A 71,466-nucleotide genomic window follows, 5' to 3' on the forward strand; every position below is an offset into this window, starting at 1 on the left:
GGCCGCCCTGACCTGCCCTGACCCCGCAGACGGAGGCCGCCCTGACCTGCCCTGACCCCGCAGACGGAGGCCGCCCTGACCTGCCCTGACCCCGCAGACGGAGGCCGCCCTGACCTGCCCTGACCCCGCAGACGGAGGCCGCCCTGACCTGACATTGATCCCTGACCCCGCAGACGGAGGCCGCCCTGACCTGCCCTGACCCCGCAGACGGAGGCCGCCCTGACCTGCCCTGACCCCGCAGACGGAGGTCGCCCTGACCTGCCCTGACCCCGCAGACGGAGGCCGCCCTGACCTGACATTGATCCCTGACCCCGCAGACGGAGGCCGCCCTGACCTGCCCTGACCCCGCAGACGGAGGCCGCCCTGACCTGCCCTGACCCCGCAGACGGAGGCCGCCCTGACCTGCCCTGACCCCGCAGACGGAGGCCGCCCTGACCTGCCCTGACCCCGCAGACGGAGGCCGCCCTGACCTGCCCTGACCCCGCAGACGGAGGCCGCCCTGACCTGACATTGATCCCTGACCCCGCAGACGGAGGCCGCCCTGACCTGCCCTGACCCCGCAGACGGAGGCCGCCCTGACCTGCCCTGACCCCGCAGACGGAGGTCGCCCTGACCTGCCCTGACCCCGCAGACGGAGGCCGCCCTGACCTGACATTGATCCCTGACCCCGCAGACGGAGGCCGCCCTGACCTGCCCTGACCCCGCAGACGGAGGCCGCCCTGACCTGCCCTGACCCCGCAGACGGAGGCCGCCCTGACCTGCCCTGACCCCGCAGACAGAGGCCGCCCTGACCTGCCCTGACCCCGCAGACGGAGGCCGCCCTGACCTGGGACGCCGTCGAGCTGCTGGCCAGAGCGCTGGACAGCCTCTACGGCTCCGGCGGGCCGGGCAGCTTCAACGTCAGCCGGGAGCCGCTGGACTGCGGCACCCAGAGCGCCTGGACGCACGGCGAGACCCTCATCAACTACCTACTTCAGGTGCGGGTCAGCTACTTCGTAGTTGTAGTGGCGGGTGCCAGCTGACTTACCTGCAAATGGTGGTGCTGGAGCTGGCTGCGGTTTACCGCTGTTCGCACAATATTCCTCCGCCTGCCAGCAGTGACACGATCCACTCCCAAAATACTGCACCCCTCCGTGTCCGTCTAGAGACGCGTACCGTTTCCATGCTGCACACTCTCACAGGTCACTGGCGCGGGCCGCGCGGCTGACCCACTCCCGGGCACGTCGCACGGGCGCGCCCAGGCAGCCATAGTGGGGGTGGGTTTGGTACGGACGAACGCACCAAATAATTGAACTTAGCGCAACGGCAGCCATAGATCTTCGGCCACTCCAGGAACGATAGTATCGAAACTCGGCGTCCTGACGGCAGACAGATACAATTGATACAAACGATTTCGCTTATACTTCGAACTCGGGCTTGGAATGAAATCTGTTGATCACTGTCTAGTTACGGTTTTCACTTTTCGTCACAACTTCAGTTCAATGGCCTGTGCTCCATTTTACAGGTTCAGTTCGATGGTCTGACGGGACACGTTTCGTTCGACTCGGACGGACTGAGGCGCTCGTTTCAATTAGACATCATCCAGCTCCAGGAGCCCGCACTGGTAAGTAGAAAATGCAATATGCAACTTCTGCTGAATAATAAACGCGCAGAATACGCAACTTTTGCTGAATTACAAACGCGCATACCTAATGATTATGAACATCAATACATGCGTTTCCAATGTTGCCATTTACTTTCAACTAAGTAGACAACAATTCACCACAGGGAACTTTTCAGAGAAACGGCTTTTGTCTAGTAGGTGTTATTTTCCCAAATACCTAGCATTGTAACATCCAACCGGCGCCATTTTCAGGTAAAGATTGGATCGTGGTCGCCAAGCGGCATAGAGACCATGAACTTCGACCTGGCAGAGATCATCAACAGGAAAAATCAAACCATCATCGTTACCACAGTCATGGTAAGTTATAGAGCCACTGAGACCATTCTTTTACGAAATATAAACGTGGATAATGCATGTGATGGTTCCTACTTCTCATAACTAGAACAACATGTTCCCAAAACAACAAGCCCTTAGCCCATTATCAAGCCTCATATCTACCGTCAGGCTCACGCTCTCTCTCTTTCCCCCCTCTCTCCCTCCCTTTCCCTCCACCGACCCGCAGAAGCCGCCATACACGATGCTCAAGCCATCCTCGGACCAGAAGCACGGCAACGACCGCTACACGGGGATCTGTGTGGAGCTGATGGACAGGCTCGCCGAGATCCACAACTTCAACTACACGCTGATCGTCAACCCGGAGGGCACCGCCGGGAAGCCGGACAGTGAGGGGCACTGGAACGGCATGATCGGAGACCTCCTCAGCGGGGTGAGATACGGGGGGGGTGAGAGAATGAGAGGGAAGGAGGGCTGGTAAAACAGTGAGCGACTGGAGATGGCGAGAAGGCGAGAAATGAAAAGCTGATGAGAAAATGAGGGAAGAGGAGGGATGGTGAGATGGCGACTGAGGAGCAGGCCCCTGTGAGAGTTAGAGACTGAGACTGACTGGCCGAGAGGGATTAGAGTAAGAACAGGCTGGTGAGAGGGGTAAGACACGAGAGAAGCCAGTGAGGGGGAGGGAACACGAGGAGGCTGGGGTGCGGGGATATTCTGTCTTTGGTGACGCTTGCCGTGATTTCAGAAAGCGCATCTCGCCATCGCTGACCTAACCATTACGGCCACGAGAGGAAAGGCCATCAACTTCACCACCCAGTGGATGAGCCTCGGTGAGCGGCTGATGATGATGATAATGATGCTGACAACGATGATGATGACGATGATGATGATGATAATAATAATAATAATAATAATAATAATAATAATAATAATAATGATGATGATGATGATGATGATGATGATGATGATGATGATGATGATGATGATGATGATGATGATGATGATGATGATGATGATGATGATGATGATGACGATGACGATGACGCACATGTGGCGCACCGTCAGGTATCAGCATGGTGTACACCAAGCCCTCCAAGCAGCCGCCGTCGCTGTTCTCGTTCCTGGCGCCCTTCTCCAAGGAGGTGTGGGCCTACATGGGCATGGCCATGGTGGGCGTGTCGCTGCTCATGTTCGTCCTCGCCAGGTAGGTCGTGTCGCTGCTCATGTTCGTCCTCGCCAGGTAGGTCGTGTCGCTCGCAAACGTTCAGTCTAGGTCAGGGGGCTCAGTTCAGTTGCACGATATTTTCTGCTGTAGGTAGACCATCCTTGAATTCACAGCAGGTCTTGTAAACGGTCATGCCGCGGGCTTACCCCAATTTCCGTCAACAGCCAGCAGAGGGTCCCAAACTGGCCAGAAAAGGGTCAAGCGGGCCACCTGGGCCATTGTGACTCCGCAGTCCGCAGTCTTTCCAAACAACAGCTGTAGCAAACAAAAAATGTATGGGGTGTTCTCTCTCTCTCTCTCTCTCTCTCTCTCTCTCTCTCTCTCTCTCTCTCTCTCTCTCTCTCTCTCTCTCTCTCTCTCTCTCTCTCTCTCTCTCTCTCTCTCCCTCTCTCTCCTCTCTCTCTCTCTTTCTCTCTCTCTCTCTCTCTCTCTCTCTCTCTCTCTCTCTCTCTCTCTCTCTCTCTCTCTCTCTCTCTCTCTCTCTCTCTCTCTCTTCGCACTCATATTCACTCTTCTTTCTCTTCTCTTTCTCGCAGTACATAGCAGTCCATCGCGGCAATAAATTCAGGCTCTTCATTTCTTTTCCAACCAGTAGTTTAAACATAAGCGCGATCTGACGAGTTCAGGTGGCACAAATGTTTCGTGAATGTAAACACCTTCATTCACCCCTAACAAGACGTAGTGGTTTCCCGGCTATTTATTGTTAAATCCTTTGGTTTCCTTAGATGTCTCAAGAATGCTATTTATGGAAACCCATGGTACATACGTATGCGATAACGTGCCATCGCCCATCACTGAAGACAGCGAAAACATTTCGTTTATGCCCTATTCGCTTTTCTCATTTAGAACTCATGATAACATATCCAAAGCACTCACGGTTCGTTTTAACTCGCCTCTAGCAATGTTGTGTTGTGTCCGTCTCAGTCCGTTACATGTAATGCAGACCGCCCCAATCCATTTCAGTCCGAATAAGTCTGTGTCAATATGTGTCAGTCCGAGTCAGTCCGTGTGAGTCTAAATTAGTCGATCTGAGTACAATTCAGTTCCTGTCGTTGTGTGATAGTCATTTTTAGTCAAAGACAGTCCGCGTCAGTGTCTTTCAATCCGTTTCAGTCAGTCTCAGCATGTGTCTCAGTCTGATCAATTTCGGTCAGTCCATGTCAGTCCGTTTCAGTCCCTGTTCCGCAGGTTCAGTCCGTTCGAGTGGACGGTGCCGCACCCCTGCCACGCCGACCAAACGACGCTCACCAACAGCTTCGGCATCCGCAGCAGCTTCTGGTTCAGCTGCGGCTCCGTCATGCAGCAGGGATCCGACATCCTGCCCAAGTAAGCCCCCTCCGCCCGGCCGCCGCCGCTGATGCGCTGACCTCCCATTGTTCACAGACGGACGGAGGAGCAGCGGCAGTCCCCGGAGGGAGAGATGGACCTGGCCGGACTGGACCGACCAGCTCTGACCCGTACCGCGTGTTGCAGATTCAGTCCTTACGAGTGGCAGAACCCGCACCCCTGCGACGACGAGCCCGAGGAGCTCGAGAACATTCTAACCACGCGCAACAGCTTCTGGTTTGCCATTGGTTCGCTCATGCAGCAGGGGTCCGATATTGCGCCCAAGTAAGAGGATCCAGCCCAGAATGAGCGGCTGCTAACAGTTCGTGATGACTAGCGGGAGTGACAGCTCGTTTTTAGCTCCGGCCAGTGACGTCATCTCTCCCGTGTGTGTGTGACGTCACGTGTGTGCGTGTGCGAGTGTAAATGTGCCGTCACAGGTAAACTGCATGTCTGCACCGCAGTAAACTGAAGGCATTAATCGGTAGCTGGCAAACGCCGAGTCGCTGCTCCAGAAAACGGCTCGGCGCATCTCGAGCATGGGGCGCGCCGTAATGGACTCAATCTTAGCGCAGTCGCCGGCTGCTGAAGCAGTTTTTATTGGTAGATCACGTGTCCTAACCTGTTGTAGTGCAGGGTAAATAACCATAACAAATAACTGCCATTCATTTACACAGACAGCAAGCTAGAAATTATGCCTCGCAAAGTTATGATGCCTACAAATCACAATCATATTTTTTTTTCAGCCATATAAGAATGAGGTTGATCAATCCGAAATACTATTATTTTGGCACGATGAACAGTCAAAACCATGCAATTAGGTTATATATTTTTCTCCTGAGAGCAGATAATCCTAAAACGTCTACAATCTACGCGCTTTGGACATAGCAGCTTACCTTCAAAATTTCTTTTGGCACACATAAATCAGCTAAATCAATTCACTTCGAAAGGATACAGAACATGGTAGCCGATAAAATGTACGACGGAGGGCTATTTGAAGCAGCATGAAACACCTCGAAGTTGCAGGACCTATGCTGACGTTGTTGAATGTTGAAACATCAAAAATTGTTATACGCATCTAATTCCTAAACTATTGTCTCTATCGATCAGTCTCTTGTCTCTTGGCACGTAATTAGTTATGTTCTGTCGAACGCCGAGGGTTTCAGTTTTCATAAAGTTCGCCATCGTATTACCAGCTTTTCGTTCCCCTTTCCTCGCTGCCAGTTCTGTAACTCCAGCCTCCTCGTTCGTTCGCCTCCCCAGAGCCATGTCGACCCGCATGATTGCCGGCATCTGGTGGGGTTTCACACTCATCATGATCTCCTCCTACACGGCCAACTTGGCCGCCTTCCTCACCATCGAGACGCGGTACTCGCCCATCGAGAGCGTCGGCGACCTGGTGAAGCCGCGCAACAAACACATCAAGTACGGGCTCTACGAGAAGGGATCCACGGCCGACTTTTTCAAGTGAGTGACGCGGCGCCGGGACTCGGGCGGACGGATTATGGAATTGGTCTATATTGGCAATGCATTGGGGACACCATCCGCGCTGCTGAATGAGTTGCGAGAGCCGTGTAAAGCGTCCATCCTCGCTTTTGTCTGGTCTGACTCACCGCTAAAAAGCTCGATTGTTTACAAATGTTGAGATATCTGGGTTTGATTGTAGTGTGATTTTTATCATGGCTGACTCATGGATCGCTGCTTGGTTGACCACGGCACCGTTTGCGGCAGGCGCTCCAAGGTGGAGCCCTACATGGAGATGTGGGAAGTGATGAACAGCACAGAGGAGTTCCGAGCCAGCGACGAGGACGGCATCAACAGCGTCATCAAGGCCAACGGCAAGTTCGCCTACTTCATGGAGTCGTCGTCGATCGAGTACTACGTGGCGCGCCGCTGTCAGCTGACCCAGGTCGGCGGCCTCCTTGACAACAAGGGCTACGGCATCGGCGTCGGACCCCGTGAGTCAGACAACGGAGGCGGTGGAGGTCATCGGGATCTTGTGAGGTCTCGAAACTTCGACTACAATTGCCAGTGCGGCTAAAGACCAAAATAGATGCAGCCTTATTTTCTTCATAACAATCCCTGTCACAAGGCTGTGATGCCAAGTGAACTCACTCCCGTTCGCTCACGCCAAACCGTTCGTTTCAGAGTCGCCGATCCAGGCCTCCGACCTGAGCGTCACCATCATCCAGCTGCAGGAGGAGGGCTACCTCTCCAAACTGAAGCACAAGTGGTGGAAGGGAGAAACCGGAGGAGTGAACTGCGACGTGAGTTCAACTGTGACGTCAGCTGTGTCGTTTGGTGACGTCAGTTGTGCTGCCTAGTGGCGTCAAGTGTGATGTGACGTGTGCTGTCAAATGTGATTTGAGAACCAAGCTGACAATTGCCCAACAAGTCTCGGGAGTATGTGAACTTGAATTAAAAAAAAAAAAAAAATACGGGCCGAATTTATAAGTGTAGGTACAATGTTCTACTGCCTGCAAGACTGCCCACTAATTAAAAAGCAAAGAGCCGCCGAAACGGCCAAAACATTGAGTTTGACCACCACCCATAGCAGACATCCTGCCGCTGTACCAGATCGGTGACGCCCCTACACTAGTCACACGTGCTCCCATTCACTCCATTCCTCCTCTCGCCAGGCCAAGGAGAGCACGGCCACTGCCCCGCTGTCGCTGAAGAACGTGGGCGGCGTGTTCGTGTGTCTGGTGCTGGGTCTCTGTGTGGCCACCTTGGTCAGCATAGCCGAGTTTGTGCTGGAGGCCTACAAAACCAGCCGGGAAGAACGGGTGAGAATTGTCCAGGGGGCTGGGTACTATCCGAATAAGATTGAAGGTGGTATGAGGCCTCCTGATCAGTATCAGCTCAGCTGAAATGGAGCGGTGCATCACACAGTACATTACGAATTAATTCAGTAGTTGTCTGCTGTTGGGTAGGATAAGTGTCGGTGCCTTTAGCAGCCACGTCTATCACAATATGAAGTAAAATAATGTGAATTGAAAGTATTTTCAGTCGGCCAGTTCCCCGTTCCCCGGTTGCACTGTGTGCCAGATCCGGGGAACTGGCACACACTTTGACCTATCTGACGCCACCGTGGTTCGCCCGCCCGCCGCCAGGTGCCTCTGCTGACGGAGATCAGCCGCGAGCTGCAGTTTGTGTTCCAGTTTCGCGGTAACACCAAACCGGTCAAACGGCCCGTCACCAGCTCCGCCGACACGGAACAGGAGGGTTTCATCCCCTTCAGCACCGACAGCTCGCTGCAGTACGCGCCCACTGGGTACGGGTTCTCGGCGGTCATGACCTGAGCTGACCAGACGGTCACGGCTGATCCGAGATCATCACAGAGGTCACAACTGACCTGAGGTTACATTAGCAATCGCAGTGAGTCTGAGGTCACCGCAGAGGACACAACTAGCCGTGAGGTCACTACAGCGGTCAGTGAAGTCACAACAGAGGTTACAGCTAATCTGAGGTCACCAGACGTTACAGCTGACCTGAGGTCACCACAGACAGCGGAACGCGTGTTCACAGAGTGCCTTTGGTCACGCAGATAATGCGAGACTTTTAGTTTCTGAGGAGCTGAGTACGCCTCGAGGAGACAGTCTGAGGCGAGCGAAAACAATTTCATCATTGCGTGTGATGAAGGTGTGATCCGATAGGGTGTGGTCGTTTTGTAACTCTGGTCACAATATGTTTGTGCCTTTTTGCTGCCGCTCGTGAATGAAGTGATTTTGATAAGCCTTTGCGAGTTGGCTGCTGCCCCAAGGACAAAGTGTTGCGGTGCCAGCACAGTGAGGGCTCGGCGTGGGGGCTGAGTGCAGCTGGGAAACCTGTGACGCAGCTTGGTTCTGGATCAGCGCTCCGCGATAAATTAAAAACGCTTGGGCGCGTTTGGTGCGCCAACCTAGTCGTTATCACTGGATCGGACATGTAGGGCTTAGTGAGCGCAAATATAACCAGCTTTCTTTCAAATATGAATGCACTATAAAGTGGCACCACCGTGAGTGATGGAAGCGTTTGGTTTTGAATCTCGATTACTACATCTGTATAACTTACCTACCCACTACCCAGATGTCGTGCTACCGCCAACGCATGCTTATGGGTAAATCGTGAGATGGTAGATATTTTTACTGAAGCGTCGCAAGTTTTGTGTTGCGCTTTGGGGCCTGATTCAGTTTCCCGATGGGCGGAGTTTGAGTTTGAGCAGTGTGGTAGTTGTACAGGGTGTCCGGAAAGTCCTGGCGCTTTTCAACATTTTTAAAATAAAAATGCCTTTGGTCCATAGATACTCAACAATAGAACCAAACAATGACCAGGAACACCAAGCCACATGCTTCTGCTAAGTGCCCATTCATTGTAACCACCGTCTGTGCCGACGACGGCCTCGACGCAAGGGCGGAAACGCCTGCGGGTTTTGACGACGCAGGACATTTCCTCTCCTCACATGCTGTCATGATGCGAGTCTTCAGCGACTCCAGGCTGGGATGAGAGGTGGCCTAGAGCTTATTCTGCAAAACGCGTAGCATGCCTTAGTCGAACGGGTTAATGCTGGGATAATAAGGTGGCCTAATCTCATTTCACCACGGTGATCTGGTCCGCCAAGCTCCTCTTTCAGTTTGGTTTGGACGGCAGCGGCGTTGTTGGAGCTGTTAAAGTGCGAAATGACCCTTAGGGCAAGTCACCTTGATTGTCGTGTCCAGGAACCCCTCGTGGACCAGCCTGTCAGTCATTTATTTGACCTTGACGAAGATGATGTTACATTTGTGTCCACCAGACCCCAGATTTTCTTCGATTGCCGCTGAAATGCTGCTTCAGTCTCAACAGCTTTGACATACCGTGGTCGTAACTGAGTGAGAATATTTTCTAAGAAATTTCCGGTCCGGAATGCACCTTTGCCTGCTCAACCGTTCGCCGGGAAACGCCGCATCGCGCTGCAACTCGCGCCTCGTTCAAGCCGTACCGGGCCCCCGCGCGCGGGCTCTCAGCGACGAGCGCATCTTCGCACATATACCTAGCACTGAAAACGGTTTCAAGGTCATAATTACGCGACCCCTAGCTGAGCGGTGAACGAGGGGTTATATCTGCGGTGATTGGTTGAAAGTCCAATAATTACAGCGCGCGTTAGACGACGTCCAAAAGAAGCGCCAGAACTTTCCGGACACCCTGTATTGCAGGATGTCGCATTGCGACGGGGCGTCCATTTTTATATGTATCAGCGCTGTGTGAGAACTCGTGCTGCACTACAGTAGCATAGCAATAGCATCTGCATATGGTAGACAGGCAGCGAGTCTTGTAATTTTTATCATACTCGTACATATTTCGTCGCCATCTTGCAGTGAATGTTGAGATGTTGCTTAGCTCCCGCTGCACCACTCAATGTTTTGTGCAAATTATGTAAACATCAATAAACCAGACTGTTATAAAAAGACACTATGGCTTTTTATATAGCTATGTAGCACGTGCATACCTACGTTCTGCTATGGCGTAGGACGTAGGCTGACTGTTAAAAAGGTCTTTCCCCAAGATTCGGAGTTAAAAAGTCATCGCAATTTATTGCACATTCAAAATATTGATTTCTAACAATTGTTAGACAGTTATAATACGGCAAATGCAGAAAACGCATTTTAACTTACAGTCAGGTTGGTACACATGCCTACAAATATAAAAGAGCAATGAGCATCCATATTATCTTATGAAATATGGTAGTTTCCATTACCGCACCACACGATGTGTTCCATTGCTTACTATGCGTATGCAGGGTTACCAGCTATCCCTTAAGCGTATCACTGCCCAATGCCATTACCAACGACTCGGCCCAGGCGGTGGTATGCCAGATCATTTACTCACGACCACCACAGGCAGTCGAACTCTAAACGTAGCATCTAGTGCAAATCCCAACAACGAACCAGCATCTGCCAATGAAGTCACATAACGACATAACCCGTGCTTAGTCCGTAAGCAATTATAGCTCGGGATTGTCGTCATGTTCTTGTAACACCCGATCCGCGGGTATCTTCCCCACTCAACCACAAGCTACCTCTTTCCTGAGTCCTGAGTCAGCCGAGTCACGACTCCTGATCAATACCCTCAATTCGCTGCTAGGTTTTAATCTCGCCTAAATAACCTCTTTCAAAGCTCCTGGGGCCGCCACATACCGCACGATCGTCAGTCGCCCGGTCCCACCCGTCCCTGGCCAGCCGGTGGGCGCCCTTCCCCTCTACCCAGCCGACCGGCGGGCGCCCTTACCTCCCGGCCAGGTCGGCTGGCTAACGTCCCCACCTCCCGCCTGGCTCAGTAGCCGCGGTCCCACTCGACCCTATGCAGCAGCGGCCGGCCGCCAGTGAACCGCTCCAGGTTCTCTAGGAAGGCGGCACACACCAGCTCCGGACGACTGAGGTTGGCCACGTGCGGCGAAATGGTCACCTGGGGAGGCAGTAGGCACAGAGGTAGGGTCATACATGCGAATGTCACTCAGGTGGCAATAACGAAAACAAAGGAAAATGTCAAACAGGTGAATTTCATCCACGATGTCAGGGATATATCATTATCATATAAGTGAGGTAGGTAACACAGGTGTATATCACACAAGTGAGGGTTACACAGGCAAATAAAAAGATGGTCTGACAATACAGGTGTCACCGAAAATGACAAGGGTGATAAGCCACATCCGTGATCCGATGTAAGTACAAATTCACATCGTGTGTGGTTACATATACCATGGCTATAGTCACGCCATTTCCAGCATAATCTCACTGTTCCTATTTCCACGTCACCCACCTGCTCCATGTCCCAGAGTTCGCTGTCCGCCGGCAGCGGCTCTGTTTCGAACACATCCAGCACGGCGCCGGAGAGCGAGCCCACGCGCAGGGCCGCCACCAGCTCCCGCTCAGTGATCAGGTCTCCGCGGCCGGCGTTGACGAGCACCGGCCGGCGGGGCAGGTCGGCCAGCCGGGCGGCGGTCAGCAGGTGCCGGGTGGACGGGGTGCTCGGCAGGACGCTGCACAGGTAGTCGGCAGAGCGCAGGAACTCCGAGAGATGATCGGACGTGCTGCAAAAGGAGAGGGGCGAGGGGGGGGGGGGGGGGTGGCTAAGTGTTTGTTGCTCAAATTGTATAAACTGATGGAAATAAATTGAAAAATTGATTTCCATGCTTGCTTTATCCAATACTTGATTGGTAAAGCAATATATAATGATTTGTTATACATCTATCTAAGGTCATCACGCGCTCGGTGAGATGTTTATTATCCGGAGACTACTGAGCGATAGACGTTCACCACGTAAGCGCATATCGCGATAAGAAGGCAGAGCGACCGCCCCGGTATCACCACTTACAACATGTTGTCAAATGCGTCATCGGCGGGTTTCTCCGTTCGCGAGAGTCCGTTAACGGTGCACCCCAGCTTTTTGAACAGCAGCCCCACTGCGAACAGAGCCGCCGTCAGATCAACGCACCATCAGCATTCCGGCTTATAGAGAACACCTTATAAAGAGAACATGGCTTATAGTCCGTCGCCACACACTAGGGGCACACTGAACAGAGACGAACCTACACAAAGTTAGCGAAAATCACAATTTACAGACGCAGCATCAATGCAGGCAGCATTAGCCCATTGAAAAGATTGTGCGATTGATGACCTTCCTTCACGCCAATCCCGTATTATCCTCACATATGTTCATCGTCCACCTTCTATTGTTACAGTCCCGTGATCCGTCAACCCACCCTGTCTTCTGGCCAGCCCTAGTCCCCGCTTTCCCTCTCGATCCGCTCCGTCCTCTCGCCCTCTCACCTTCTCTCCCCGTCCGTCCTCTCGCCCTCTCGCCTTCTCTCCCCATCCGTCCTCTCGCCCTCTCACCTTCTCTCCCCGTCCGTCCTCTCGTCCCCTCACCTTCTCTCCCCGTCCGTCCTCTCGCCCTCTCACCTTCCCTTCCCGTCCGTCCTCTCGCCCTCTCACCTTCTCTCCCCATCTGCCCGGTGCCGAGCACTCCAATGGTCAGCTCCGAGACGGGCCGGTACGTGTAGGTGCTCTGGGTCCAGGCGCGCCGCCGCTGGGCCGCCCACAGCCTCCCGAAGCCTCGCTCGTGTCCCAGCACTGCGGCCAGCACCCACTCGGCGAGCTCGCGGCTGAACGCTGTGCTGGCCATCCGCGTGACGGCGAACGGCGGCGCCGGCTGCCGGGCAGAGGAGGCCGGTCAGTGGGACGGCCAGGGCAGAGGACATACAGAGGGATCACACTATCCATGGTACACCCACGAACTTCCGTGTATTTTATATTTTTGCGCTCAAAGGTTGATTGCGATAAAGTTCCGACCGCGTGAATGTCACTCAGCTACAACTACCTTACAACTAACAGCTACCTTTTCTGGCTGATAAAACTGCATGAGTTTCTCCACGCCGGCGAAGGTGAGTTGCGCCCACTGCAGCCTCGGCAGGGAGTAGAGCGTCGAGCCCAGCAGCGGCGCCGTGGTGACCAGTACCTCGGCAGAGGCCAGCTCGGCCTGGTCGGCGGCCGTGATCGCAGCGCCATCTGCAACAGCCCAGGGAGACGATCTCTGCCATCTGCAGCAACTCAAATATCAGCAAGCCATTTATGTCAGACATCATATAAGGACCATTTTTTGCAAGCTATTTCATTGCAGGAATTCAAAAATTGCTGGTAATTTAAGCATCCTGAAAAAACAGCAAGATATTGCCATAATGATCGAAAAATAACCATTTTCACTTTGAAAAATGATGGAGAACAGAACAAAACAATTCAATAAATCACATGTTGAGGAAGATAAATCATTGTTATATTTTGAAACATTCATCAGTTCTGAAGGGAGCAGAATATTCCTAACCTTCAACAGGAAGTTGAACATAGCTGCAGTAGTCTGGACCATTCTTCTGCAAGTACTGCAATGCAGCAGGCAGGTCTGCACGTGGCAGCAATAAGTGTATCTTACGAGCCAGCTGAGCTGTCATTTTTCAAACTTTCAGCCCTGCAATGAGATAGGTAGGCATATCAAGAAGTTGGCCAGGGAATATGCAGCAGAACAACTATTTTCAAGCATTTAATAGCTGCAGAATTAAAATTAAAAACATGAATGACAAAGTTTTAATTACCTAGGTATACTTTATAGCCAACAATAAATAGGGAAAAGTCATACACAGTAAGGCATCTACAACAGAGCAGATAATCAATAACACTATGCAACAGTCATTTTGTTCCTGAGTAACGACCGATTTTTTTGAACTCATTGGGTGTCATTATAACCGAAATGGGCATTTGTTTTGATCTGAAAATGCTTTTCCGGTTTTCAGAGACGATTTTCGATTTTTGGCCCCGAAATCAGGTTTTTGGCCCACCGTGTCCGGTGTAATTGAGTAATCGACTCGTGGTAACTTTCATCGCCTTTCCTATGCCACAAGCTTTCGAATGATATCCGGTTTTGCATATTTGCGTGTAAAAATAACGTCATAAATCTGAAACATAAGAAAATGTTGAAACTTCGTAAAAATTTGACATTTTTTTCGATTTCATTTCAAAATAGAGACAAAACTAAAGACCCTATCCAAATTCTGAGCCCAGTTCCTTGAAGAGCATTCAATTTCCGTTCGGAAGGTACTATTTTAGTGCATTTTATCGGTTTACTGTGGCGTCCAGATTGAGTCACTGGAAAAACGGGCCCCCAGCCATTTCCATGACAATATGTGTTCAGTGCATGAAGAACCATTCTAACAAATGGAGGTACAGATCAAGATTCTGAGCGACAGGACTGCTCAAAACTAAATTTCTGCGTGTGACACGAGGTCACAAGGGGTCAACAACATGACCTCAGTTGACCCCTCGTTGACCCTATGGCGTTAACATACGTTATCAGGTTAATGCTACAGGGTGTCCGGAAATTGATTAGCCCTTGTATTTAATCATTTATCTGTCAAACAAATCAAGTGAAGCGCATCGTTTATTTGCCAATGCATCCTCCGCCAAGTCGGACACACTCCCTCATGCGCTCTGGCATCCCGCACATCAGGTTGTTCAGCGTCTCAGCGCTGATGCTGGACCACGCCTTCTGCAGGTTTCTCACCAGCGCCGATTCGTTGGTGGCCGGCCCCATCTTATCCAGCTCGTCCTGCACGATCGCCCACAGATTTTCAATGGGCGACAGATCAGGGCTGTTGCCCGGCCAGACACCCTTCTTCCAGAACCCCGGGAGGTTGCCCCGGCACCACTCCTGAGTCCTGGCAGCGTTGTGAGCTGGTGCGCCGTCCTGCTGAAAAATTGCCTCTGACATCCTTGGCAGAAGTTTGACGCTGGTTGGCGGCCCGTTCTGCGTCGTCCGCTCCATCGCCGATGATGCCGTCTGTTTCAGCACTTCTTCAACATATATTCCGCCGTCACGGGCTGGCCTCGCGGGATGATGTGCAGCTCGGAGAGCCCTCGATAGCTCATCATGGCCCAGACCATCACTTTTCGGGGATGCTTCACCGTCTCCGTGGCGGGCACTTCTTTGCTGGTGTGCGCCCAGACACGGTCGTTTTGGCGGTTCGGCGGATGGCACAGCTCGAATGGCGACTCGTCGCTGAAGAGAACGCGTCGCCACTCTTCGATTGTCCAGCTGATGCGCTCCCGCGCGAACGCCAGCCGCTTGAGCTCTTGAGCTTCTGTCAACTTCGGCTGACGACGAGGCTTGAGCGGCTTCAGGTGGAGGCACTTCGTCAAATAACTGTGGACGGTTGTCTTAGACACCGCATGTCCTTTGGCTGTCAGTTTCTTGGCCAACTTCCTTGTCGATTGGCGTCTTTTGAGGGCAGCTTTGGCGAGAACAATTTTCGCCACTCGGGTCAGGACGGTCTTTCGTCCTCGACCGGTCCGGTTTCGGTGGGACTGTCCTTGGCGGTCTTGAGCCATCCAGATTTTCATGGTGCTGACGGACACACCGAGTGTCTGTGCAACACTTGCCTGCGTCATGCCGCCGCGCACCATGCCAACTGCACGTGGCGCGTAGCCAAAGAGCACTCCTTCACCATCTCAGATACCGACTCCGCGCGCTGGCACTACCTTTCGGGGAAACTGACCTCTGACCCCTCACCGCGGCCGTGACCAGGCCACCTGACCCGGTCACGTGGTCGGCAAACAGCTGAGCGTGCCCTGAGGCCGTGTCCTACTTCGATCGCGCTGGTTCCGTTGGCGCACAGGGGAGCAATAGCCAAATATCCAAGGGCTAATCAATTTCCGGACACCCTGTATGTGATATGACCTAGGATATGTGTTTAGGTTAACTCAATCTGGACGCCACAGGAATCCGATAAAATGCACTAAAAAGTACCTTCCGAACGGAAATTGAATGCTCTTCAAGGAACTGGGCTCAGAATTTGGATAGGGTCTTTAGTTTTTTCTCTATTTTGAAATGAAAACGAAAAAAATGTCAATTTTTTTACAAAATTTCAACATTTTCTTACTTTAACATAGATTTATGACGTTATTTTTACACGCAAATATGCAAAATCGGATATCATTCGAAAGCTTGTGGCACAGGAAAAGCGATGAAAGTTACCACGAGTCGATTACTCAATTACACCGGACACGGTGGGCCATAAACCGAATTTCGGGGCCAAAAATCGAGAATCGTCTCTGAAAACCGGAAAAGCATTTTCAGATCAAAACAAATGTCCATTTCGGTTATGATAGGACCAGGGTTTCGGAGTCGTGGTAGCGCTGTTCCGACTCCGACTCCGACTCCGGGCTCCTGACCGACTCCGACTCCGACTCCGACTCCGACTCCGGGTCTGATACAAATGGCAATGGCGGCTGCCAAAATTTTGCGTGATATGACGCCACGTGCTAGGTCTACGTGCACGGAGAGAACGCTCCTACTCTCCGGTTTCCTTCGTGCAGTCACCATTTCTCCCACGTGGACGCAGCTGAATCCACAAGAGGTCAGCGGCCAGCGTGGAAACCCGCCGAGAAGCCGAGAGGCGGCCGTATCACGAACGCGAGCATCGCCATCATGTCGGTCATTCCTACGTGTTGATACTTTTCGGAACATAAACGAAGAAAATAAAAATACAGTTGTCATTTAGTCTTTGACTCGTCAAATACTTCAGATAGTGGAAGTTATAACAGGCATGCAAAATACTTGACTACGAAATTATGATATAACTTGAAACTTGTAAGATCCAATGTTTGTCATTTAGAACAAAAACAAGATGAGTGCAATTTTTATCGCAGGAAACGAATTCTACCGCGGGCAACTGGTAAAAAATAAAAAAACTGAAAAGTGATATCACAGATTCTATGTAGTTATTTTCCGGAGTCGGAGTCGAGGCAGCTTGACCGACTCCGACTCCGACTCCGACTCCTGGCTGCTTGCCACGACTCCGGGCGACTCCGACTCCGACTCCGATTCCGAAACCCTGGATAGGACCCAATGAATCAGAAAAATTCGGTCGCTTCCCAGGAACAGAAAATCTTTCATTTTTTGTTGCATAGTGTAATAGCAAAATGCAATGGTTGAAATGATGAAAAAACAATACCTAACAATACATACCTTTACCTAGAATGTAGGCATAGCATAGGTTCATAATGCAAGCTTCAATGGGAAGAAATGTAAAGCTTGATAAATTTCAGTCTCTGTCATCAAGAGCACACATAGCTTAAAGGTAGCATTAATGCCTAATGGACTGTTCAATGAAACAATTTATTTTACATTGCCTTTGATAATTAACTCACCAGCACAAAATATAAGTCCTTCAGCTTCTTTCTTTTTCCTCCACTTCAGTAGGCGGAACTATGGTCAAGCGTACCCATTTTCGGGAACGCATTTTCGTTCCCATGTTTGGGAACGATAAACCCAAATATGGGAACGCCATGTAGGCATTATTTAAAACAAGAAAAAGAACCGTTAAATGACGTCCAAAAAATATAAAACGATCGTGAACCGCCTGATAGTTGTCTCAATATTGTTGGGAAAGAGTTTGATATTGTAAGGCCCATCGTAGTTTCAAATCGTTCCCCTATTTCTAAAGCAGTCCATCACCCGGGCCGCGAGCCCAAATTTGGGAACGCTCTCGTACACTGGCGCTGCAAGCGTTCCTTATTATGGGAACGGCGTACCCAAAATTGGGAACGATTTCACCGACGCCTTTCAGGGGCTCTTTTCATTAACAAGCATCACGTCCAACGCCGCAAATTATTGTTAACGCAACAATCATCAGATGACCTTTCCGGCAAGACCGTTGCATGTTTCGCCCGGTCTTCTGCGCTTTTATTCCCGTCGATCTCGCAGCGGGCACGCCCCCCTCTGCAGGATTACGTAATCCACAACGCTCAGCGATGTTCAACAAGGTCTTCCATACCTATATCCACCGTCCGCGCCGAGGGTGGAGACATGTCAAGCACCTGTCTGCTAATCACCGAGAGTTGACGAGCACAAGAAGTATCCAAAAATGGGAACGCTGAATATGTTACACCCTCAAAACACCTAGTCCCAATGAAAATCTAGTTTTTTCCTTTCTTAATGAGTGTAAGTGGCAAAAGGCCTGGTAGGATGGGCACGAGGAATGATCGAAAGCAGCATAAAAATTATAAATAAGCCACACAGAGCGACCTATATCAGAGAAATTCCCCCCAAACGATCATGCTTAGAAACGCCGAAGACAAAAACCACGCTCATGAAGCTGCTTATAAAACAACGCTAAACAGCTAGCATCCAAATAAAATATGTCTTTCAGGGCTGATAAAATACAGCTGAATGATTTTAAACCACTGAAACTGAGTTTACAACAGTAGTTCGGTAAAATCACTGACGTTCCACGCGGTCGATCGCCCCGACACCAAAAGTCAATATTACCTCGGGACTGTCCGCGTGTTCGCTTGCATATGTCAGCATCTGGTGTCGCTAGAATGAAACTTCATAACCAGGCGAAAATTATTATACTTGAACTCAAAATGTAAAAAATGCTTCATTTTCCTTAAAATTGCATGTTAAATGTCGTATAACCAGGGGCGTCGCCGACGGGGGGGTCGGGGGGGTCGTGACCCCCCCACTCTTGAAAACTGGGGGTGTCGACCCCCCCCCCCCCCACTTTTTGCGATGCTGAGTATGCTTTTTTAGCTTTTATGTCAGTGAAGCATGCGTCAGCAACACCAACAAATACATCAGATTCAAAATCGCTTCAAGAGCTCCCTAAAGCCAATTAGCCAATTACCTAAAGGTCAATTAGCTGTGGGCGGGGAACACCAGCACAACAATGTTTTTAAGTAGCCCCCATCCTAGTATACCTTTTTATCCCTCAAAGGATTGGACGCGCCAAAACTGCCCCGAGCGTTCGTCTGATCGTTTAAAAAAAAATGGTCGCAGTCGATTCGTCGGATCAGTACCTAACTACAAAACTACAAACTAGCCTCAGCCCCATGGCTACCGTCACAACTAGCTGTACAGTGCACATGTAGGGGAAAGGGAGTCAGATGGAACCGTCTCGGGCTTTCGCAAAGAAGTCGCGCAAAAAGGAGCCGATTGCAACAAAACTTCCGGTGCGCTCGAGTTAATCACCTACTTAAAATAAATCGATATCCCTGATTCAAATAAAGATGACCTTAGTTCACTTTTTCATAACATGCTTTTAATTGATAGGGTAGTTTTTGGAGCTGATTTTGAACTTAGCGCCCATCTGAACATTTAAGAAGTAGTTGTGTTGCTTATTCATATAACATGCTAGGAAGCAATCGGTGGTGGTCATCCACTATTAGGTACTGGTCGTTCTGACCTGACCTGATCTACCCCAAATGCATGGAGTCATCATCTTCGTTCAAAACTAAGATAACATTCGTAATCAGAACCTCGAAAAACCATCACAACTTACATTCGTTAAGTTCTAGCAGGTCCCGAGTTTCTCTACTTATTGGCGATGACCTGAGTCCTGAGATGACCCGAAAACTTGTAAATGGGTACCATCGGCTTTCTCTCGTCACGGGCAGCATGCTCTTTTTTCCGCAAACCTGTAGATCGATCAGGGGTCGAAAGCATGCCTCAGCGTTAGTTTAGTATACGTTAAATACGTTAGCGACTGGGAAACCACCAATAGAAGGGCTACAGTGAAGCAGAAAACTATTCGATAGCTCTTTTAACGCTCTTTCGCTAGCTTCGCGTTAGATTTCATCTCAGGTCTATGTTTGGCCCATAAGAAGGCAAACAGCTAACTGGACAGATTCTGCCGAAACATCTGCTTTGCAATAACTTTCGATTCCGTGAATTTGTATGGTATGTACGTATGTTGTCTTGTCACCACCGTCTTGATCTCTTTGAGACGCGTCACATGAGTTAAAATTTGACCATTCAGAATTACCGTTAAAACGACCTCAGGTCAACGTTATGTCCTGATCGAAAAAGGACCTCCTGCTGCATATGAATGGATCCGTGTTGTTGAGCTGAACAGTGAACACCTTCCAGGTGCTGTCATCGCTCTACCGCGTCTTCGTCAAAAGTTGTAGAAAAAAATGCTGGTGGCCATCGATGGACATTTCCACTAATGACCTTTCGAGTCATCACTCGCCATAAGTTGCACCCTGTCCCTGGCAATGAATGAGCTGATTTGTCATGGCTCCAAAGATATTTTGCGTTTCTGACGAACTTTTTCAAAGCAGGAGGCATTCGTGCTTTTTCTAATTTCTCATTATTTTCTAATGATGAGGTCACGTATTTGACCTGCCTTCAGATCATAGATGTAAATCCTCAGTTAGAATCATGAATTGCTGACACGTATAACCCCATACATTAGGTACCTATACAGTGTACCAAATTTCGAAGTTATGGGAGAAAAGCTACAAGAATGGCGAGAGGGGAAACTCAGGACAGTTTTTATATAGAGGTATACCATATAACTGAACTTGACATGGCGACCTGACCTTAAGTGACCAGTGATAATTTTTACGCAAGTGATGTAGGTAGGTATACCTACCTAATAGGTTATACCAAATTTGGCGGCGCTGCGCGCCGATTTGTTACACACGCACACACACACATACGCACGCACAAAACTGGGAAGTGTGGCAAAAAAAACACCCCTACCCATCGGGTGAAGACTAGAAACCCGACCCCCCCACTCAAAAATCCGTGGCGACGCCCCTGCGTATAACCCATGTTTCCACCATTGTCATTTTTAAAAAATCATTAAAAATATCATTCCACGGTCAATTTCCTTGTTCCAAGGTCAGATTAAAGATAAATTTATGGAGATTTAGTAGATACTTAAATCAGCGTGCACTTTTTTGAGACGTGATGCACTTTTGAGTTTTAGTGGGCGAACGGCCGAAAAATTACCTTCCGTTCTCATAAATGGGAACGTCCGTTCCCATATTTGGGAACTCCGTTCCCAAAAATGGGAACGTTCCTATATTTGGGTACTCATGACCATAGTTCCGCCCAAGTTCCGCCTACTGACTTTGATTTCAAAATGAAAAAAAAGTGCACACAGCTGAGGCAGGAACACAGATAAGGTGTTCAGTAATCAGTGGTGATGACGTATTAGGCCTATTTTCAGCAGGAAATATGCAATCATGAGCAGGTATTGCCGTTTCTCAGCGCTCACTCGCGATATTGAAAAATGTTGAACAAGTAAAATCTGCGGTTTTTTTGTCACAGCTGCGCAATAAACACACTTCAAAAATCAAAAACTGCTTGTACTAAATTGTATAGTATAAAAGCAATTAAATAATCATCTACTAATATGACATCAAAAACCTATTTTAACCCACGCATCAAGCTGTTTCCGCAAAAATCGTCGATTTTTTTAGGTTTTGCCACTTTGCAAGCGAATGAGTTAGGTAAAATCCGAGAAATTTATTTAGAAAGAGCGATAATAGGGCTATCAAATGCGCTTTACCGAGGCGCTGTGGCTCTAGTCTACTGGTTTCCGAGTTGCCTACGCGCCATTTCGAAAATTGTTGCCATTGGACAAAAAAAAAATGGCGTAATTTGACCTTTGATCAACTCTGGTGGCCTGACCTTTGACCGGACCAAAAAGGGTCACCGAAGTAATTTCGTCATTATTATCGACGCTCTTTCGACCGCCCATTCTATAGGTACCCCGTAGGTATCGCTACGTGGCCCAGGAGCCGAGTTAGAAGGGGAGGGGTGTTCAGTTCAAACACATTCGTCCCCCAACCCCCGGCAAGGCGTGGAAATCTAGGAGCCCCCGCGGGGTGTGGGTTAATCCTCGTCGGAGGCCTTTTTTTACATGCCTCGGCCGATGGGGGGGGGGGGGGGATAATACTACCATACCACCCCCGCTCACAGATTTCTCCTTATTGAGTTAGAGCCTCGCGGAAAAAGAAGCGAGTGTGCGCCGTTACGAGACGAAGCGATTGATACCCGATTGGTCTGAAGCTAACCGGTGGCCTCTGAGGACTGAGGTCAGGTCAGGTCAAGCTGCCCAAGGCATGGGGCTCCGTTTTTGGTAAATAACTTCGCCAAAAATGATCGCAAAGTCAGAAGGGTGATTTGACAACATGGTGTTTTCTTAGTCTTCTTTTCTACCTCAGGTGCGTCGAATGGTATACCTACCTACTTTTTGTTCCGGTGAGGTCAGCTTAACCCTATTCCTGGCGGGGGGGGGGCCTCAGGAGCCCCCCCTGAGGTTTTTTGGTTATATCTCCCAAACGCGTTGAGCTAGGAAACTCAAATTTTGTGACTTTTCCTAAAAGGCTTCTACGCAACATGTCTGAAAATTTTGAGTTGATCTGACCTCAGGTCAGGTCACCAGAGGCGGTTTGGTGACGCTACCTCAGAAAAGTTTGCAATCACGCCAGAGCTAGAGTTTTTGACCGATCAATTTCTTCTCTTCATGGTTTAGTTAGGGTACCAGTATGTGCAATTTGTATATCTCGGAATTTTGATATCGGTGACCTAAGGTCAGGTCAATTTCGCGACCTCCCCATTATAAGTCAATGGGGGAAAAATCAACTCCCTGTTTTTACCACTAAAACGGGTCGGAATGGCCCCATATACCATACATGACTTCATATACGATCAACCTTCACTACCTTGAGGTCTGTTTTGCTGTTGGGCAGCTGTGAGGTCATGTGACGTCATCAAAGGTCACCAAAGGTTTTTGGCCAATAACTCCGTACAGGAACAAGATACAGACGCGTGGATGGTCTCATTGTGTTCAGCTCGTCAAGACGCATCGAATGATATACATGATGACCTCGATGTCACGTGACCTGAGGTCAACCTTTGACCTTGACCTTTCGAGGTCAACATATATATCATTCGATGCGGATTGACGAGAGGATCACGATGATGCCCTTAGTTTGTTCCTATCTTGACTAATTCGAAAGTTATTCGAGAAAAACTCTCTCCATATCTAGTGCCGCCATTTTGACTTTTTCGACCCCTGTGACGTCATCTTTGACCTGACCTGAAAATGACCTTAGTAAAAATTGTAGATCTTGGCCGTGCGTATCCGATGCCGTTTACCGCTTGTCGCTATCTTGCTTCGTTCTCGAGATCTCAGGGGGGGGGGGGCCGAATCGGCCCCCCCCCGCCAGTTTCTTGTCCCGGCGGAGCCCGCCAGGAATAGGGTTAAGGTGACCTTGACCTCGGGTCAAGGTCAGGTCAGAGCCGCTCAGGTCACAAAAGTGGTTAACCCGCGCCCCGTAGGGGGGCCGAAACGGCCCCCCCTGTCCTTTTCGGTCGATATCTCCTAAAGGGTGCGTATTATTTAGGCCAGGGTTCATAATGTCCAGGGCACAATGTGTCCAGTGCTCGAATTCGCCAGTGCCTTGAATTGGCCAGTGTTCACATTGTCCAGGGATTACATGGTCCAAAAGTGGCCAACTGGCTGCAGATAGGGTAAATTCAAAGAGGCCAGGGTTCATAATGTCCAGGGCACGATGTGTCCAGTGTTCAAAATGGCCAGGGTTCATAATGTCCAGGGCACGATGTGTCCAGTGTTCGAAATGGCCAGGGTTCATAATGTCCAGGGCACGATGTGTCCAGTGTTCAAAATGGCCAGTGCCTTGAATGGGCCAGAGTTCATAGTGTCCAGGGATTACATAGTCAACCCAACCCAACCAAACCTAACCTAACCTAACCTAACCTAACCTAACCTAACCTAACCTAACCTAACCTAACCTAAGGTAATGATGTTTGCCTACCAGGGATAAGGAAATAGTTTCTCGCATGAATAGATTGCAAGCAATAGTAAATCAAATATTTTTAGGTTAAGCGGTTATGCATCAGGCTTCAGGCCTTCGGCCTGAAGCCAGATACATAACCACTTAACCTAAAAATATTTGATTTACTATTGCCTGTAATCTCTCCTAAGGCATTGCCTTCGGCACTGCACTGCTTTGCATTGAGCTGATTCCGTGTTTTTTTTTTTACATAATGACGTCACTTTCAGTGACTATGTAATCCCTGGACATTATGAGCTCTGGCCCATTCAAGGCACTGGCCATTTTGAACACTGGACACATCGTGCCCTGGACATTATGATCCCTGGCCATTTCGAATACTGGACACATCGTGCCCTGGACATTATGAACCCTGGCCATTTTGAACACTGGACACATCGTGCCCTGGACATTATGAACCCTGGCCTCTTTGAATATACCCTAAGGGGGGTGCGTATTATTTAGGCCAGGGTTCATAATGTCCAGGGCATGATGTGTCCAGTGCTCGAAATGGCCAGTGCCTTGAATTGGCCAGTGTTCATATTGTCCAGGGATTACATGGTCCAAATGTGGCCAACTGGCTGCAGATAGGGTAAATTCAAAGAGACCAGGGTTCATAATGTCCAGGGCACGATGTGTCCAGTGCTCGAAATGGCCAGGGTTCATAATGTCCAGGGCACGATGTGTCCAGTGTTCGAAATGGCCAGGGTTCATAATGTCCAGGGCACGATATGTCCAGTGTTCAAAATGGCCAGTGCCTTGAATGGGCCAGAGTTCATAGTGTCCAGGGATTACATAGTCCACCCATCCCAACCAAACCTAACCTATCCTAACCTAACCTAAAATAACCTAACCTAACCTAACCTAACCTAACCTAACCTAACCTAACCTAACCTAACCTAACCTAACCTAACCTAACCTAACCTAACCTAACCTAAGGTAATGATGTTTGCCTACCGGGGATAAGGAAATAGTTTCTCGCATGAATAGATTGCAAGCAATAGTAAATCAAATATTTTTAGGTTAAGTGGTTATGCATCAGGCTTCAGGCCTTCGGCCTGAAGCCAGATACATAACCACTTAACCTAAAAATATTTGATTTACTATTGCCTGTAATCTCTCCTAAGGCATTGCCTTCGGCACTGCACTGCTTCGCATTGAGCTGGTTCCGTGTTTTTTACATAATGACGTCACTTTCAGTGACTATGTAATCCCTGGACACTATGAACTCTGGCCCATTTAAGGCACTGGCCATTTTGAACACTGGACACATCGTGCCCTGGACATTATGAACTCTGGCCATTTTGAACACTGGACACATCGTGCCCTGGACATTATGAACCCTGACCATTTCGAACACTGGCCACATCGTCCCCTGGACATTATGAACCCTGGCCTCTTTGAATATACCCTATCTGCAGCCAGTTGGCCGCATTTGGACCATGCAATCCCTGGACATTATGAACTCTGGCCCATTTAAGGCACTGGCCATTTCGACACTGGGCATAACGTACCCAGGACATTATGACCCCTGGCCAGAATGAATGCTCCCCATCGCCACCAAACTTTCAGGACCCCTCCGGGCATCAATTTTACACATTGTGACCAAAAAATTTTCCAGAGGCTATGATAAGTTGGCCACAAATGACGTCAGAGTGACGTCATGTTCTGTCATTTTCGACCGAAAAAAGACCTTCGCAAGAAGACCTGTCAGAACTACAGCTTTGAAGATACAGAAAAATGATCAAGACATAAAAGGTGTAGAATTGACAGGGCTACAAAACTGCTATCTCGAATTTGTGAAATTTTTGATTTTTGACCCCCAAAAATCAAAAAAGCATTTTTTGGATATATTCGCCAAAAAATCCAAAAAGTTTTTGAGTTTCGAAAAACCGGAATATATGTGATAGTGCCTACCGTCTTCTATCTACATACCAAATTTCAGATCGATACCTCGTTTTTTGGCCAAGTTATAGCGAAAAAAAACTGTTCAAAAATGATGACGTCAAATTTTCAAACTCAATTTTTGGCGATTCTAGAACTCGTAGAGCAAAACGAAGACCACCATTAGACTCCCCGTGACGAGCTGCATCGAATCGATACCCATTTTATGCAAAAATATCAACTTTGAAATTTGACCTAATTTGACCTGACCTTGACCTGACCTTCACAAAAACGTGACCTAGGCTGGCCCCAAAGGCTGCCTAACCCACATAATCGCATTTGTCATGTAAAATGGACCATAAAACATGTATCACACGACACATTCATATTGTGACCCCCGGTGACCTGACCTCGCTGTGACCTGACCTGGTATCAGTGACCTCAGATAGCAAAGTATGTGTTTGACGAACAATGTACCATCGATGGTTTTCAATAAATTACCAATTTACTCGCTTTCACAGCACATTTCTTGAATTGCCTGTGAACGGTGAAAATCTGACCTTTGACCTGACCTGTGACGTCATCGGTTTGACCTAGGTCAATGAAATTTGGTCACAAGGTAGTTCCCGGGTGGGGCTATCGAACGCCGTTTGAATTTTGAAAAATCGGCCGGTAACTTTCCGAGATCTTAGGGGGGCCGAAACGCCCCCCCCCCCCTACGGGTGGTAGGGTCCGCCGGTAGCCCTACGGGGCGCGGGTTAATGTTTTCAGCTCGTCAAGACGCATTGAGTGATATACATGATGACCTCGAGGTCCCGTGACCTGGGGTCAACCTTTGATCTTGACCTTTCGAGGTCAACATAATTATCATTCGATGCGGATTTACGAGAGGATCACGATGCTGTCCTTAGTTTTTCCCTTTATTGACTAGTTCGAATGTTATTCGAGAAAAAACTCTCTCCATATCTAGCGCTGCCATTTTGACTTTTTTGACCCCTGTGACGTCATCTTTAACCTGACCTGAAAATGACCTTTGTAAAAATTGTAATCCTTGTCCGTGCATATCCCATGCCGTTTACCGCTTGTCGCTATCTTGCTTCGTTCTCGAGATGTCAGGGGGGCAGTCATCCGCCCTCCCCCCCGTCGGTTCTAAGCTGGCGCAGACCCCCGTCGTTGCGCGGGTTAAAAAAATGTATAATAAAGCTTCGTGCTAGGCATTTGCGAGGGAATACTGCTAGGGGTGCGTCAAACCGTCCCCGGCCACGACGCCATTTTACACATCCTGCGCTGCCGTGTGGTCAAAGAAGGCGGCAGTAGGTAAGTACAGGGGAATAACGCGCTGTCACGACTCTGTCAGCCGCTGGCAGCTGGCGGCGGACACCCTCCGACCCGATTGTGGGAGCAAATCGCAGCTGCCTGCGGCCACACAGAGCTCACCAAACAGGCTCGCCGCCGAGCCAATATTGAACCGGCCGGGATTGGATGGGGTGTCAACTGTCGGTGCCGAGGGCCTCTCGCAGCTTCCTTCTTCCCTCGCGGGTACACAGAGGACTGGGGAGGCATGGTAGACGTCGTGCTACGACAGTCACGCGAGGGTGTGTCAGTTGGTGATTGATGTCACACCTATGAGCACGCACGAATACACTCTCTGTCACGCGCACATACGTGACATTCGTAAAGCAGTAGGCCCGCATTGGGTCTGTATGTTGAAACACACAATTTTGCATTCATGATAAAAAGTAACAAAGGGTTTTTTAATGTGTACTTTATCTATTATACTATGAATGTGGCGCAGAGTTGTAGCTAAATTTCGATAAGTGTTACTTGTGGGAGTAGAAACACACGTGAAAACATGTCACTTTAGCCGTTCGGCCATTACATAACTTTGACTGTTTGGGTCCTGTTTTCGAATTTTCATTGCTATTTGTTTATAACTCTCGCATGTGTAGGGGGGGTCGGATGGACCCCCCCCATGGTTTTTCGCGAATAACTCGCGTAAAAAGCGGCCGATCGCGACGAAACTTTCAGTACCCTCACATTGATCAATTTTACACCTACCCTGAAAATTTCATGACCCTGACCCAAATGACCTTTGACCTGTGACCTCTTTTCCGAGACCATGTTTGGCCGGAATCGCGATTCTGCGTATATCGGCTCGCATTAGCCGCGCGTTTGCAAGCTTTTCGTGGTTTCAAACGTTCAAACATGTGATTTGATGTTGCTTCCATGCATTAGCCCGGCCGGGCCCGGGGGGTAATCCCAACCACCGCAGCCCGGGGGGCGTTTTTCGCCCCCCCCTGTCTAACTCCGTAAATAAGGGAGCTACGGAAACAAAAGTGATACCAAACGAAAGGTCCTTACGAGACGATTCTAAAGCACCTACAATTTTTGACCTCAGGTCAATTTTCAAGGTCAGAGGTCAAGGTCAAAGGCAAAAACCGACACATGTGTAGTGATCTCAAAGTAAGCGTTCTAGACGACGGCAGGATGCATAAAACCGGCAAAATTGGGTGTCAAACGAAAGAAGAGAATCTGAGGATTCCGAAAATGTGCTCAAAATCAAAGGTCAAGGTCAAGGTCATGCTTAAAATTGACCTCAAACTTTGCACTTTTTCGTACATCTTGCGTGCTAACTTCCAAGATGTTTTGAAATGTTTTGATGCTTATCAGGTCCCTATTTGTGGTTCATCTTACGATACAAGGCCGCTCAAAGGTCAAGGTCACAGAAGAGTATCCTTGCTAGAGGCTATTTCACTGATTCAAGTTGGTAATAATAAACAAGACAAATTTGCAATCCAGAGGCTCTAAATGAAGGCTTAGAGGAAAATAGATGCCAGATTCGTGATCAGCGGGTGCAAATCCATCATAAATGACCTTTCATGTGTCAAGGTCAACCAGAGGTCATTCGAGGTCACATGAGGTCAACATAAAACTTGACCTTTTCCAAATAGAATATATATCATTCGACGCGGCTTGACAAGGCGAATGCGATGGTACCACTGCCGTATCTCTAGGACCATTTTTGTCGAAGTTATTTGCGAAAAACTAAAACCACAGCTCGGGGTCGTTGACCTGACCTGTGACCTCAGGTCACCGAAACTATTTTTCTATTTTTCTCTAGGTCAAACGCTACACAACCGTGCTCGTAATTTGTCTTTATCTCTAAAACTCTATTTTTGGCAGCTATTTGAAGTTCGCGTCTGTGACGCCGAAGTTTGCCATGCAGGGGTCTAGAAAAATCGACCCTGTGACGTCATCAATGGGACTAGGTCCAAATTTTTTACTTCAGAAGATGTCAAATTGATGGGAGAAAAGGTACTGAAAGTTTCGCTTTCCTATCCCTAAGCGTTCGGGAGCTATCGCAAATATTCGCCAGGGGGGGGGGCGAAAAACGCCCCCCCCCCCGGGCCCGCGAGGGTTAGGGTGGGTGTCAAGGTCACTTGAAGGTCAGGTCAGGTCATTGACCTTTGGTGACCTCGGGTGACCTCGGTTCACTTTTTCGAGCTGTACATGTTTCTAGACTAGTTTTTTGAGCTGAATTCGAATTTAGCAACCATTTGAATATTTACGAAGTAGTTTTGGTGCCTTCGTAACATGTTACGAAGCTGTCAGAGGCGGTTGACACGTACTACGAATACCCGTCACGACGCCTACTGGTTGACCTGACCTGACCTGACCTGACCTGGTCTAAATGCTTAAATACATCATCTGTGATCAAAACTAACACGATATTCGTGATCAGCACCCCGAAAAACCCCTTAGCAGCCACACTTTACGACTTTCTAACAGGTCCCGATTTTGCCGACTTTGGGTCATTGACCTGACCTGGAAGGTCATCCAATGACCTAGGACCTTAAAATTGGGTATCATCGGCTTCCTCTCGTCACGGGCAACACGCTCGTTTTTCCGCGAAGCTCTAGCTCGATCAGGGGCCAAACGGCAAGGGGGGGTCCAACCGACCCCCCCCCCCTACACATTAGAAGCTGGCAAACGCCGCACACATGCGAGGGGAAATAAGAGTGGTCGATATTGCGTGTAATTAATTGTTTGGCTTTGCTATGCTTAATTATGACAAATATCGAAAGTTCCCTAGATTTAACCGCACTCCAAATAATAAAATGTAAAGCACGATTGCTGGCATAGATTCAATCGTTCGAGTGAGCCTTTCTATAAATGCAGCAAGCTGACCGCCGGGCCATGAACGCGTTGTTCTTTCATACAGTGAACTATGACCCTCACTCTTGCCTACACGCTTCATCCCCGCGATACCATTAACGTCTGCCCTTTGCCATTGAGGGCTATTTCGGCGCACCTGGAACGGTGGCGACACCTGTCGGCCGCGTCGGAGCCGACGCGCGCCGTGTCGGAGCCGACGACTCGCCGCCGGCGCCGCCGTCAGGCAGTGAGACCGGCGCGGCGCGCGGCGGCGGATGGCGGGGGAGGTGAGAGGCTGGATCACATCGCGGTGCCGCTGGAATAGCACAGGGCCGGGGCCGGTGGCTCAGTGACAGTAGACTCGGTGCGCAGTGACCAGGAGGACATTGGTGCGCCACTGGAAGGTGACTTGCATCGCTTCGTGGTGGTCATATTGCAGATCAAAAGGCGCCAAAAACATTTGCGAAATCGCAGTATGCTCGTTGAAGTATGAGTTTTGTTGCAGAAGTTTCTCCGAGACAGGTAAGTTTATTGGATTTGTTTCACGGAATTGCTTGGTCGAGAGCTCTAAGCGTCTGCTCAATCGTTGTGTTTCATCATGCGTTGAAAAGGTGCATCCTATGCTTTAAGCACAACACAAATTGGCGTGGGTACAACCATCTGATGTTCCTGATGATGTTATTGTCGACTGATGTATACATGTATGATGTTGCGATTTGTTTTGATTCTAGATATTTGATACTAATAGGTAGGTTTGGAAATGTTAACAGAAACTTTGGTCCTAATCATCCGCTTTATACCTTGGGGTTGTCACACATCATAGCATAAACCGAACCAGGCAACAGGCGGCCTCAGTATACACATTGTAGACTACGCAATCAATGCCAGCACGATAAGTTGAGGCACGAGTCCCGCGCCGTGTAAATGGCCAGTCGTATACTGGTCAATTTTGTCAGGGAGAAACGTGTCAGACGCATATTTCTGCAAATACTGTGTGTTGCTGCTTATTTGCAACTAGTGATAGGCTGAATGTTAGTTGAATATAACACCAAGTACTATTATAATCATCCCTCTTAGATCTCTGTTCGTCGCCATCTTCCTACCTTCTCTGTCCATTACTCCTAGAATAGTGCCCCGGGTATACTTGATCATTGATCCCTGAAGAGTAGCCTAAATAAAGCAACGGATTTGTCCACAGACCCTACAAGGAAGTGATGTCAGCCATATTCCACCCTGTCAAAAGTCAAACAGTTTATACATTCGAGTCGAAAGGCGTGCAGTGAATGCTGCAGACGCGTGTATTCGACCGGAAAGCAATATACAAATCCGGAGGACAAATTTAGTACCGTTATCTTCGGACACGGGTCCGGTGCTTCCTGCCATTGCTGCAAGGTCACAAACTGCAGCTTATTTTATTTATATGTTTCTGCACGTGCATTCCTACAAGCAAACAAGGCAACTTGTCTTACCACTCATTCTAATTCATTCTTTGTAATTACCGTTTTTATAATCTTTCATTACATACTTTTGCTGAAATCCTAAATGTGGCAGGCAAAAAGGTTAAAGCAAGTTGTGCTACTATATCAGTTACAACGTTCCATCGCAGAATCGGTTATATCAGAGAAATATCCCAGCCAGCACTTTGACGCACTCGTCAATATTACGTCATTATCCACATGTGTGCAGCCATCCACATGTATTCATCATGCACCCCAATGGCCTCGTTCCGATATGCTGTCTCTCCGGCGCCACCGGAAACTGGGACTGTTTTGCGAAAATAAATGGCAGCCATTAACCGTGGTCGTAAAATTATATTTATGCTCCTTGTGGTCAATTTTTGTAATTTGTCGAGACCCACACTGGTTGAATGGTAGCTCTGCCTCTATTGCTCAAACATTTATCATTTTTGACAATTGTTTTTTTTAAGATCCGCTAATATGCCTGTTAATTGCTCGGGGCAATGAAATTAGCAATACCAAGGCCCGTCCGTCAGCTCGATCTACTCTGAAAACAATCAGAATAAGATTAACTTGGTCTTAACCATGCTCCCGATCGCACATTGAGCTTTGTTGTCAAACTTTGTTTAGTCATAGCCATTGCGTGCCCCGTTCCGAATTACATCACTGCAACTCATACGCGAGAATCCCGGTGATTGGCCAGTGCACCTGTGATGTCACGGGGGGCCCTCTGACGTCACTGAGACATGTGCAGACCCTGCGGTGACACCCGCGCCCCATTAGTCTGATTGCTGTGAAGTTGTAACACCACTCGGGAAAGCAATCCAATAAGGGCCTGCTAAACTATTGAACCGCAACCTTACCTCTCACCTTCTGAAGGGCAGGTGTTCATCTTGGAGGCGTCATTTTTCAGTTTCACTAATAGGTAATGAGCGACATTGGTTGATCGAAAAATATTTCCTCTTCAACTGCCCACTTTTCTGCTTTCTACTGTCTACTTCTCTTCCTCAACCGCTTTGTCTACTAAGGGCACCAAAACTGCATAACGGTACTCTCAAACTTTTTGCCCTACACAGGCGAATACCTAACATCTCTTGGCCTTGGCACTATCTTCTCTCAGCAATAAATGTTGATATATTCACTGGAAAATGCCAGTGAAAAAGCTTACTCACTCAACACTTCAGTCTAACATAATCTTTGCACCATCGGTTACTCTTGTGCGTTGTTTGACGCAGATTAAACAACGCAAAGCGTTTGGGCGTGACCTGATTCGAGTGCTGAGCTCAGGGTCACCCACAGCTGCTGTTAGGGGCCGAGGGCAGCCTAAAATATTCACTCTGCACAGCCCAGACCCAGTTTTCGGGTCACGAACCGGCCACACGCCTTCCTTGGGCGTCCGGCTGTCTGGCCTTACGTCTCCACCGGAGAGCCCGCGCCGCAGCCGCGTCATCAAACGCCGCGCCGCGCCGCGAGTGTCGGCCGTATCGACATCAGTGGGAAGTAAACACCAGTTCCGCGCGGCGCAGAGGGCGGTCCCGGGGGGCGCCGCCGGCCTGTGATGTGACCCGCTCCCCGGAACGGTCGGTCTCGGTGCGGCTATAGCCGTGTCACGGGACCCGGATGGGTAAACAGAGAGCGGCGATAGGCCGGCGCGGAGCACCAGCAGAGCCGAGTGATGGCACCTTGACGAAGGACGAGTGTCGGCGCCGGGCAATCATGCTGTGTGGACTGACAAACGCACGCGCTGAGAGAACACTTCCAGGATGTCCTGAGCTCTTGGCACGTACTCCGCACCGTCAGACACTTTGTTTGGCGTTTGCCGCAACGCTAACGCCAAACACTTCGTGGATTCATTCTACCGAGCAATAAAAACAGACACATTCGTACAGGGCAAATGCGTGCAGGCAAAGACAAACTGCAAATTGCATAGAGTCATCGGTGCGCTTCCCTGGCAAACATCGCACTGGAGCATGTCTGCGCCGTTCATAATACACGCAGCCAGTGGCATGACCTACGATCGCGGTCCCGGTCGATCGGGTCGATGGGGGATGCAGCCGCACGGTTCCATTGGAGCCCGGGAACTGGACTTCATGACGCTCATGTAGACACTGGGTATTACAAAGCGATGGTGTGGTGTCAACATGGCGCAGGCCCATGTGATGAATATATTTGAGGAAAAGTGGTCTGATAGGAGGCCAGCAACTCAAACAACTGGAAAAGCTTTTAAGTTTTTCGCCTTCCTTACTGTTATTTCTTTATTTGAAGCAACTGCAAACACTTATTTGTTCAATTTTGATCACTGGGCTCATCATCAAAATACTAACGAATAGTGTTTGTCTGATTTTCAAACAACCTGCGGTTATGGATCCCTCGAGGAGCGCTCGAAAATGTGCATTCCCGACTGCCTACAGACCCACTCCAGTGGGGTCCCTGTAAGGTCTCCGCTGTCAGTGACCGTCACGGTCCCGCGTGACGCCGCCCCTCGACTGCCGTGCGTGCCGTGACGGACGGCAGTGTGTCACGTGACGCCCCTCCCCTCTCAGTAGGGGCACGCGGCAGTCGGCGGAGCCGGGTAACTGAGTTACCGGCGCGTCCGGCACCGGCCGGGGATGTTTTATTCAGTCGGGGCGCCGGTGGCCGGCCGGCGGACCCACCGACACGGCTCACCATCGACCGAACGGTGGCCCGACCGGCCGGCCCACGGTCACAACAGCGGAACTCTGATCGGCACAACACCACAGCCAGCCCACGGTCACAACAGCACTGGTCTGATATCGACACAACACTACAACTGGGCCCTCCCGGCCGGCCAGCCTGTACGGTCACAACAGCGCTGGTCAGCTCGGCACAACACGGTCACAACAGCACTGGTCACTGGTCAGCTCGGTACAACACGATCACAACGGCGCTGGTCTGATATCGGCACAACACTGCAGCCGGGCTGGTCTGATCAGCCTACTGCCGCCACAGCCGAGACCCGATCTGACCAGCCCGCCGAGACCCGACCTGGCCAGCCCACCGCCATCGGCACCAAAGCGAGGCCCGACCTGTCCACAACGCGGGCGGACCGCTCCTGGTGGTCCAATACAGGACTGGGTCTGGTCTGGTCGGCTTCACCGCCGACTTGCAGATGGCATGCTCTCTGCGTATGACCGTCTGCTGATCTTTACTGGGCTAGCCTGTATGTATGTAAAGGCCATACTGGGTGAGACTGCATCAAAATATTCCGGACTTTTTTATTTACCTATCGGTAGCTGAGCCCCCAGCACAGTGATCTCTTTGACTGATTTGGATGGTCGAACTTTTCGGGGTATTGTCGGTTGAGCTTCAACGTTTGAACAACGGAGAAATAAGCTTACGAGCCAGGCCAGCTTTTCAGTTGAACTTGTGTGTTGACCTAGGCGGCTTTCGTACCGTCCTTGAACTGGTTATGTGAGCCGCGTAAGTGCACTTACCGACACTGCTGCGCTGCCTCGTTAAATTGGCCGATAAACCGGCAACAAGGATCATCGATTAAACTAAATTAGTTCTTGGATGAGGGGACGCACCCGGAAAAACAACAGAACACTCGAGATGAGTCCGTGCGGAAATATGAGACAAAATAACCCAAGCGGTAGGAAGATTAAAACAGCCATTATCCGTGCTTACAGCTGTGTAGGCGGCTAGAAAACGTTGAAATTGAAGCATTATTAAACTTGTTTGCTGGTGACACAGGACTGAAGCTGACAACAATTTGATGTAGGGTAAATTGTACGTTTAGGTAGCGGGGAGAAAAAGGTTGCAGGCAATTGTTAAACCGTTTTGTCTGAGGCCATGTTTTGTGACCAGTAACTTCAAACACTGACTTCCACTGACTTCCATTCCAGTAGAATCATCAGTTCTGTTGAAATCTGTTTCAGCAGTCTCTGTTACGTTGTGGACCAGTTTAGCATGCTTCATGAGCGTTGAAGACTGTCTCGGCAGAGTTTCGGCCGTTTCAGCAGTCTGGTCGCCAGTCGCGGACTCTGTTGCCGGTGTGTGAATTGCTGTGGCGGTTTTAGTCATTGGTGTCGCGCTGGTGACCGGCCCGCTATCGACCAAAGTCCCAGCGCCCCGCGGGGCGGCAGCCGGTAGGGCGGTGTCTATAGCCCACACAGGCCGACATAGGCCTGTGCGTCCGGAGGCCGTCTATAGTCCCAGTACCGCTCCGTGCAGCTGGGGTGGGGCCGATGATGGTGCCCCATGCGGCGTAGCGGTTGAGGTCCAACCCGCGAGGTAAATCTGTCTTCCATGCTTCATGCCACAGCCCAGAGTCGACCATCTTCATGGGCGCAAACACAGGAGAGAGTGTTGAGTGAGAGAATGCGACACTTTACCGAGCATCCGTGATGGATGACTCTCCTTTATGGCATTCTGATGCGCAAGATTATCTCATAATCTGGCTGTAAACTCGTCAGATGTATAACAGGAACTAGATGACAGCAGAAAATAGAGGTCTGCACCGGCCGGCTGCAGCCGCGGCTGGCTGCAGCCCCACGTCTGTGGGCCGGGGCGGCTGCAAATATCTCCAAGAACACGGCTACGGCTGTGGCCACGGCTGTGAGATTTCAAGCTCAATCTTAAGTACTCAAATATAAAATTTTAAATCCTTATTCTTACATTCTGATAAGCAGTCTAGCCTGTAAAAATCATGCAAAGGATGCCCAGCAACATTGAAAGAGGTGAAGCCTTTGAAAACTTGTAATGGTTTTACCATTTGCTGTAGGGGAGTTTGCACTCTGGTACATAATACTAATTATAGGTACCAATTGTTCCTTCATCATCAAGAGCTTGACAGTTTCAGAAAATGCAACATGTTGCATTGTCACATCCCTCTCAAATCAATCTCACCTGGTCATTAGGAGAGCACCTTACAGCTATTGAAGACGAGCGTTCAATAATTCTTTCAGGTAATAGAAAAAGAAATCACGCCTAGATAAAGGCAGGTAAAGGCTTCATAAATATTATCTAAAATAACTCTTAGATGTATTTCTGGATTTTCGGCAAGTCCAATTACATAATATAAAACTGGCGCTTTATGTTCTAACTGGTGTGTGAGTGACCGCTAACTGAAAATGCTGATCAACGAAGCCAATGGAATTAGATTATAAGTGAGCATGAACCTTACTTACGGTTAATTCACATGATGGTGAAAACCCTGAACACGTAATTCACATGACGGTGAAAACCCTGAACACAATCTTTCTTACGCGAGCTGTTGACTTTACTAATAAAATGACGTCTTGTTCTGAAAGCGTAAAAATTTGATAATTAATCTTTGTTTTAGAGCAAATTTTTTACTGTATAGCATTATTATTTATAAATTATAATATTAATGGCTGTTTATAGTGACACAAAACAATTAATTGCCACTTCTTTTTGCAACTTCTTTGCTATTGACGTCATTAAAAACTCAATAAAAATTTTGATTGAAAGAGGCAATTGTGGCTCGCACGTCCTTGGGGATTTGAGCGAAGATCATTATTTGGAAAAATCAAAATAGATGAATGTTTTTCTTTCTTGGATGCTCACTAGTGTTTTGATGCCTTGCATAACAAATTAGTTTGAGACTTGCTCAGAAGGCTGCTTCAAGCCTGGCATATCACACCCCAGAAAATATGCAAGGTAAGAAAGAAGCAAGAGTTTTGACTAGACAATCACTGTATGACAGTTCATCAACTTCAGTTTCATTTTCCATACCCAACATTGATAATGAAAAGCATCAGGGTCTGTTCTGTCCCACAACCATGTTTCAGGATTTGGCATTAGATGTCTACACTGCTAGTGCTTCTATTCTGGTTCGTTGTTTATGTTTTCTGTTGATGTAGGTACCTACCTACCCATCTTTCTTAACCCCTTGCAAGGGCTTGTGTAGGCATGCGATGCGCATCAGGCTTCAGGCCTTCGGCCTAAAGCCAGATACACAACCACTTAACTTATGATGCTTCATGAGCTTGAGAATCTATAGCCCATTGCAATGTGCTTTTGGCTATATGTTTCAACTAAAAACAACTTGTTATGTAGGTACTATTTGGTTGCATTTCATTGGAAGTATCCACGGCCGGCTGACGGCTGGCTGCCCACAGTTTGCCACGGCTGTGGGCGGCTGTGGCTGTGGAGCCACGGCTGCGGGGCGGCTAGGCTGTGGAAAATTGCAGCCGTGCAGAACTCTAGCAGAAAATGAAATGAAAAGCATGCGTTTCAACGAACGAAGTACTTTGTGCTTACTAGGCAATGTCTGCGGTGGACAAACGTAAACGGGGAGGTAAAATGGCGGTGTTTATTTGCTATCTACAAACATGGAACAAAATGCACTTGATCAGCATCCCGCTGTCGTTCAAAAGAAATATTTAAATGCTACTCGCATCACACATTATTTTATTACAATTCATGTAGGTATTGACTATGCAATAATCGAACAATCACATCACACCATTTGACAGGTTGCCACACATTCTGCTGCATTATCTATTTATTTGAGGTAGAATAAACCACGGCTGACACAGTGGACACTTAAAAACAAACCAAGGGCAGCGGGCAGTCCAGCCAGCTCCCATAATGCTTCATGTGTCTAACTATGCCTGCCGGTCGAGTGGACGACGCTACCAGTTTATGCAATGCACAGTATGCTACACTTAACGGTGTGCTGAATGGAAATGTGACCCCTTCTGTGACCTGACCTGCTGGTATATCCATCCACCCACAGCCACTATTCCTGGCGGCATATGGGTATCGATGTATAGACATGTTATGATGAGGTACTTACATTCACCTATGGTTATTGGCTAGGCCATTGAATAGAATGCCCGTCGTAGGAAATTATTAGGACTTTCTCTGAATAGCTTCCGGGTCATTGGTATTTAGAAAAGAGTTATTGTCTCGTTGTTTGGAATGAATCGATGCACCATTGCTGCAAATTCTACTCATCCTTCGCCGTATTCAATGATATATCCGGCTTTTCACGTCTAAATAAATTTCTTAGCACTACATCAAAAGGCTATCAATTTTCACCGGAACATGCTGCACGCGATTCATCAATTCTCGGAATTCCTGTTGTTGGTTCGATAACTTAGGCCGCGCGCTGAATCTTTGATGTCCGGCCCGTAACCTTATCACCATTAATCAGACTGCTTCCTTTTGAGTTGTCTCCTGAAACACACAGTGGTGGCTGGTTACATTTAGAAGGCTGCAACAGTCCGATGAAATTTCATTTTCACGGACACGTCTAAGATCACTCAGCTCTAGGCCTTATATCATCGGCTATATTCAGGGTGAGGAAAATTACTGTTCCCCGCAACACGCTACCTGTTCAGTCGCTCCTGCTGCGCCGCCGAACTGTGTACTCTCTGAACACAGCGGCGACAATGACCGCCGCCAGCAGGCAGGAGACGACGGCAAGGGCGACGATCAGTCCCGTCTCCGTGTCCTCCTCCCCGCCCCCTGGGGGATCGAAGGGAGACTCGGTCAACGGGGCCCACTCGGGCACGCTAATCCAACTGCGAACAACGCAGCGTGGGGGTGTAGATGATGGCCTTTATTGGCCTCGGCGTGGTGCGCTGTTGTTAGTTGTTACGTATTTCGCTGTAGAGCTAAGATATAAGGAAAACTTGATTTTGGTATTCTGATGTCCCTAAAGATAAAAACAAAATCCAGCGGAAAAGTTCCCTCATAAAACAACCTACAGTGACGCAAAAACACCCAACAAACGCAGTGTCCATGATTACGAAGTGATTGAAAATGACTCGCGTAGGGTCTTTCGGAAACTCCAAATAACCATTACCTATTACCATTTCGACTGACCGTACCTCTGTTCATTTGGTCTTCCTTGCTCTCGACGTACCGCACGGTGTCTGACTTCGCCATTTTCCCCAGCGCGCTGACAGAAACCAGGGCTGGGTAAGGGCTCAGCGGAAAACACACTAATCTCATCACTTGATATTGCCGGGTTAAGAATTGTGTTCAGCAGTCTATTTACCGTAAAAAGTTAAAACACTTTGAAGCACAAGTTATTTGCGAGAAAAAAGGAAATAAAACAAGAGTCTTCACATATTTTGATGAATAAGGCATAAATTTCTTTTGTGTAATGTAAATGAGATATGACTTGAGTGTCATGATTAAAAAGCTTTTCCTCAGGACTATATGTAATTAATGTTTATGTTTTTTCGGAGTTGTTCAAGAGGATAAGTACAAATATTACATTTATTCAGATATTTCGAGTACGAGTACCGAAATATCTGAATAAATGTAATATTTGTACCAGGCGCGGATACAAGGGGGGGGGGCCATGGGGGCCATGGCCCCCCCCTTGGCCGATTTTTTTTCAAAAATAAAATAAAAAGTTAAAAAGTTAAAAAGCTGAAAAGGGGGCCTCCTGAAAATAAAGTGGCCGAAATCCGATGAGTTTTTTTTTTAACCTACCCACTTAGTTATTTCTTAGAAGACTAGCTGAGAAGACTTCTTTGTTAGAAGATTGGTAAAGCTTTTCATAACTTGGAGGTCTCTTATACTCACAGAGATGACCACTTTTACAGGGCCTCCTAACCTGCACAGAGGGCCTCCAAGCCTGCACAGATATTGAGATGTTGCCTGAACAGCTAGATAAGCTCAATAGACGCAGTTTTTTTTTTTGGGGGGGGGGCCAACAAGTGGAAAGATGGGGCCTCCAACAGGTGGGATTATGGGGGGGGGGGGGGCCTCCTGGTTTCTAATGGCCCCTCCCTTGGAGATTTTCTGGATCCGCCCCTGATTTGTACTTATCCTCTTGAACAACTCCGAAAAAACATAAACATTAATGTAATGTAAATGTCAAATAACTTTTACTTTGACAATACCTAAATGCAAAAAGAAAAGATTCTACATATAACTGTCATTCCGACAAATGGTTTATGGATTACAAACAACGATACAGCAGCTACAAATATTGCATTCAACAAAAACAGAGCGCCAGCTGTCTCACCTCTGAAACTCGTCTCTCTCCACCACGCGATACGCTCCGTCACTGTCCCGACAGATAGCGTAGACGTACAGCTGACTCGTGCCGTTCCCTGGCGAGGCCATCACTCTGTCCACCTGTATCGGAGCAGGGTCATGAGACAGGAAATTATCAGTCAGGTCACGGACAAGCAGGTCAATCGAATCAGGTCAGGGGACTGCTAGGTCAATCGAGTCAGGACACACAGACGGTTTTTCTAATATTCTGTCGCCGCGTTTGCTAGCAGCTGGCGCATGCCTGTGTTTGCAATGCTTCCAATGCTGTAAGACTTCGAAGATTGACCGAAGACCGCAGAAAGTCGCAGGACCGGGCCAACAATTTTCCTTATTCCTAGGCTACTTTTGCTTTCTGCTTTACCGTTTACGGCTGGTGGTCACTGGTCACACTCCAACTGCCATGATCGATTCCCCGTCCCTGTTGCACCTGACTGCCGCAGTTGATGCCCTGGAGCTGGGGAGAGAGCACCGCACTGAACCCGCCGGCCGAGCGGATATCCTCCAGTAGCTCTGTGACGTCACTAGCGGTTGTCAGCTGGCGCTGGGCGCTGACGAAGAACAGTTGTCTGTCGGTGACAGGCAGCGCCTGCGGGCCACACCGGGACAGGCGGGATCACAGCCGGCAGCTGACAGACAAGATGAGGCTGGGAAACCACCGCGCTAATTGCCAGCAAGGCAGCGGTGGACCTGGGATCTGGTCAGACTGGAGAGATCCTGTGTGAGTGATTGCTCATTATGTGGTTGATCCTGAGCGATTACATGATAGAAAAATGGTGAAGTGGAGACTCGAAGGTACTTACTGTGATTGAAGCTTGCGACTGCATGTAAGGCTGCCGACCTAAGTTGTCTTTCGCTGTCAGGACGACTACTTGCTCGTCACTTCTGGAAAGTAGTCGAATAATCATGCTAATGTTCTAACCAACAGGAAACTTTGGACTGAAAATAAGTATGGTGGGGACCAATGAATTGTTAGGGATGGGAATTCCCATCGTGACACGATAGCTGGAAAGGTGGATTATAAATAAATAGCGTGACTGAAATGGTCCCGACATCTCTGCCCCGTCACACAGCGGACGCCGGGCTATTCCCTCCGTGTCCCCGGCGAAGTGGCCTGTCACCGCTCACAGGTCCGGGTCGACCAGCCAAAGAAGGCCGCTCGGGTCCACGCTGAAGGAGGTCGAGTTGACCGAGTACTGGATACCAGCCACACCGAACGAGCCCGTGTCCGCGTCCGTCACCTGAGACCAACAAGAGAGAAGGACGGTGGCTGATAAAGTAGACTGTGACTGCTAAGATACCTAGCTCTCTGAGCTAGGTAAGGCCTATGTGAGCTAAGGTGCGGCTTCTCTGAGCTAGCGTACGACGTCACTGAGCTAAGTTACGACTTTCTGAACGAGGCAACGGCTCTCTGAACTACAATGCGGTCCTCTCCTCTGAGCTAGGTAACGGACGACCGCTCTGAGCTACGGTACGGTTCCATGAGCTAAGTTAACGCCTTCTGAGCTTAGATGTGGTCTCCCTGATCTAGCGTAAGGCCTCCCTGAGCTAAGGTACGGCCTCTGAGCTAAGGTACGGTTCCATGAGCTAAGTTACGGCTCTCTAAGTCAAGGTACGGCCTCTCTGAGCTATGGTACGGCCCTCTGAGATAAAGCACGACCTTTCTGAGCTAAGGGACACCTAAGGCTGAGCTACTCTCTCTGAGCTGAAGCATGGCTCTCCGTGCTCGTGTCTCTCACTCACAGTGAGCCGCAGCAGCGGCGCTGGAAGAACGGCTGTCGGCGACGCGGGGAACCCCACCACTAAATTATCGCAGGTGTCGCCGTACAGAGAGCAATCCATCAGCGGAGGCGAGTCGTTTTCATCCTGAAACAAAGACATTGTCAACGCTGAGCTGCAGCACGACTCGCCAAGTGGTTAGAGGTGATTGTTTTCCTGAAATGGAAATATGTTTATAGAAATCATTGCTTTTTGCTTTACGAAATTAACATTACTAAGGCAACCACAACATGGAATTTACATCATTCGCTAATAAAGTAGGATTAATATGTTATCAAACGTCTGATAAAACTTATTTTACCATTATGTCGATGATGATCAGCGTTTCATCCACATCCACGATGTCTGTGCTGTTTGTGGCATTTTTCTTCTCTGATGTTGCCGTCTCGCCCTGCACCAATAACTCCACCTGACAACAGAACGCAGCTCGTCAACAATTAGTAGTACAGCTGGTACATGACGACCCCAGTGTGACTCATGTTCCTTGGATGAAGTCTCGGAGCAGTCTATCCTATTTTGTAGAAAACGGCCCTTCATCATATCAGCAATATCTGCCGCGTACGCCGGCTCAGAGCGGCCAGGCGCTCCCTGGACGCCAGTTTCGCTGTAGCTGGCCGGTGAGCCGATTTTCTGCTCCCAGGCCAGCCTGCGGGCCGGCCGAGCAACAGATTGTCCTGGGATACCGGACACAGAGTTGCATACAAACGGCGCCGGCCACTCCGGAAAGCGGGCGGCATACCCGTCAGACGAGTATATGTTGACACAACGATAACCGGGAGAGGCGACACTGAGAACTGGCGACACTGGGAGATAAATGATTCTCCCTTGCGTTGGAAAGTATGTATGTATGGTTTATCTTTATTTCACATGTTAGCCCCGAGAGAAAGTCTAATCGAACACAAGGTCAAGTATTATATCCGTTTGACGACAGTAAAAAGAAAAGAAAAGAAGCAAACAGCCGCTCTGGTCCATTTGGTTACAGTCCCTCCAGCTCAGAATGCATCTGACCCGGGTCTAGGGACTTACCCGTTGGTATGGCATCTTGCGAGCCTTCTGCAATATTCCTGTGATGTTGTTCAGAATAAGGCTTGACTCTGCAAGAAAAAATGCACCATTGCTGACACATTCCAGAGTTTTAGAGAGAAAAAAACTATCAGCGGTAAATGTACAGTTCGGAACTTTACAGCGCATACAACGGTATGCAGCGCGCACTGAGCGCTATGCACCGTGCAGCATGCACCTCACCACCGTGGTGGATCCCAAGCTGGATCTGCTTGAGTCTGCTTCACTGAGAGATAAGCCAGCGGCGCGCGACTCACCGTAGCCGGGCGTGCGCACGTTGTAGCCGCTCACACCCGAGTTGGCCGCCGGAATCAACACCGTCAGCACGCCGATGAAGCTCTCAGTGGTTTGTAGGCGATACTGGCGCTGGTCAAACAGCAGCGGCGTGCACGGCGCGCCAGTCGGAGCTGAAAACAGGTGGAGAAATGGGACGAGAGCTACATGTTAGCTTTAGTTTTGAATTATCTGAAATATATTTAGAATCCCTCATAGATGGTATTTCGATTCAACATTCGATTGTAGAACTAATGGAACAATGGCAGCCACTTACAAGGCGTGGAAGCGGTACCAAATACAATGTCCGAGGGCGTTTCGACTTGTCCTGTCACCTTCTGCACACCTGTGGAAAAAAATATATGAGCTAGCGGTTTTAGGTACTTATAGCGATCGAATACAATCCCAATAGTAAGCTCGCCTTCGTTGCTCGAGTAGGTACGCAGTCCAGTCTTCTTTTACACCGGACTTATCTTTTTTTGTAGGCTAGAGCGATACGATTAAAGCATTTATAATTTTCGATGTATTTCCTTCAAACTGGATTCATGACGACTTCATTTAGATAGAGAAAAGTGATACTGCTGAAAATCAGTTGGTGATGAGGCAGTGTTGTTCATATGAATGTACAGAAGTTGGTAAACATATGGGACTTACCTGGCAGGCTTGAAGCGAAAAAAGCTATAAACACACTGACAATCCTAGCCATAATTGCAAGGCAATTCCCAATGTAAAGATAACTTCACAAGAGACGATTATTGATTTCTGCAAGAGTTCGAGGCCACAAAACACGCCGTAGACCACTTGTCAGATGGGTGTTCAATCACGGAGCTCCGAGACCAGACTGTCCGCCGCTCCTGCCGCTGGTCTCACGGACCTGACCCGTGTCCCCTGCCCCCTTCCCCCGCACTGTCCACCTGTCGTAGCCTCTGTAGACTGTGGACTGTGGACGGAGACAGCGGCCGGCATCGCGTGTCAGCCGGATGTGCTATCGGTCCGCTAATGCGACAAATCCCTCCAATCCCTGGCCCAATCCCTGGCCCAACAGGGCCGCGACGTTTGCCGACTTCAAGCCGACTATCTTGTGTTGGATTTGTGAATATCGCCGCTGTTTGCTGTAAGGATCAAAGACAGGTGGGACGCTTACCCGAACGCATTTCTAGAACTCTGACCATGCATATTGTGTATTTCTCTATCTTTTCAATAGCGGAACCCTGAGATCATGCGTCTTTAACGAAGAAACAATGCCTTCCCAACTTTTAAAAGTCTGGAATGCGAAGCATATTGCATTTAAATAGCAAAATTACTGGGATTATGCTTATTCCTGATGTATCGATCTGCTAATCTTCGGTTTGCATCTATTTTGCGGGAGGGCTATGCGACAAGCATATAGCTTGTCAAGGAGATGTTTTTGTCCCAAGGCACTGCTCTCCTATCCTGGCGAGCACCTCTGGCTGTGACCGCGCAGTAAATCTGGGGAAGTGGAGTGGCCCCATCGCTCAGCGCTCTGCGCCGCAGATAGGTACGCCGAGTCCGCCGGCGGCGACTGCGAGCGCTTCCCGGTATAAGTTCCGCGGAACTGGCGCTAGAGGCTCGCGCGGCTCTCAAACCTCGGTGCTGACTGAGTGACAGCCTGCGGCCGAGTGTCGAGTGGCTGGATGACCGTACCACTTGAGGCATGCCATGTCGGGGATTAGCCGGTGAGCTCTGTGTGAGCCCCGCTGACAGGCGCGCAGCGCCGACTGAGGTGACGATAGACCGATAGCGGGATGAATCATACACCCAGCGCCGCCACTCAGCTGACCATGGCCGCCGTGGTTTCTGGATATCCATAGCTTTCTATTAAAACCTTGTCAGCTAGCTGTCAACAAAATACTGCTTCACTGGCTATGTTTGTTTATGAAAACGTATGCTGTTCGCACTTAGGTAATTGAACCTAGAGACACGGATGCTGGGACAAACGAGGAGATACTGCGTGACTGTGACAAGCGGTGATTGCATTCAACATAATCTGACCACATAATGTGCTACGTATTTGAATTGCGTGCCCATCTAACTTTAGACAATTTAGCTTCCTCTTGAAAAAGAACAATTTGTGGCAAAAAAGAGATGAAAATGAAAATTTGAACTATCTTTACGGTGCATAATACAATGTCCCATCATGTCGCTAATGTGATGGTCGCAGCGCCCAGCCGGTGAGGAATGATGCATCGCTAGAGCACCGTGTGCACTTTGTGATAAGCTTTCAGCTGCTCAATACGCTTTATAATGCATTACAATACCTATGCATCATAACACCATAACACTAGCAAGATATAGTGTCATAGATGAGTTGTTCATTGCTGACACTAAAAAACACGTGTTTCAGGTTCCTGCGTAAACAAATTGATATCTCGTCTCTGTCGCCGCTGCACTGAAAACAAATCGACACAGTGAGGGCATGTTCTGTACTGGTAACACATCAGTCATGTGTTAATCGCACCCAAACACAATAAGGCTGTGTATTTTCACGCTTGGCGGGACCTGCGACACGTTTGATAACACAGAAAACAGAATAATGACACACTTTTCTCGTGCCAAGCACGCTGGACGAATGTAATGCATCAGTGTATCGAAATCATGTGTTGTCGGATATGGTAGACGTGTACCCTTACACAAATATACCGTGCCATCCACCAGTGAGCGACCTCTGAACCTTAACTTCAGATGGGGATAACAGAGGGCGTTTTTCGAGCACCGACTTTTATGCTGCGTTTTTGTAAAAATTTGCCAAAGTGTTTTGAGAAAGGTCAAAATGCACAATACAGCCGAGGGAGTCGATACATGATAAATTGTCTAAAGCAATATGCGCTGATTACAGCAAGTGCAAGCTGAAGCATAGCTAATTAACGTCTGCTTGGAGGAAGAAACTCCTCGGTCTATATAGGATATATTTGAAAAATCGGTGGCCGTCAACTTATCCCGGCTGTCTGGACAACTGAATTGTGCAATAGTTCTCCAATTTGGGGCATCGTCACTTGGTGCTCTGATTGAGCCGTCCACGTGACGCTTTCACCCTTTGGCTCTGAAGTGGCCGACCGGGCGCAACTCCAGCTCGTGTATGGGTCGGCGGCCTCATATGGGTCGGCCGGCCGCGTGCTCAGCCCTGACCGCGCTCTGACCGTATGGGTCGGCCGGCCGGGTGCTCAGCCCTGACCGCACCCATGCGCCCGATTCCACTCGGGGCCCGGCTTTGGCAATCAGCCTGTCCAGCCAAAGCCAAAGTCCCTTCAACTGCGCCCCGGCAACAAACTACATAATCACCACGTGTTTCCTTCTTTCACTTGCGATTTGTGTTAAATTAAGTAACACATTTACCTTGTATTCTGCAAATGTATTCACACAAGCCTTATGTGTTGAAGACACAATGATATTGTGTTTTAGGACACAACACGACTGGGTTAACACATTTGTAAATTGACACGTCTGCGACGGGTCAAAAAATGCATGATGCAGGGTACACAAGAAAACCTAGTTAACACGCTCTGCCTGTGCGTTTTTAGTCGTTTTTTGTGTCATTTTGTTTTCAGTGTGCCTCAAGGCTTGACAAGACCGCTGAGACCTCTGCTAGAAGGACCACGGATATCTCGCTGGGATTTCGCGGCGGCCTTCAGTGAGCTCCCGCGGCCGGGAATCCGCCTGGATTCCGTCGGGGATTCCATCGGGGACTCCGGTGCGCCGTGTATCGACCGCCGTGGAGCGGCAGTGCCGTGCAGAGGACGGTCCCTGCCCCGCCGGCCCGCGGCGGCCCCGCCGACAGCCGTCGCACCAGGTGTCCGCCGCCCACTGGACCCGCCGCTCCTCACGGTGGGTTTTATCGCCGACACCGCCCGCTGCTTACAGACAAATTGACCCCATCTCGTTTGGTGACCAGGGTCTGGAAATGGAGCACGTATTTGAGAGAGGAAATGAGACCGGGAGTGGCCCTGTGCTGTGAGCTGTCGCCAACACGCGCCGGGGAAAGCCTCGGTTTTTGCCGCTGAAGGCAAATAGACTGAAAATCTCATCTTAAGAACGACCAGTTTCGTGCATCACTAAAATTGCGTGGGCTTAAAATGCACTAAGAATTGCTGCATATGAAGAAAATAAGCATTTATTCTAGGAGCTTTGCCATGAGACAGAAGTGTCTTGCAATCATAATAGCAACAAGTTATAAATCAGCTTTTAGACTTGTATTTTGCTGTAATCTAAGATGCAGTGATTATCCAAAAATGATTTTCTATTCAGATTTGGCTCAGCGTAGGAAAATTAATGCACATTCTTGATGTGCTGTCACAGGGACAGCTCGGCAGGGCCTGTACATACATATTTTACACTTTAGATGGTTTGCATTACGTCCAGGTTGTGCGTGCTTAAGTGTTGAATTTCCGTAGGGGCGCACTGTTCCCTAGGTCCTTTGGTCTTTTGCTTCTTATGGTGAGCACTTGAGGTGGTCTGAATATCCACAAGCATTTACATTCATCAACATATGTAAGACTGGTGCTGCTACGGCGCGAGGCGTATCTTCAGTGACTTCTTCACGGTCGGCTTTCTGCCTGCAGCTTATACTGCGCCGCAATGCACGCAAGTGCTGCGGTACAGCCTACCACCCAGGTGCGAGGCTGGCTGTATGTACTGAAAGGCCCTGTTTATTGAGCGTCCAGTGTTAGGTGCTTTGGCCGGGAAATACGAACACTATTAGCTGGAGATTTGGCGATCAGATTTTCCTAAAAAGAAAAAAACAGATTTTGCTTAAGCCTATCAGTTTCAGCATGGATTTCACTGGACTTCATCATAACCTCAGCATTAGAACTCATTCCCGCATTTGCAGTGAAAGCAAACTCTCTTTAGCAGCGCATTTTTTTCTTCTTCAAAATAGGTTAAAAGCACAAACGAAAGTTTTTTTTAATGTGAGCTATTTCCCGAACACAGATGTTTTGCATGAAACAACCATCCAACATCCATTCCGGAATGCAGGTAGGTTCAATGACGCGTCCCTTGCTGAGACAGGAGCACACCTGCAGCTTTGCTGCTGGTGTGAGTTTGGATCCGGGCTACCATGGTGACCACGCGCGCCTCGGCTCTTGATGTCGTGTTTTGTTGACCGGATAGCCAATTAAATCCATTTGGGGCGAGCCTATCCCTCCGCGCTGGTCTTCGGCTGTCAGCCGCGTGGTGCCGATTGGCCTCGTAATTGCGGCCCCACAGTCCACACTGTGTCAACAGACGCGTCCAATCACCGGGTGACGGCAGTACAATCAAAGCTTTATCTTCTGCTCTCAGTAAGTGAGGGTAAACAATTGTCTAGTTCAGCATTGTTTTAGGTTCTCTTGCCATTGTTAGGCTTATGTTAGGGACATTGCTAGGCGGATTGTTACTCCTGTTTCCTTTTTTCTAGACTTGCCTTGACGGGCAGGCTGTAACTATGTGGATCAGCTGCAGGGTCGTCCCGGGACCCCTTCAGCCTCTGCTGCCCTCCCCAGTCTCACTGCCCGCTCCCGTTTAGAGCCCCGAGTCTGTCTGGAGCAGACGACACTTACCGCTGATGTGTTCTGAGACGGAAGTTCTCTCGTCGGTCGGGCCGGCCGCACTCCCGCCCAACGGCCGGCCTAAGAGCTCGCTCCGTGATCAGGCGCGGTTTACGGCTCCACTTCGGGTGCCAATCACCGACGGGAGGCTGATACACTGTATACTGGGTCACCGGCGGAGGGCTGACACACTGTATACTGGGTCACCGGCCAAAGGCTGATACACTGTATACTGGGCCATCGGCTAAATGTTATTTTCTCCACTGAAATGTGACTTTTATGCTAAAAAAAAAAACGCTAAATGCATCAACCTAAAGACCACAAATCAAATTTAATGACGTCATGCTTCGTCTTTGAACGATCAATCGTTATTTACTACCGTCATTGTTTTACGTCTGCAGTATGCCACTTAGATCAAAAGCAACTTTGATTTGATAAATACTGAACCCGGACCTTTGTGAATGTCGCTAATATCACAGACTGGAACATTTGCACTGTCATTGCGAAAAATTCTGTAAAATGCACAATAATATTTACTTATGGACGGGAGGCACCTTTCTTCTAAGTAATGCTTATTTACTAGTAAATATAGTTAGTTATATAGTTAGTTAGTTAGTTAATATATAGTTAGTTACATAGCTAAAAATCTGCTATCTTCTACAACCATTTGAAGATGGTTCGATGCTGTCTATAAACGAGTGCAATGTGAGGAATGTGATATTTAAAATGTTGCTTCCTTACGCGATGAGGAAAAATTAGCTTTATTTCCTTTTGAACTGTTTGTTCAGTTCATCTGTAATCATTTGAAAACTAGTGTTTCCATTTCCATTATCTTTGAAGCATATTGTGCCTACAAATTCTTTTTTTTAGTTACGCCTTCGAGCTTCATCAATAAAAAGCATGTGTGCATTTCGAGCATTATTGGTTGCAACACTTTCACGAATACAATGGATTTTGCTGCGGATGCATTATGGGTCTTGGCAAATGAGTTTGCTTTTACGTGATTTTCAAACATACTGAAACATAGCTCGGGCACCAGACAGCATCTCCAACCTATAATCCGTTGGAAAGAAAACGGGCACGGTCCAATAAGTCAGTGGATGCGTCGCGTCGCCACCTATCCTGTAGCCACTCTGTATACCTATAGCCCAGCGGTCGATCGCTCGGCGTTGACCTGACCTCGCCAGCCGCCGGAAAGTGGCCCTCAGCGGCGCGAACAGCGCTGCCAGCCGTGTATTGCCGCCGCGCGGCGCTATTGAGCGGCTCAGCCTTGCGCCACGCGCGATTGGACGGCGCGATCGAAGGTCGTGTCAGGTGGGACAGAGGCGGGGGGGGGGGGGGGTGATCAGACTCACGGCGAGGACCTGACCTCGACCCGGCACGGATGGACGGTCGTCCGAGCGAGACAGGGGGGGGGGGGGCGATTGATCATGATCAGGAATTAGGGACTGGCTGGGGTGTTGCTCTGCTGAATGTGAAGAGAAATGAGGCTCATTATTGAGTTCTGATGGCGGAAAACAGCTGAGCTCCGGTCTCAGAGGAGAAAAGGCACAAACATTGAATATGGATGGACCTGCAGGGAATACGAGATTTGAAATTTATTGTCAAAAAAGTTTCATCTTAATTTTGTTGCAACGGTTTATACTAGGGGAGACCCGGGAGGTATGGGCCCCCTGGAGGTATGGGCCATCGCAGTTTTGAAGAAGTGTTGCGTATTTTTACACATTTGACGGCGTTAACTGGTAGCAGCCATTCCGTTATACATCCCACGTGATTTTCAAAATCTTCCTCAGTCTTCGTTGGCAATGAGCGGTGATAAAGCGTTTTTGCCCTCTTCGAGTAAAATACGGTACATATGTTGCAGGCACTTTAGAAAATCAGTCATTTTGTAAAATGCCTAGGCATTTTACAAAAAGACGGCTGTTTGAAAAATGACTGAACGCAACCAGGCTTTTTTCAAAATGGCTAGCCATTTTACAAAATGACTAGGCATTTTGCAAAATGCCTGACCAGCATGGAACGTAGATCCCACTACAGATAGGGTAGAGTGGGGCAAAGCGCCCACCCTAACTTTCCAGCCCCAGTATCTCTTTATCTTACAAATTTGAAAGACAACTAGGTAGCTGATCTGGTAGCTCATTACCTTGGCTTTCTTCGAATAACACATCAGAAACAAGTGGCATGCATGGTTTTTGAGATATGCCATCCGAATTGAGAGGACTACAAATCGGGCGTTTTGCCCCACCCATGGGGCATAACGCTCATATGAGTGGGGCATAACGCCCAGTCCTGAACGTTTCATTACACGCTCGGTACTCTGACAAAAGAATGCAGTATTTATCCATTCTCATTTCGTTTGACTTTAAATCAATAGATTACACCACCAAACACATCTTGAACACTGTTGTTACCACCCCACTCCTCATTCAGTCAACGGGCTGTCACCGCCTTAAAGAGCGGAGATTAGTTCGTGCGAATAAATTGTTCCAGGCGATACTAACCAGTATATTGCATATTTCATAAGAATCCTGAGCAGTAGAAACGTATCCCGACACTCACTTTCAGCCAAAAATGTTCGCAAATACCCGTACTGTATAACTCCCATTAGGGGTAAAACGCCCATGATGGGCGTTTTGTCCCACTCCAAAGTGGGCGTATTACCCCAACAGCACATTCAAAACGAAGTCCACCAAAATTAAGCGTGTGACGATTGTGTTGCAAACCAGTAAATGCTCAAAACGTAGCTTAAATCCGCAGGTTCTGCGTAGCTAAATTTCATTGCCTACTTTAATCTCTGTCAGACAAAGTTTTAGTAGTATGAAAACATGTAATATCTAAAAATTGTCTGAAATAAACTAATCTTTATCTTACGTCCAGAACAACCCACTTGTAGATCCGAAAAAGGGGGCAAAAGTAGATTCCTGCTCGTTCTTGAAAATGGCTATCGAGAATTCTTCGAAAAGTCGAGCACTTCATAAAAAAGAGGGGTGGGCGTTTGACCCGCCCTGGGCCCTTTGCCCCACTCTACCCTACTATGGCCAACAGTTTTTGGACGTCTTCCTATACCCTATAGGTAAAGGTACGTGTTCAGCCTGTAGCTGATCGATTTGAAGCTCTGTGATGACGACAATGCTGAGTAACGACCAGGTTGAGTTGCAGACTCGGCTGTAGCATAAAGCATTGTGTGGCTTAAGCCCAGTGTATGTAGACCACCCTTCCCCTCCTCAGTTGACTGGACAGCGCTCATTGGCTCTAAGGAACTTCAACAAGTCTACCCTAGGCCTAGTCCACGCAATTGTGTACAGTATTATTGTTAAGGTTTTCTTCCTAACTTTTCTTTGGAATAAAAAAGCTCTCTGATCACAATGAATATTAAAGCAATAATTTACAAAACACGATTAATTTTGTTCTGTGGCAACAGCTTTGAGTACCTACTTGCATGGTCCCAGTTAAAAATACGAGTATCAAGCTCCACATCGGGAGAATCATCAGGTCGCTTGGCGTAGGACGAGAGCGTTGGTTTCAGAAGACACTAACGCCTAAGTGTGTGGGATCGAATCTTCGCGACCTCTAATAGTTTTACAGATACAGGCCGGCATAGGGCCAGTCGTTTGTTGACGCTCCAGATCGATCATTTTAAATCCAGCAGCGTCGCTGACGTGGGGGTTGGAAATGTCGCGGGCCTGCACTTCTCAAAATAGAGGTAGGTATGGACTTCCCACTGCTGGACTCCTCTGGTCATAATGCTGGACTCCTCGGTCCACCTACACGTTATCAAAACGGATATAATTAGGTACTCGTATCTACAACACGCTGCTCAGGCATTTTGTAAAATGGCTAGGTATTTTGTAAAATGCCTAGGCATTTTGCAAAATGACTGGAGAGTCAGTCATTTTGTAAAATGCCTAGGCTTTTTGCAAAAAGCCTGGAAAATCAGGCACTTTGCAAAATGCCTAGGCATTTTACAAAATGACTGATTTTCTAAAGTGCCTGCAACACATACACAAAATTCGTGATAAATTTGAGCCAGGCTCGTTTTAGGATGTCAGATCATCGCTAACATAAAGTTTAAAGCATGCAAATTAAGACTGGATAGACAATTTGAAGCTTTCTTGCAAGATTATGAGCTGAGATGCTATGCACATTTTGGCGTCCTGGGCCCGTATTCACGTCGACATCTTACGATCAGTTTTCATCGTACGATCGATTTGGTATTCATGTTGACCATCTTAACTTTTTATCGTACGATCAGTCTGGATATTTAGGATACTTCTAATTCACGTTGACAATCTTAAGATAATTTGGTATTCATGTCAAAAGTCCTAGGATTTATCCTACGACCCAACTTAAGATGTCGTAACAGTTCCGAAGATTTTATTTTTAGCAGCATATTCCGGGACGACATAGAAAATGGATCCTCCGTCAAATGATACAGCAAACGAAATATATTCAAACAGTTATTAGTGAGCTATTCTTAACATTATAAAAGTACCACAGATTTGGTATGCTTCAAAGTTATTATGAAAATTATTTCACCATTAGGTATTATGGAAACTATGTTATTATAATACAAATAATCATATGAAGAATAAATCGATAAAACATGCATGTTAACCCGCGCCCCACTGGGGTCTGCCTATAACACGCCCTACTGGGGGGGGGGCTATTCATAGCCCCCCCCCCTCCTAACTCCAAAACTACTGGGCCGATCATAAAAAAATTTAGCTACCTTAGGGAAATGATTGAAGTATATTGTGACAAAGTTTAAAAATATCGGTCGGAAAATTTTTTGAGATATCGAGGTTTTAGTGACGTCATAATTTCTCATTTTTCGACCAAAAACAGCATATTTTCAAAAAAAAATCATATAAAATCACAGAATAGACATACAGACATGCCGTAAACGCCATTAGACTGCCAATGCCATGAGCAATCAAATGGCCATCTTCGATTTTTGATTATCGTTCTGCATTGTCCAAAATCTTGAACTGAATCTTGGCAATTTCTCGTGACTTCTTCACGACCATGATAAATGCATTTCTTAACCCGGCACCGCCTGGGCTATTTCCGTACCCACATCAGCCTGGGGGGGGGTCGGATCCGACCCCCCCTATTATCTCGAGAACCAATGGTCGTATCGAGCCCCGCGAGGCGGCGTTCGAAAGGTCTCTACGAGACCTTCCCAAAGCACTCTTAAGATTTTAAGATTGAGGTCAACTTTCGGGTCAAGGTCAGGTCAAAGGTCAAATTCAGGGGTTTTGCATGATTAGGCTTACGGACAGCGGAATCGATAGCTGCTGCTCGAAACTCACCACAAATGACCTCAAAGACCTAGTGAAGGTACCATGTGCGTATAGGGGTCATACTAAGTACGGGTCAAGGTCAGGTCAGGTCACGAAAGGTCACGGTTTTCACTTTCTGATACATGGGCGTGCGACACGTTTTATGGCTTAGGGGAGAGTGGGGAAAGATGCCCAGGGTTTGACTATGTCATATATTATTCGAAAATGACGATCGGAAAGCCAAAGCTTGGAGTTGCAACGGAAGCCGACATCATTTTTCTCCAAAAATATCACAATTTCGTGCCTGAAATATGATAACTTTTTTTGCTATTAGGCATTTTCCTGAAGAAGTGAAAGGGGGCATCTTACCCCACAGGGTGGAAAAGACGCCCCCTGGCGTTGGGTAAGATGCCCCCCTGCACTATAAGTGACATAAATAGGCACGTGAATCGCCTGAACGAATCAGTAGTCCCTTCCAGCCTGCAGTAGACACCAAACGTCATCGTAAGGGCCCTCAAAAGTAGTCGTAAGGGGCTTCAGAGGTCATCGTTAGGGCCATCATAGTCCAGCGTGGCCAAACAAGCTTCCGTGGTGGCGTTCGGAGACCACTGTGGGGCTCTTATAGGTCTTCATGATGCTTGAGGGCCTTCGAGCCCATCGTGGGGACCTCAGATGCCAGCGCGGCCCGTGGAGCCAACGTGGGAGCCCTCAAAGGATGTCGTGAGGGGCCCTGGAACCAATAATGGGGCCCACCAGAGGCCGTCGTGAGGGCTCTCAGAGTCAGATGCCGCCCAAAAAGTCGCTGTGTGGGCCGAGAGACCGGCATGGGGAGCACTCGACCGTACCGGACTCTCAATAGTCCCAGATCGGCTTTTGTCTCTCATCACAAGTATGTAACCAGTATAGCGCCTTTTGGGGCGACTAACGGAGCGAGCGAGGGGGTGAGTCTTGCACGTGCGAAATTTCGAGGGGTACCTCCAACTGACTTGTGCACGGCACCCTACTGACCGGTCTCTAGCGATGTGCCAAATTTGAGCACAATCGGCCCAGCCGTTCTCGAGATCTGGGAGCGGCACCCTGCACGTGCGCACGTGCAAAATGGGTCCCAACTGACTTGTGCACGGCACCCTACTAACTGGTCCCTAACCGTGTACCAAATTTGAGCGCCATCGGTCCAGCCGTTCTCGAGATCTGGAAATGACCCCTGCACGTGCGCACGTGCAGCAGCACCCCAACTCTGGCACATGGATATGCAGTGCCTAGTAGGTGCCTACCTACATGCCAACTTTCAGCGCAATCGGCCAAGTAGTTACCGAGATATTGCAACAATTACAAAACTGACACCTCTTCGTTTTGCACGTGGCACGTGCATAAGGGGTCACCCACACGCATCGGGAATAGTCCAATACTTGGTAGAAGGAATGAAGCTACCCTACAAAAATTACCGCGTGTAAATCGGTCAAGTGGTTGCTGAGATATAAGCCTCGCAAAAGCGTCCGCACGGCCGGCCGGCCGGCCGGCCGGCCGGCCGGCCGGCCGCTCATACTCAGAAATTTCCGTTAATCTAAGGAAAGACTCCGCTCGCTTCGCTCGCTCCGTAATAAATGATTTGACGAGCTGCTTGAAGGACAGCCTATGGATTTAGGGGGGCGTCTTTCCCCATCAGGACAGGGGGCATCTTACCCCATGGTACCGAAGTAACATTAAATCAGCACAATTTGTTAGCCATAAAACTACACCCTGAAACAAACTGTTAGGGACACAGTACACGCATGTTAATGTATCACGACTATAGCAAGGGACGCAAAAATTATCTACCTTCTTTGATATTTACAATGTTTTGACGCCAAAATATTTTTGGAAAGCAGCAAATAAAAAACATGCAATCACCAGCCAGCCGTTGCCCAACTGAGCTTCGCAAATTTTTGCGCAGTTAACAAGGTAGGCTTCCGCTTTACGCTAAGAACATTAATTTCCAGGTCCGATTCTTTGTTTCCCCGCTAGAGGGGGTGGGGCGTCTTTCCCACCCTGGGCATCTTACCCCACTCTCCCCTATTTTTCACGCCAAATCCGATGGTAATGGTTATATGTGACCCCAAGTCACTGTGCTGGTGATAAGTGTGCATTGAAAGCATAAAAAATCGTTTATTCCATACATAACTAAACGAGGGCTAAGAAAAAAAGTCAATTTTCAACTTTTTATTTTTGACATAAAAATGCACTTTTCTAGACGAGCTTTGTCCCAGGAATCTAGTGGTGCCATTTGTTTTGACATGCGATGTTCAGAAGTGCCTCTAATTCGCGAAAATGCTTATGACGTCACCATGCCCTATGCATGTTGGAGCTATTATTTACAATTTGGGGGTCAAAAATCAAGATAGAAAGTTGAAATTTGGGACATCTAATGTTCTAATAGAGCTCTATAACATATATTCTGGTTTTTTGGAAATTCTCAAAATTTTGGATTTTATTAGCTGTTTTCCAAAAAATACAGTTTTTTGAATTTTTAGGGGTGAAAAACGCATTTGATGGAAAGTCCGAGATAGCCATTTTATAGAACTCGTTGAGCTGCGTCTTTTCATGTCCTTAATTTGCAATTTGCTTAATATCTCGATTTTTGGCGATTTTTTAAACATTTACCATTTTTTGACTGAAAACGCCATGTAGTTACATCTCTAAAATCGATATATCTCAAAATTTTTTGAATATTTTTTCTAAAAATTGCACAGAAGACGTCAAATTGATGGGGGAGAAGGTATGCGAAGTTTCAAGTTGATAGCGCAAGCGGTTCATGAGTTATTCAAGAAAAACGGAGGGGGGGGGGGGTCGGATCCGACCCCCCCCCAGGCGGTCGCGGGTTAAATTGAATTTTTTGAACCAAACACGTACACATATGGTAAAATGAATCTCACCATAGTGTTATACGCCCAAAATTACCCATTGAACATGTGTCACAGGCTGCGAATATCAGTTTTGATTTTCAGGGATATGTGCCTACCCGGTTGACCTGACCTTGACCCTGACCTATGCTTGACTGACCCCTACATGGATCTGACACTCATCCTTATATCCTCCAGGCCTTTTATGAAGGATTGTGTACCGTTTTGACAGAGTTTATGACAAGAGGCGCCCATTGCGAAGTCCTGAAGTTCATGCTACTGAAAGCCCGATTTCAGGTGTTTGACCTAACCTTGACCCGACATTGGCTGTATGCATTGGCTGTAAGCAGCATGCTGATTGGCTGACGATGACGTGGCTGCAATCCTGTGCAAGGCACGCATTCCTCTGCAAGGCACTCTTTTCGGAACGAGAAATGGAATATCTTCGTCTAGGGTGATCGTTGAGCCGTAAAAGCTCCTGATTTGTGCTAGTCTCAGCTCAAGCTACGAAACTGCTAGTCCAGTTCAAAACCCCATGTTAAAAGTGAACTATTTCCTTAGAATTTGTTCAATGGAATTTGGTAGATATTCATTTTTGCTCACTCTCTAGGTACCATGCAACACTACTTCTATGCCAATTCATTAACTTTTTTGAAGGTGGGAAGGTCCTTTTAAGCACGAACCACCCTACTAGTCGGTCCCCAACGGTGCACCAAATTTGAGCGCGTGTGCAATTTTGCGCGTGCGCGCGTGCCAATTGCGTCAAATTTGACTTTTGCTCGGCACCCTCCTAAGCGGTTCCTAAAGCCTAAAGGTGTACCAAATTTAAGCGCAATCGGCCCAGCCGTTCTCGAGATCCGGAAGCGGCTTCTTGCGCGTGCGCACGTGCGAAGTGCGAACAGGGTCACAATTGACTTTTGCTCGACAACCTCCTGAGCGATTCCTAAAGGCGTACCAAATTTAAGCGCAATTGGCCTAGCCGTCCTCGAGATCCGGAAGCGGCCTGCTGCGCGCGCGCACGTGCAACCGGAGTCACAAATGACATTTGCTCGGCACACTCTTAAGCGGTTCCTAAAGGTGTACCAAATTGGGGCGCAATCAGCCTCGCCGTTCTCTATATATGGAAGCGGCCTCCTGCACGTGCGCACGTGCGAACGGGTCCCAAACGACTTTTGCCCGGCACGCTACTAAGCGGTCCCTACCGGTGTGCCAATTTTGAGCGCAATTGGTCCAGCCGTTCCCGAGATCTAGGCGCGACCACCGCACGTGCGCACGTGCAGAAGTATCCCTAACGTGACACATGGAAATGCATTGCCTGATGAGTGCCTACCCACATGCCAAGTTTCAGCGCAATGGGCACGATAATTACATAGTTATTGTAATTGCTACAAACATGACATCTCTTTATTATGCACGTGCCATGGTCACCCACTTGCATCGAGAAAAGTCGTGTCCTCGGCGGAATGAATGAATATACCCTACAAACATATTTCCTAGTAAATCGATCCTGTGCTTACTCAGACATAATCCTCTCAAAAACGTAAATTCAGCAGAGCGACTTTGGTTTCTGAGTTGACATCCTTGGCTTCGCAAGAGCCACATGACACGGCGATCACCCAGGTGCATCAAGAGTAGTCAATTACGAGGTAGGAGGGATGGGGCTACCAAACAAAAAAAAAGCGGTTCAATCGGCCCAGCGGTGGCCGAGATGAAAGCTTCTCAAAAGCGTTGTAGGGCAGGCCGGTCCGAGCTGTACCACTCATACTGATATTTTCCCGTTACATTGAAAACTCTTTTTCGCGCTCGCTCGCAAGAAAAAAAATCATAAACAACAATTTCAAAACCTAAATATACAATTCATAAGCATAGGTGACGTCTTACGACAGCTCAGTGAGTAGTCGTATCTTCCCAATACCTTCATCATTAAGGTCTTACGATCATCTTAAGATTCGACTTAAGATGTCCCGACGTGAATCGCACTTACGATCGATTGTACGACAAATGTCTACGACCAAAATTTTGATCGTAAGATAAATCTTAACTGTTTGCGATGCCAACGTGAATACCAAACTATCGTACGACAAAGAGCGATCGTAAGATAAATCTTACGAAAAATTCCGACGTGAATACGGGCCTGGCCGGGAGGTTCGGGCCACCCACCGGCCATTGATCCTAATGAATAAAAAGATGCTTTCATTGAATGTCCCCGTCAATAAGTTTAATTTTTGTCGCGCAAGGTCGAAAATTTAACTTCAAATTTCATTCAAACAGAAAAATATCATTGATCTTATTTTATGGTGCATGCTTGAGTTTACCAAAATACATATATGGGCCCACGTCACCTCCATGAAGTAAGCTGTTGGCCGCTTATGCGGTTCCTGAGCTCTAAGAGAGATCAAGGTAGATACCAGCTATGAGTATTTTTCTCATTGTCGAGAAAAGAATATGAAACATGGCACCGGCCCATACCTCCCGGGCCATGGCCCATACCTCCCGGTGTATTTTGATGGATCGAAAAAGCACATGATTTATTGAAAGTTATCTCGAGACAAAATAGTTGATCCTAGATGCCTAATATCAGGCACACGTTGCAGGCGAAAGGCAATTTGACGTACACAGAGTGAAAACCCGGGTCTAGCCACTGCCCACTGGAAGAAAATTGCCTTTTCACAAAACCGGCCCATACCTCCCGGGTCTCCCCTATATCAAATTGACAAGGCTTACTTAAAATGCTTGAAAGAATAATGCTATCTAGGGATAGTTTTCTGCGAGGTATCAATCAAGTGTAGCGATAAACTCATGCTTACAACCAGTATTGCCTGACAAAGTGCTGTTTTTAGTCTGGCGTCAGGCTACTGCTACGATGTTTAGTTTACCACCAATCAGGTCTCATCTGCCCATTGATTTTCTTGTTAGTAGGCAACATATTCCGTATTACGGACTATTTTTTACTTAATTATCTTTCGAGCCAAGGTGATGCTTACAATGTGTCGGCACTGCTATTTGTGATGTTAGGTTCTGGTCCCTGATACTTGCTCGTCCTGCCCGTTCCCAGTGGTGAAGGGATGCGAAAGATAAACTTGTTTTTCTGAAACAACAATCTACTGGAAACAAAACGATTTTCCAAACCACGTGAATCCGACGGGCTGGTTCAACACCGCGAACGGCAGCCAACACTGGTACTCCAGAGTCCGCCGCTCGGGCGGGCTTGTTTCACAGCCATCAATCATTCAGTTGGCCAATATGAGGATCAATGGCGGATTCCGTGCCCGGCTGGACAGGTCGTATAATACCCTCCTCCTATCCCATCCCACCCACCGAGCGTCCCCACCCCCACCACACAATCCTGGCCGGGATTATTTTAGTTTTACAGACTTTCTGACGCAGCGAGCGTGTCGACTCACTGAAAAATGACAGCAGAGGTCGGGTGGGCGCTATTTTCTGTCGCGCTGGGTTCAAAAGATAGATTGTAAAGGGCCCTTCACTAGAGTGGTCCCCTGGAACGGCGCGGTAGTCACAAAAGGCTAATGGACTTTGAACAGTGTGCAAGTATTTTATCTGTTCTGCAGTTCCTCCTCCGCAGAATCATTTCGTGCAAACACTCCAATGACTTAGAATTTAGGAGTCAATAAATGAAAAGGCTCTGAAGAGCTTTGCTTTGTAAGCTTATCTAACCAACACATTTACGGGTCGTAGTTCCACCGTAATGGCATATTCAAGAGGCTAGAAAAGAGCAGAATTACGTGACTCTGACAATAAGCAGAATGCAACTTTAACCCGCGCGGGGCGGGGGGGGGGTAAATTTTACCCCCCCTCGCGAATATTTGCAATATCTCAAAAACGGCGGCGCGCAGCGCCGCCAAACTTTCAGTACCTTTTCTTACATCAATTTGACACGTTCCCTGAAAATTTGAGCGAAATCCGTCGGAAAATTTTTGAGAAATTGACGTTTTAGTGACGTCATGTTCGCCATTTTCGCCTCAAAAACGGCAAAAGTTCAAACGCCGCTAACATCTTCATTTTTAAAGGAATCAAGACGTAACAAAAAAGGATATACGTAATTTTACTTTGTCTATCAAATGGCAATCTCGGTTTTTTGAAAATTTTGGATTTTGGCCCAATTTTTTTTCTCAAAAAACTGACTTTTTTGGGAAAATAACTATAAAATCCAAAATTTTGAGTGTATCGAAAAAACCGGAATATATGTCAGAGAAGTGGTCTATGTGCACCTACATACCAAGTTTTAGAAGAATCGGTTCAAAAATGTGGGAGTTATTCAAAATTGTATGACGTCACGACACACAAAATTTTTGAAAAATGACTTTTTTGGAAGTTCTAGACCTCGTACGGAAACAAAAATAGCACCATTCGATTCGCCGTGAAAAACTGCATCAGACAGACACCTTTTTAGGCCTTAACAACCAACTTCAAAATTTGACCTCACTTGACCTGACCTTGACCTGACCTCGACCTGAAATTCATCCAGAGGTGGTCCATATCACTTATTGAGTGTGCCTATTGAATTCTATGAGTAAAATGACCCATAAAACATGTGTCGCACATGCCCTTTTATATATTTTGTTTTTGGTGACCTGACCTGACCTGACCTGACCTGACCTTGACCTTGACCTCTGAATGATATTGTTTGCAACGAATATTGTCTTGGTAGCCTAAGAACACGTTTTGGGCGATCAGTCTCAGTCCATGACTCCATTCTTCGGCAACTACGGTGCAAGGCCGATACTATAGGAACTTGCAATTTGTACCCTTGACCTGACCTTGACCTTGACCTCAAACTTAAAATTAAGTACATGTTTTTAGTTGTTCGTGATGAGATCTTTCGATTGCCGTTTGAATTTTCCAAATCGGACCATAAGTTCGGGAGATAACAGGGGGGGTAAAATGTACCCCCCCCCCCCCAGCCCCGCGCGTTCGGCTGGAGACCCCAGCCCCGCGCGGGTTAAAATCAAAGCTAATGATGCTATAAATTATCCTCAAAGCAGCAGTGTACTTGCTGCTGACGGGGTCTGAGCTTTTTGGTTGATCACTAAAAACTGTCACGGCTAATAGCACTGAGATACGTCAATTCCAGACCGAAGCAATCAACAGGTAGTTGATGGTAAGCCATGCAATATGGCGGAACAGCGGGCACATTTTCTTCACAATGCTGAACATTAACAATGCTGAACAGGTTTTTCATCTTAGCTTATGTTTCTGACTTTGTACGATCTTGAGTGTTACGTTCAGAAACAAGACAAAGACAGCAAACAATTATTTTGCAAAGTACGTTTGGAGCAATTTTTGTGTCTTGAGCTTAGGGAAGCTTTCACCAATTTCAAAGGTAACTGAAGTGTCGTTGCCTCTCTACCCCTCCCCGAGATCTGCCAGTTTCTGTCTGTGCTGTTGAGTTCGTTTTGAAGTCGGGTCTGAATCTGGTCGTTTGGTGCCTGGCTGCTCTGTGTCTGGCTCCGTCAGACACCCATAAAAGACCGCTCCAGCAGGTTCGTCTGCTGCCTCTGTGGAGACAACTGACGTCATCCAATCGTCATCAGCCAAAGACAATCACAGGCTATAGCCACCAATTCCCGCACGAACAGGCGTGAACAGAGTTAAATGGGACTCATGCCAATCAGACACAAAATCGCATAATGCATAGGTTTACATCTTGTTCGGATGCTACGAATCACCGACTCTGAATGATCGATGGTTGAGAAATCCATGTTTGATGTGTACTAAAAAAGGAAGAAATGTGTAATATAATGCGCTGTCCCATAAACTTCACACATATCTTTGTTTCGCGCTGTACTTGGATAAATCCGACGACTATGGTATCATAAATAGAAAGCAAAAATATCGTTTCTATTCTCAGCACGTCAATTTTGATTAATGTGTCACAATGCATCCTCTTTTGCCGGCTATTGAATTCAAAAACCATTTTAGAGAATGCATTTGGGGAATGTATGCGGCCCACGCCAGCATGCGTATTTCACTCCTCCGAAAGCTCAGTTCCAGATGTTAGTTTTGGCAGAACAATGCCAGTAACGCAAGACAAATGTGTCATGAATCTGTAGTTACGTGATTATTTTCCAGACATCATTACGTGCTTACGTTTATACGATGGCATGAGTAATCAGAAAACCTATTGAAAAATGATTTGCTGCGAACAGGATTCCCACCGATTGGATATTGAGCTTCGATTCGGTGTGGACGCCTTGATCTCAGCTTATCAGGCTAGATTACGCTTTCCATGATGTCCTGAATTGGGATATAATTGGATGTAAATGAGAGAAAGATGGCATAAGGGAGAAAGGATAGGACAGAAAGAGGAGAGAGAAGAGCAGGCAATCGGGTACGCGATCGAGGGTAGCGTGTAGTTACATATACATATCTATCTGATCTGGGCTGTGAGATGAGACACGTTTGATGTGTTCACGCTGTCGATTCGATTCTCGCCGTTCCGTTTCATCTGTTGCCGGTGCACTGGCTCTCTAGAAGTCGGTGATGAGCCGGCTGACCTCCAAGGCCCCTCAGTTATATACCCTGCCCTCAGCGGGCTCGGCCGCGGCCCGGTGCCCGCCGGATGTATGGGCCTTCCGGCGCCGCTCGCTCGAGCCGCCGGGACTGTCACAGTTGGCGGGTGGGTGGTGTGTGGGCGCCAGAGCGATCAGTAGGGTCCCCAGTGCACGGGCATCCCACCCACACAACAGGCGAGCCTTGGGAGCAGCGGACTACGTCATCGATTGATGGCAGGTCACACGTAGAGCCAGGTCTCCAACTGTCATTGACAACACAGCAGCAGAGCGCATTTGCTGACTGGATCAGGTTACCGCGGACGATGACAGGTCAACACTTATCGTTACGCCCGCAGACAATGGTGGAAAACACGCGATCAATGGTAGTAAACACGCGACCCCTTTGTTGTTAATAAATGACCTAATCGCTGAGCAGGCAACTCATGCTCCTATTGTACATTGACGGGCTATAATAATGTGCTGAGTACCATGGGATGCTGAACATTCGACATTCATATTACAAACACTTCGCTGCAACCTCATGTGTCGCCGATGTGATGAAAGCCATTGCTATAAATCGTAGGCAAAAGTCGCCTTCTTCAAGCACTGATATCTCGGTATATTTGCCATATCCTGTTTTGATTTCCGATTGCCTGACTATCCGAAAATATCTACATCTGTCAAACGTTCACGGTATCCGGTAACTCAAATTGGCAGGGCTGACATTTCCATGCCGTTTCCCGGGCCGGCGGCCGCTCCGCTCCTCAGATAAGACACGACAGCGCCGTAAACACAGTGGATTATTTGTGTGACGCAGAGGCACGATCAACGGCCCCATGCATCCGACCTGCACAGTCTGTCAGAGTTTTTCAACAGGCAGCCGCCATTTCCGGCTGGGTCGGTCCGGGAGTGGCGAGGCGGCCGGATGGAGTGCCACAGAGACATCGATCCCGTTTTTGTTCCTTAGAACTCTGTTTTCGGAAATGTTTGACGTTTTCCTTTTCTACCAATCACCGATGAAAACTTAGCTTCACTTCCGACACCGCTCGTCCGTTCCCATGGATGTCCATTGTCCGGCTTCTTTTAGTTCCGTTTCTACCAAGATTGATACGGTTTCGATGTCGGGCGAGGCGGCGGGGGGTGGGTGGGGGGGGGGGGCGTGGGAATCGCCGGAAGCGGCGGCGCGGGTCCAGGGAGCCGGTGAATAAATCACAGTCGGTGACAGGACGGGGCGCTGGTCGGCACCTCGCCGCTGACGGCGGGCACCGCTCCAGCCCACGTCACACTTCCGCCGCCGGCGGCGAGCTGGCAGGCCGGGTCGGGTTCAGCGACTCTGCAATCGTCCCGGCGCCGCGCGGCCGATCAGCTGACACCTGACGCAAGGTGCTCCCACGTCACACCCATGGGGGTATCCGATCCGGCCCACGGAATTCACATGTGATGGCTCCAACGGGCCAGCGGGGGCGGTCGGTGGGGAGCGGTGTCTGTTGGTGAAGTTCTCCAGACTCCGGCTGACAGCTGCCACCCACAGTGTTCAGGTAAGCTGTCCCGAGGCCCGGAGTATCAATGTGCCGCAGGCGTGGTTCTGAGATATAGCAATGGGTCGTTGAGCCAAACTAGCAATCTTGGTGAGCTCTACGAGCGGTCCGACGAGCTATAGTAAGAGGTCTATGCGCTATTTTACCAATCCAGTGAGCTATACCATCGGGCCCGTAAGCTTTACAAGCAGTGAAGTGAGCTACACGACTCCGTGGTCTGTGCCAAGCTCTGTGCTGTGAGCAGTGTCACCGCCCCACAGCTGAATGGCCGCCCGGCTGTCGTCCAGACGGCCCGCGCAAAATTATTGTCGTCGTACCAGCCGTCCCGGCTGAAATATCTCCTGCTCAGAGGACCAGTCTCAGCTTACCGATGGGCAAAGAGATATGGGAGGCTCGGCGCACTGTGCTCTATTTGTGGAATTTATGAAATTGTTGATTATTTAGAGCTCGTAGAATATCGCACTCCGTGAAAGAATGTGCTTGGGATTGCAGCGAAGTTGCTAAGTTGTTTTTTTACGACAGAATAAGCTTGAGGAGTGCAGGCTGCAGCTAAGTGTGGACACAGGTTCGTAGGCATTCTGATATGTAGCAATGCATCCCGAGTCACGAGTGCTACATCGTGTACTTAATCGTACAATGCACAGTGTTTTTCTAGCTGTGTGCGACAATGGACTCAAATTATCTTTCCGCTTACGCACTGAAAACAATTTCACCCGAAGCTGGCGAATTAAGCGTTGCTCTGCGGGTGGTACATGTGTATTAACTCGCCATGTCCAGATTCTAGCTAGAGGGTAAGCAGACTTGCCTGCCTTATTACTCGTAAATATACACTGTACCCACAGTCTGCAGTAAGGTAGCTACCCAGCACCGGATATTGTCCCCGCGGGTGTCGAGTCATTGGCACAGCCCTCACTGAAAGAGTTGGAACTACTCGAGGTATCGTAAACGCGTATCCGTGGATGGCGAACCTTTACATAACCTGCCCTGAAGGGGTTGGATCTACTGTTACAACTAGATGGCGTTGTCTCATACAGTTTTGAATTACAACAATTTTTTAACTTTTTTTTGAACCAATGATATGTTGGCACATTGTTTGGCGGTTTTCAAGTGGGGGCGAAAGTACAATTGTTAGGGTGCATCTTTAAAACCTCTGCAATATTCATCACGGGACGATTGGCAACGCTTTTTCTTCCGAAACTACCAAGTGAGACCATTTTGATTCTTATAAAGGTCACGAAAGCAGCGGCGACACATCTCCTTGATTTCGGGCGGTCTGCATGACTGCCGGTGACTGAGTCATGTCGAAATTTCTATGGGAATTCGATGTGACCTTTCCCACCGATGTGAAAATTTCTCACCGATGCTTTCTAGGTGTGAGATTGCTATAATATAGATATTTTCCCCCAAATATGGTCAAGCGTGGGAGTTTTTTGGCCCTCGTGACTTGGTCGGCGAAGGGTAGGCGTGGAGGTTAACCCCATCTCCTAGGGGTTTGTGGGGCGCTGCTGCCAGGTAGGCGTCGATGAATACCTTTCGATGGAGGGGTCGCGAGCCACTGGTGCGCGAATAGTCGTGGAGGGTTACTACTCTCCAGAGTGAATTGCGAAAGTGTTATGTCCTAAATTGACTCCTGGGAGGGTGGTTAAAAATGGTTGCGGATAGGGGTACCCGCGAAACACCGGTTTACTCGCCGGCCTTGGGTTAAATTGTTTTCAGTGCGCTTGTCTGAATTATTAACCCGCGCACCGACGGGGGTCTGCGCCAACTTAGTACCGACGGGGGGGGGGGGGCGGATGACCGCCCCCCCTGAGATCTCGAGAACGAAGCAAGATAGCGACAAGCGGTAAACGGCATCGGATACGCACGGTCAAGATCTACAATTTTTACCCAGGTCATTTTCAGGTCAGGTCAAAGATGACGTCACAGGGGTCGAAAAAGTCAAAATGGCGGCGCTAAATATGGAGAGAGTTTTTCTCGAATAACTTTCGAATTAGTCGAGATAGGAACAAACTAAGGGTATCATCGTGATCCTCTCGTCAATCCGCATCGAATGATATATATGTTGACCTCGAAAGGTCAAGGTCAAAGGTTGACCTCAGGTCACGTGACCTCGAGGTCATCATGTATATCATTCGATGCGTCTTGACGAGCTGAACACAATGAGACCATCCACGCGTCTGTATCTTGTTCCTGTACGGAGTTATTGGCCAAAAACCTTTGGTGACCTTTGATGACGTCACATGACCTCACAGCTGCCCAACAGCAAAACAGACCTCAAGGTAGTGAAGGTTGATCGTATATGAAGTCATGTATGGTATATGGGGCCATTCCGACCCGTTTTAGTGGTAAAATCAGGGAGTTGATTTTTCCCCCATTGACTTATAATGGGGAGGTCGCGAAATTGACCTGACCTTAGGTCACCGATATCAAAATTCCGAGATATACAAATTGTAGCTACTAATGACCTAATAACATCCTGCGACTTTCAAAGGCCTCCGACATCTACTGTAGCTCTGGCACGGTGACAAAGTTGCAAAAAAGTGACTTGAGGTTGGGTCATTCAAAGTGACCTGGTGACCTGACCTTGAAAGGTAGGAGGTTCAAACTTGCACACCATGTGTAAAATTGATAAGGGAATAGTCATACCAAATTTCGCGGCGCTACGCGCCGCGGTTTTCCCGCTATTCGCGAAAAACCTCAGGGGGGGCGGATATCCGCCCCCCCCGTCGGTGCGCGGGTTAAGTCCAAGCTGCCAAATAAATCACACCGTATGCATGCCACGCTCATTTCGATCCCGTCCCATCACTTCTGCCGTGGCCGGGATGACGGCTGTTTCTGACCGACTCTGGGCCACATTTGGGGCCGTTTTACTGGTGAGCCGCGGACGGGCGGTCGGTGGCTCCCTAGCCGGTGTTCTCGTGACGTCGGTCGAGCCGGTAACGGCCCGCCCGGGGCCGGTAACAGCACCAAAAGCGCCGCTCAACACCGCCCGTGGAAGCCGGCCGGCGCACTGACGGCGTTCGATGGCGCAGTAGCACACAGATCCATTACGATTCCTCGGTAAAATCACCGGACAACGCCACTGATTGGGGCGTTATTGCTACAATAGCGCTGGGAGTTCCGATGGGCTAATGTCCGTTTTCAATTGCTTTCTGGGTCGGATGCGAATGATGGCACCAATTTAGCTGAAAGACAATTTTATTATATTTCAATATGGGGCAGATTTGTTCAGGCCGTTGCAGGTCAGGTAAAAATAAGTTACATTGATGATTGAACTTATAAATGCAAAACTATTTTCAAATATTGCAGGTGGTGATACAAAAAAAAAAACTGTCTGGAAATGCGGATCAAGCACACGACAGTGCGTCCGCGGTGCCTACACAGAATCTATTAGCTGCCGGCGAAAATTCGGCCGCTCGCAGATGTTCCATCTCTCGTTTACCATCCGGTCATTACAGTGCATCAGAGTGCTGTGTTCACCCGACCAGAACAGTTCTACTGCCACTGCACCGATTATGTCTGACTGTGCGCCATACCGCCACAGAGCCCATACGTCATCAGCGGGGTTAATAGTAATTGGGCGTGTCAGTGGGCTGTGAGCGATGACCGCGTGTTGCGGAGTCAGTACGGAGTCCCATGACGGCGTCAGCAGTCTCCTCCGAACAGGGTAACTGTGAGCGAACCCGTTCGGCCGAGAGCTGACCGCCGCAGAGACAGTGAGAACACGTAAACTGAAATAGCTGAAAACGCGCCGGGAGACACAGAGCAGACATAGCTCAGCGAGTCTCAAATAAGCCGACAGAAAATGATTTATAAAGCCACAGACACGGAACTCTGACCGCCTCGACCGGCCGGGGGGGTGGCGCGTGACGAATGGTGCTCGATTTAACCGCCGACTCATCGACTCTCTACCGGACAGGCGCCGTCGGTCGACGATCCGCCTCCATTTGTCGCGCCGTCCGGACGCGCTGACCGTCGATCCCAGTCGCGTCGGTAAGCCGGCGAGCGGCGGAAACCGGGGACGGATCCGCGCTCTCTGTAGATGGAGTATGGACTATGGTTTGTATGGAGCGGGGGCACAGACTTTTTATGGGAACAAAATGCACATAGATAGTAGAAATAAGTGCATGGAATGGCTCAGGAACTGATATCTCAGGTTAAGTGGATTGAAAATAGATTTGCGGTATGCAGCAAGCAATTGATTTTTCAAACGCTGCTGGCTGACAGAGATTTTCTGCGAGACATTGACATGTTAGCACGTTTCCCAGCAACTTGACAGACAAGAATCACCAGTTGTTTAGAGGCTCTAATGCAGGCTCTTCCGGCGGAGCATGCCTAGAATACATAAAATGCTCCCAGGGATGCAGAAATGGAGGCAGCAATAGGAAACCACCTGCAAACAAGTCTCAGCTTCGCCAAGAATGCTGCTCTTGGAACAAGTCCAAGCAAATCTGTCGGCTTTCTATAGCATATATGCTCGAACACTGTGAAACGTATACTATCATCTAAGTAAGCGTAAGAAACCCGTTATGTAGTAAATGAAAAGTAGTATGGTATTGGTAAGCCATAAACCTTTTTATAGTCGTAACGTGGCCCCCTGTAGCCAATGCAGCGTCGTGTCGCATGCAGCAGAGTTGGACACAGTTGGTGCTAATCAGGGGCGTGCCAGTCCCATTCTGTCGGGTCACGTCCCACGACCTCTAATTATCGCCGTCTTGAGTCACACCCGGCCCGACTCCGGCCCACCGGAGCACGCCCTGTCACTCACTGTTGACGGCAAATAGCTGCATACCGGGACTAGATTGGACAGCTACAGAGCCTGCATGCCTAGACTGTACTGAACTGACGGCAGCGGCTGCAGAGGAACGATATATTTGTCTGAACTATTGTATCCCGTTTTATTTTTCCCAGTTTTGAACACCCATGTGCATTTTTTTTAGAAGTAAGATTATAGGCATGCAATTTACATAATACATTGTTCGACATAACAATGTTTTGAACTGAAAGTTCTAAATGCACGTTGTACACTGTTAGTGTCAGTTTTCCTTTAGACTCGTGAACCCCCTATACCTCCTCAGAGTACGGCGTTCAGCCTCTAACAGCCCTCCCACGTGTCTGGGTCGGTCTTTCATTGCAACTGGCAACTTAAATCAGTCCCCAAGGCTCTCCACGAGCTCCGACAAGTGTTGGCGACACTTGAGAGCGGCATGCGCCCGCAATAGCCCCCTCTGTGCCGGCCGGATTGGGACGAGAGCTCTCGTCCTCAGTGCCGATCAACAGTGCCGATCAACTCTGGTGGCCTGACCTTTGACCGGACCAAAAAGGGTCACCGAAGTAATTTCGTCATTATTATCGACGCTCTTTCGACCGCCCATTCTACCCCGTAGGTATCGCTACGTGGCCCAGGTCCAGGAGCCGAGTTAGAAGGGGAGGGCAGTGGCGGCGGAAGCAGGGGGGCAAGGGGGGCAGCTGCACCCTAAAGCTATGGAAAGGGGCGCCTGGAAAATCTGTAGAGGAGGCAGGAAGTTAAGAGGTGCGGCAGCCATAAAGCTGAGCAGTGCGAGGCGACACCACAACTGATAAAGGCACTTGTGACACGAAGAGGGTGGCAATGACGTGGGAAAAGTATCTTTTGATATGCTGAAGAGTGGAGGGCATCCTTATCTGAAACAAAGGCAGATGCTGCCGACCCTGTCGAATATAATCTTGCCAGGCGATAAATGCTAGGAGGGCGCAGCTACTCGAGAAGCGCGCCATGCGGAAGAGGGGCGCCTGCATGCGAAAGAGGGGCGCCTGTGTGTGGGACGAAAAAGAAACATTTATGGAGACGTCTTTGAAGGCGATAGCCTCCGAACGCCAACACGAACATATGAGGGCTTATAGCGTTGCAGGCTCCATGCGACAAAAAGGGGCGCCTGATGGCCGATATGCGAGAGGAAATTAGTTTGTGTAACATTTATCGGGGGCGGTTTGCCGTTTACAACATATGAATGTTAAGGGAGGTCCGAGATTGGGGCCTGTAAAATTGCACTGTCCGTATGGGCGGTTACACCCCTAGTGCTAGGGCGTATTTTGCGTTTTTTTTTTTTACTGGGGAGATGATTATGACCAGGAATAGCACTCTGCAAATGGGCGCCTGTATAGGGGCGAAACTGATTTTCCAGTGCAGGGACGGCCATCGGCATGGTAAGGGGCGCCCAGCGGGAAGGGGCGCTTCAATATCGTTTGCACCCCTATCCTAGAATACCTTCCGCCGCCACTGGGGGAGGGGTGTTCAAACTGTCGCGGAGGCGCGGAAGGAGGGACGACTGAGCGGGCCGAGACTTGTATTGCAACGGTGGTTCTGATTCTGATTCGGGGTTCGCCAGTGCCTGTGCGTTATATGCAGGGTGGTTGCACAATCAAGGACCGGTCCGCCGACCCGCCGGGTCGGTGGACGGTGCCGACACGTGGGGAAA

General features: G+C 48.6%; 3 protein-coding genes across 5 annotated transcripts; 1 reads left to right on the forward strand and 2 right to left on the reverse strand.

Annotated features, from left to right (window-relative positions):
• Positions 1-809: 809 nt before the first annotated feature.
• Positions 810-9,912, forward strand: LOC122366824 (glutamate receptor ionotropic, kainate 2-like; the record flags this gene model as incomplete). Its single annotated transcript, XM_043339429.1, has 13 exons — positions 810-977; positions 1,505-1,603; positions 1,856-1,960; positions 2,166-2,369; positions 2,682-2,766; positions 3,002-3,140; positions 4,350-4,487; positions 4,635-4,772; positions 5,751-5,954; positions 6,219-6,445; positions 6,636-6,754; positions 7,127-7,273; positions 7,601-9,912. Coding segments are annotated over 13 exons (1,962 nt in total), but the record flags the coding sequence as incomplete, so codon positions are not given.
• An 85-nt stretch (positions 9,913-9,997) lies between these two features.
• Positions 9,998-20,909, reverse strand: LOC122366836 (glyoxylate/hydroxypyruvate reductase A-like). 3 transcript variants are annotated; one of them, XM_043339450.1, is made up of 8 exons: positions 20,878-20,909; positions 17,198-17,240; positions 13,323-13,463; positions 12,840-13,009; positions 12,437-12,653; positions 11,817-11,904; positions 11,262-11,532; positions 9,998-10,907 (listed from the first exon to the last, which is right to left on the reverse strand). In XM_043339450.1, exons 3-8 carry the CDS (start codon positions 13,444-13,446, stop codon positions 10,776-10,778), a joined length of 1,002 nt encoding a protein of 333 aa, XP_043195385.1. In that variant the 5' UTR covers positions 13,447-13,463; positions 17,198-17,240; positions 20,878-20,909; the 3' UTR covers positions 9,998-10,775. The 3 variants fall into 3 exon arrangements, with proteins under 3 accessions (XP_043195385.1, XP_043195384.1, XP_043195386.1); XM_043339449.1 differs by lacking the exons at positions 17,198-17,240; positions 20,878-20,909 and adding exons at positions 17,016-17,098; positions 20,715-20,759; XM_043339451.1 differs by lacking the exons at positions 17,198-17,240; positions 20,878-20,909 and having other exon boundaries at positions 12,840-13,041; positions 13,323-13,425.
• A 16,514-nt stretch (positions 20,910-37,423) lies between these two features.
• LOC122366837 lies at positions 37,424-44,196 on the reverse strand. The gene is made up of 13 exons (XM_043339452.1): positions 43,909-44,196; positions 43,532-43,600; positions 43,239-43,388; positions 42,946-43,013; positions 42,221-42,328; positions 41,884-42,006; positions 41,269-41,381; positions 40,944-41,025; positions 40,571-40,729; positions 40,112-40,224; positions 38,961-39,031; positions 38,461-38,595; positions 37,424-38,304 (listed from the first exon to the last, which is right to left on the reverse strand). Exons 1-12 carry the CDS (start codon positions 43,958-43,960, stop codon positions 38,465-38,467), a joined length of 1,239 nt encoding a protein of 412 aa, XP_043195387.1. The 5' UTR covers positions 43,961-44,196; the 3' UTR covers positions 37,424-38,304; positions 38,461-38,464.
• Positions 44,197-71,466: the final 27,270 nt, after the last annotated feature.

This window comes from Amphibalanus amphitrite, unplaced genomic scaffold, assembly GCF_019059575.1.
Source record: "Amphibalanus amphitrite isolate SeventyFive unplaced genomic scaffold, NRLGWU_Aamphi_draft 000833F_arrow, whole genome shotgun sequence".
Taxonomy (NCBI): domain Eukaryota; kingdom Metazoa; phylum Arthropoda; class Thecostraca; order Balanomorpha; family Balanidae; genus Amphibalanus; species Amphibalanus amphitrite.

Excerpts from the sequence above, each read along its gene's own strand:
- LOC122366837 (XM_043339452.1), bottom strand. The coding sequence starts at position 43,960 with ATGGCTAGGATTGTCAGTGTGTTTATAGCTTTTTTCGCTTCAAGCCTG. Across the intron at positions 43,601-43,908 it reads TTTCGCTTCAAGCCTGCCAG|GTGTGCAGAAGGTGACAGGA; the intron begins GTAAGTCCCATA and ends TTTTTTCCACAG. Across the intron at positions 42,329-42,945 it reads GCAAGATGCCATACCAACGG|GTGGAGTTATTGGTGCAGGG; the intron begins GTAAGTCCCTAG and ends TTCTGTTGTCAG.
- LOC122366836 (XM_043339450.1), bottom strand. The coding sequence starts at position 13,446 with ATGACAGCTCAGCTGGCTCGTAAGATACACTTATTGCTGCCACGTGCA. Across the intron at positions 13,010-13,322 it reads TGTTCAACTTCCTGTTGAAG|ATGGCGCTGCGATCACGGCC; the intron begins GTTAGGAATATT and ends GGGCTGTTGCAG. Across the intron at positions 12,654-12,839 it reads AGTTTTATCAGCCAGAAAAG|CCGGCGCCGCCGTTCGCCGT; the intron begins GTAGCTGTTAGT and ends TCTGCCCGGCAG.